The sequence below is a fragment of the Canis aureus genome, chromosome 34, assembly GCF_053574225.1.
Source record: "Canis aureus isolate CA01 chromosome 34, VMU_Caureus_v.1.0, whole genome shotgun sequence".
Lineage (NCBI taxonomy): Eukaryota > Metazoa > Chordata > Mammalia > Carnivora > Canidae > Canis > Canis aureus.
Window position 1 is genome coordinate 1,806,437 of NC_135644.1, and position 71,873 is coordinate 1,878,309.

The 71,873-nt window shown below is 42.4% G+C and overlaps 1 protein-coding gene and 1 long non-coding RNA gene across 7 annotated transcripts; one reads left to right on the plus strand and one right to left on the minus strand.

The window, feature by feature from the left end:
* Positions 1-10,159: 10,159 nt before the first annotated feature.
* On the minus strand, positions 10,160-18,040 carry LOC144304974 (uncharacterized). The gene is made up of 3 exons (XR_013371978.1): positions 16,805-18,040; positions 15,691-15,799; positions 10,160-10,313 (listed from the first exon to the last, which is right to left on the minus strand). It is a non-coding gene; the product is annotated as an uncharacterized LOC144304974 (long non-coding RNA).
* Positions 18,041-18,056: 16 nt separating this feature from the next.
* ZSWIM2 (zinc finger SWIM-type containing 2) lies at positions 18,057-51,047 on the plus strand. 6 transcript variants are annotated; one of them, XM_077883664.1, is made up of 10 exons: positions 18,057-18,553; positions 21,970-22,046; positions 24,062-24,102; positions 25,058-25,123; positions 29,757-29,967; positions 36,645-36,896; positions 40,311-40,395; positions 41,080-41,192; positions 48,735-48,888; positions 49,803-51,047. In XM_077883664.1, the coding sequence occupies exons 1-10, from the start codon at positions 18,548-18,550 to the stop codon at positions 50,613-50,615; spliced, it is 1,818 nt and encodes a 605-aa protein (XP_077739790.1). In that variant the 5' UTR covers positions 18,057-18,547; the 3' UTR covers positions 50,616-51,047. The 6 variants fall into 6 exon arrangements, with proteins under 6 accessions (XP_077739790.1, XP_077739789.1, XP_077739784.1 ...); XM_077883663.1 differs by having other exon boundaries at positions 21,970-22,044; positions 24,045-24,102; XM_077883660.1 differs by lacking the exon at positions 18,057-18,553 and adding an exon at positions 20,873-21,084.
* The last annotated feature ends 20,826 nt before the right edge of the window (positions 51,048-71,873 follow it).

Consider the following 71,873-nt stretch of genomic DNA (forward strand, 5'->3'; position numbering starts at 1 on the left):
TCCTGCTTTTCCAGTCTGTTTTCCAAGACCCTGTTATATTGTTGGTCCTAAAATATTATTCAGCAATGCTTCTGTTCTTTCTCTCCTCGTTGAACAACTCCACCTGGATGGTCTAGGCCACCCCTCTGACCCCTCCTACATCATAACTTCTGTATCCCCAGCTCAATGTTTTCCACCACATGCATGCGTTTTACAGCCAGTGCTTGTCAGACAGCTTCGCTTTGCTATCTGCTACACTGTCTCGAAATGGTAAAACCTGAACTCATTGTCTTTCCAGCCAAACTTGTACTTCTTCCTGGAGTCTCAAATTTTTTTTTTTTTTTTTTTTTTTGGAGTCTCAAATTTTAATGAACGTCACCACTAAGCCTTCTACAGGTATAGGAAACCCAGAGTCCTTCTCGGTTCTTCACACTTCACTTCCATGAGTGAACAAGTCTTATTGACCAAATCTCTTACACACATATCTTCTCAATTCACATCTGTTCATTGATCCTTTTAACAAATATTTACTATACACGTATTATGTTCCAGGTACTATTCTAATCATAATGAGCAGAATGTAGAGCCAGACCTATTCCTTGTATTTTTAGATATGTGTGTGTGCATATACACATACATATGTATATATGTGTACATATCCTCCACTTTAGATTTGTAACATAAAATTTCTTCATACTAAATTTCTAAAAGATTATTTGCCAAAAAACAAATCATAAAGCAGATCAATGAAATCAGGAGCTGATTCTTTGAAAAAATTAATGAAATTGATAAACCCCTAGCCAGACTTATCAAAAGAGAAAGGACCCAAATAAATAAAATCACAAATGAGAGGGGAGAAATCACAACCAACACCAGAGATATAAAAAAATTATAAGAGAATATTATGAAAAATCATATATCAACAAATTATACAATCTAGAAGAAATGGACAAATTCCTAGAAATGTAAAAACCATCAAACCAAAATAGGAAGAAATAGAAAATTTAAGTAGATTGATAACCAGCAAAGAAATTGAATCAGTTATCATAAGTCTCCCAACAAACAAAAGTCCAGGACCACATAATTTCATAGAAGAATTCTACCAAACATTTAAAGAGTAAATACCTATTCTTCTCAAACTATTCCAAAAAATAGAAATGGAGGAGAAACTTCCAAATTCATTCTGTGAGGCCAACATCACTGTAACTAACACCAAAGCCAAAGATTCCACTAAAAAAGAGAATCACAGGCCAATATCCGTGATGAACATGGATACAAAAATTTTCAAATACCAGCAAATCAAACCCAATAGTACATTAAAAGAATCATTCAACATGATCAAGTGAGATTTATTTCTAGGCTGCAAGGGTGGTTAAATATTTGCCAATCAATCAAAGTGATACACCACACTAATAAAAGACTGGACAAGAACCATATGATCCTTTTAATAGATGCATAAAAAGCATTTGACGAAGTACAACATCCATTCAGGATAAAAGCCCTCAACAAAGAAGGGTTGGAGGGAACATACCTCAACATAATAACCACCATACATTTAAAAATACCCACAGTTAATATCATCCTCAATGGGGAAAAACAGAACTTTTCTTCTATGGTCAGGAATAAGATAGGAATGTTCACTCTCACCACTGTTACTTAACATGGAACTGGAAGTCCTTAGCCTCAGCAATCAGACAACAAAAAAGAAATAAAAGGCATCCAAACTGGCGAGGAAGAAGTCAAACTTTCACTATTTGCAGGTGACGTGATTCTCTATAAAGAAAATTCGAGGGATCCCTGGGTGGCGCAGCGGTTTAGCGCCTGCCTTTGGACCAGGGCGCGATCCTGGAGACCTGGGATCAAGTCCCACGTCGGGCTCCCGGTGCATGGAGCCTGCTTCTCCCTCTGCCTATGTCTCTGCCTCTCTCTCCCTCTGTGTTACTATCATAAATAAATAAAAAATAAATAAAATCTTTAAAAAAAAGAAAATCCGAAAGAATCAGAGAAAGTCAATCATCATATGGTTTCACTTATGGAATATAAGAAATAGTGAAAGGGATTATAAGGGGAAGGAGGGGAACTGAGTGGGGAAAATGAGAGAGGGAGACAGACCATGAGAGTCTCCTAACTCCGGGAAAACCCTAGAGACTCCACTAAAAAGTTGCTAGAACTGATACAGGAATTCAGTAAAGTCACAAGATCCAAAATCGATATACAGAAACCTGTTGCATTTCTGTACACCAAAAATGAAGCAGGCGAAAAATCAAGGAATCAATCCCATTTACGACTGCACTAAAACCATAAAATACCTAGGAATAAACCTAACCAAAGAGGTAAAAGTTCTGTACTCTGAAAGCTATAAAACATGAAAGAAATTGAGGATGACACTAGGAAATGGAAAGATATTCCGTGCCCATTAATTAGAAGAACAAATATTGTTAAAATCTCTATATCATCCAAAACAATCTACACATTTAGGGCAATCCCTATCAAAATACCATCAGCATTTTTCGCAGAGCTAGAACAAACAGTCCTAAAATTTGTATAGAACCACAAAAGACCTTGAATACCCAAAACAACCTTGGAAGAAAAAAGCAAAGCTAGACACATTGCAATTCGAGACTTCAAGCTGTATTACAAAAGGATCAAGACAGTGTGGTACTGACCCAAAAACAGACACATAGATCAATGGAACAGAATAGAGAACCCAGAAACGGACCCGCAATTATATGGGCAATTAATTGTCAACAAAGCAGGAAAGAATATCCGATGGAAAAAGAGTGTTTTCAACAAATAATACTGGGGAAACTGGAGAGCAACATGCCAAAGAGTGAAACCAGCCCGCCTTCTTACACCACACACAAAATAAATTCAAAATGGATGAAAGACCTAAGTGTGAGACAGGAAACCATCCAAATCCTAGAGGACAACCCAGGCAGTAACCTCTTTAACGTCAGTGTAGCAACTTCTCACTAGACATGTCTCCTGAGGCAAGGGGAGCAAGAGCAACAATAAACTACTGGGACTTCATCAAGATAAACACTTCTGCAAGGGGAAAGAAACAGTCAACAGAACTAAAAGGCAACCTATGGAATGAGGGGAGATATTTGCAAATGAAATATCTGATAAAGGAATAGTATCCAAAATATAAAAAGAACTTATAAAACTCCATAACCATAAAACACATAACCCAGTTAAAAAAAAGGGGGGGCCAAAGATGTGAATAGACATTTTTCCAAAGAAGAATCCGGATGGTGAACAGACACATGAAAAAATGGTCAATGTCACTCATCACCAGGGAAATGCAAATCAGAACCACAGTGAGATATCCCCTCGCACCTGTCGGAATGGCTATAATTACCAACACCGGAAATAGCAGATGGTGTGGAGGATGTGGAGAAAAGAGAACTGTCCTACACTGGTTGGGGAAGGCAAACTGACGCAGCCATTCCAGAAAATAGTATGGAGTTTCCTCAAAAAGTTAAAAATAGAGCCACCCTCCAATCCAGCAATTGCCTTACTGAGTGTTTACTGATTTGAAGGGATTCAGTCGCCACGATGTTTGTAGCAGCACTATCAGCAATAGTCAAATTATAGAAAGAGCCCAAATGTCTATCAACAGACGAATGGATAAAGGAGACGTGATATAGATGCATATATATATACACACACACATATATATGCTTTATATATATAGTAAATATATATATATTTATATTTTATTATATATATAATAAAATATATATTTTATTTTTATAAAAAATAATTTATTTTTATAAAATATAATTATATATATATATTTTTTTTCTCAGCCATAAAAAGAAAATGAAATCTTGCCATTTGCCACCATGCGGATGGAGCCAGGGTGTATTATGCAAGTGAAATAAGTCAGTCAGAGAAAGACAAATACCACATGATTTCACTCACATGTGGAATTTAAGAAACAAAACAGATGAATATGGAGGGAACAAAAGAGAGGCGAACTGAGAAACAGACTCTTACGGAGGGAGAACAAAGTGATGGTTACTGGAGGGGAGGTGGGCGGGGGGCTAGATGGGTGACGGGGACCGAGGCGGGCACTGTGGGAGCACCGGGTGCTGTAGGTAAGTGATGAGTCCCTAAATCTACCCCTAAAGCCACCATATCGCTATGTGGTAACCAACTGGAATTTAGGTAAACACTAGGGGAAAAAAAAAAAAAACTATTTTTGCCAAAAAACGTTAACAACTTTATTAAGCAAAAAGATAAAATTTGGGCATCCTAAGGAAAACAGGAGTCATATTCACGAATGTTCACCTTTCTGGCCTGTGAAGCCCTCACCCGCCGCACGTTTTCACTGTTTAGTAGAAGGTGAAGCTGATGTCCTCATGAGCCAAGGTCGCGCCCACACAAGGCCAAAGCCTCTGATGCTGCGCTGGGCCGTCAGAGAGGGAGAAATAAGTTAAAAGAATCTAATTTATGAATTACCCAACGCGTTGTCTTAACAAGAAAGCTGAGGCGTCCACACGGCCTGAGCTGGGCCGTCATTGCTCCTATTTTCCTCCAAGGCCAGTTCATGACCCAGATACCTGGAGGGGGAGGCCCTATACTCTGGGTCTTCCTGTGGGCCCAGCATCCTCATGACTCGGTGGAGAGGAAGGCCAGAGACCGAGACCCCAGATCAGGGAGGAAACAGCCCCACTGCGGAGGCTCCCCCTGATGGTTTTCTCCTTCTGTCCCCTCCAGAGCTCGGGGACTCCGGCAGCTGCTGACCGTGAGCAGGTCCTACAGGGAGCCTTTGGGGGGACAGCGGCTGCGTAAGGCCCCGGAGCTCCCAGGATGGAACCTGGGGGGCCCGGCCTCCTCCTGGGGGAGGTCAGAGGGCGCAGGGCCAGCGGGACCTAACCTGCCAACACCACCCAGTCCACGGGGCCGGCCTGACACCTAGTGGAGGGACCTGCGACCCGGGCTGCCGGGCTCCCCGGAGGCTCCGCGACCCCTGCAGGCTCCGAGGCCCCGAGAAGCCGCAGCCCGGGGTGGGGGCCCCGAGCAGGGGGGTCTCCCGAGAGCCTCCGAGGCCCTTAGGGACACTTGCGCGAACTGTGAAAGTGAAATTGCTCAGACCTAAGCCCCGGAGTTTGTTCTGATTCGGCTCCAAGGTTTTTGGTTTGTTTTTTTTGTTTTACGCACCAAACACGTTTTAGACTTTTATTTGCGTATCTCGAGACTGTGTGTTCCTGTAATAGAAATCATACGAAGGAAGCCACGGCCCCGACTGCCTGCCTGGTGCAGCCGCCCCGGGAGGGGTGCGGGGGGGCAGCTGGGTGTCGTCATCCCTCCTAGGACCCGGGGGGGGGAAGCTGGGTGTCGTCATCCCTCCTAGGACCTGGGGGGGGGCAGTTGGGTGTCGTCATCCCTCCTAGGACCTGGGGGGGGGGGAAGCTGGATGTCGTCATCCCTCCTAGGACCTGGGGGGGGGCAGTTGGGTGTCGTCATCCCTCCTAGGACCTGGGGGGTGGGGGGAAGAAGCTGGATGTCGTCATCCCTCCTAGGACCTGGGGTGGGGGGGGAAGCTGGGTGTCCGTCCGTCATCCCTCTTAGGACCCGGGGGCGGGGGGGGCAGCTGGATGTCGTCATCCCTCCTAGGACCCGGGGGGGGGGGGCAGCTGGGTGTCGTCATCCCTCCTAGGACCTGGGGGGGGGGGAAGCTGGGTGTCGTCATCCCTCCTAGGACCTGGGGGGGGGCAGTTGGGTGTCGTCATCCCTCCTAGGACCTGGGGGGTGGGGGGAAGAAGCTGGATGTCGTCATCCCTCCTAGGACCTGGGGTGGGGGGGGAAGCTGGGTGTCCGTCCGTCATCCCTCTTAGGACCCGGGGGCGGGGGGGGCAGCTGGATGTCGTCATCCCTCCTAGGACCCGGGGGGGGGGGCAGCTGGGTGTCGTCATCCCTCCTAGGACCTGGGGGGGGGGAAGCTGGGTGTCGTCATCCCTCCTAGGACCTGGGGGGGGGGCAGTTGGGTGTCGTCATCCCTCCTAGGACCCGGGGGGGGGGAAGCTGGGTGTCGTCATCCCTCCTAGGACCCGGGGGGGGGGGAAGCTGGGTGTCGTCATCCCTCCTAGGACCCGGGGGGGGGGGGGGGGGAAGCTGGATGTCGTCATCCCTCCTAGGACCCGGGGGGGGGGGGGGGCAGCTGGGTGTCGTCATCCCTCCTAGGACCCGGGGGGGGGGGGAAGCTGGGTGTCGTCATCCCTCCTAGGACCCGGGGGGGGGGAAGCTGGATGTCGTCATCCCTCCTAGGACCCGGGGGGGGGGGGCAGCTGGGTGTCGTCATCCCTCCTAGGACCCGGGGGGGGGGTGGCAGCTGGGTGTCGTCATCCCTCCTAGGACCCGGGGGGGGGGGGGGGCAGCTGGGTGTCGTCATCCCTCCTAGGACCCGGGGGGGGGGAAGCTGGGTGTCGTCATCCCTCCTAGGACCCGGGGGGGGGGGGGGGGAAGCTGGATGTCGTCATCCCTCCTAGGACCCGGGGGGGGGGGGCAGCTGGGTGTCGTCATCCCTCCTAGGACCCGGGGGGGGGGCAGTTGGGTGTCGTCATCCCTCCTAGGACCCGGGGGGGGGGGGAAGCTGGGTGTCGTCATCCCTCCTAGGACCCGGGGGGGGGAAGCTGGGTGTCGTCATCCCTCCTAGGACCCGGGGGGGGGGAAGCTGGATGTCGTCATCCCTCCTAGGACCCGGGGGGGGGGGACAGCTGGGTGTCGTCATCCCTCCTAGGACCTGGGGGGGGGGGGCAGTTGGGTGTCGTCATCCCTCCTAGGACCCGGAGGGGGGGGGGCAGCTGGGTGTCGTCATCCCTCCTAGGACCTGGGGGGGGGGGCAGTTGGGTGTCGTCATCCCTCCTAGGACCCGGGGGGGGGGGCAGCTGGGTGTCGTCATCCCTCCTAGGACCCGGGGGGGGGGTGGCAGCTGGGTGTCGTCATCCCTCCTAGGACCCGGGGGGGGGGGGCAGCTGGGTGTCGTCATCCCTCCTAGGACCCGGGGGGGGGGCAGTTGGGTGTCGTCATCCCTCCTAGGACCCGGGGGGGGGGGAAGCTGGGTGTCGTCATCCCTCCTAGGACCCGGGGGGGGAGAAGCTGGGTGTCGTCATCCCTCCTAGGACCCGGGGGGGGGGGGGGGGAAGCTGGATGTCGTCATCCCTCCTAGGACCCGGGGGGGGGGGCAGCTGGGTGTCGTCATCCCTCCTAGGACCCGGGGGGGGGGAAGCTGGATGTCGTCATCCCTCCTAGGACCCGGGGGGGGGGGGCAGCTGGGTGTCGTCATCCCTCCTAGGACCCGGGGGGGGGGTGGCAGCTGGGTGTCGTCATCCCTCCTAGGACCCGGGGGGGGGGGGGGGGCAGCTGGGTGTCGTCATCCCTCCTAGGACCCGGGGGGGGGGGAAGCTGGGTGTCGTCATCCCTCCTAGGACCCGGGGGGGGGGGGGGGAAGCTGGATGTCGTCATCCCTCCTAGGACCCGGGGGGGGGGGGGCAGCTGGGTGTCGTCATCCCTCCTAGGACCCGGGGGGGGGGGCAGTTGGGTGTCGTCATCCCTCCTAGGACCCGGGGGGGGGGGGGAAGCTGGGTGTCGTCATCCCTCCTAGGACCCGGGGGGGGGAAGCTGGGTGTCGTCATCCCTCCTAGGACCCGGGGGGGGGGAAGCTGGATGTCGTCATCCCTCCTAGGACCCGGGGGGGGGGGGACAGCTGGGTGTCGTCATCCCTCCTAGGACCTGGGGGGGGGGGGCAGTTGGGTGTCGTCATCCCTCCTAGGACCCGGAGGGGGGGGCAGCTGGGTGTCGTCATCCCTCCTAGGACCTGGGGGGGGGGGCAGTTGGGTGTCGTCATCCCTCCTAGGACCCGGGGGGGGGGGGCAGCTGGGTGTCGTCATCCCTCCTAGGACCCGGGGGGGGGGTGGCAGCTGGGTGTCGTCATCCCTCCTAGGACCCGGGGGGGGGGGGCAGCTGGGTGTCGTCATCCCTCCTAGGACCCGGGGGGGGGGCAGTTGGGTGTCGTCATCCCTCCTAGGACCCGGGGGGGGGGAAGCTGGGTGTCGTCATCCCTCCTAGGACCCGGGGGGGGAGAAGCTGGGTGTCGTCATCCCTCCTAGGACCCGGGGGGGGGGGGGAAGCTGGATGTCGTCATCCCTCCTAGGACCCGGGGGGGGGGGGCAGCTGGGTGTCGTCATCCCTCCTAGGACCCGGGGGGGGGGAAGCTGGGTGTCGTCATCCCTCCTAGGACCCGGGGGGGGGGGAAGCTGGATGTCGTCATCCCTCCTAGGACCCGGGGGGGGGGCAGCTGGGTGTCGTCATCCCTCCTAGGACCCGGGGGGGGGGGCAGCTGGGTGTCGTCATCCCTCCCAGGCCCGGGGGGGGCAGCTGGGTGTCGGTCATCACCCCCAGGCCCCGGGGGGGGGAGGGGGAGGCAGCTTGGTGTCGTCATCCCTCCCAGCCCCGGGTGGGGGGGGGGGGCAGCTGGGTGTCGTCATCCCTCCTAGGACCCGGGAGGGGGGGGCAGCTGGGTGTCGTCATCCCTCCTAGGACCCGGGAGGGGGGGCAGCTGGGTGTGGTCATCCCGCCCAGGCCCGGGGGCGGGGGGGTGGAGGGCGATGGGGTCCTTGGGGCCGCTGGAGTAAGGGAAAGGCCAGAGGGTGGGAAACCCCAGGGGCAGGTCCGAGGGCGTCAGTACCTGGACGGGTCCCACTTGGCCGCAGGTGCCCCAGCTCCCCCCCCCCCCACGCAGTCGTGGCCCCCCGGGGTCTCTAAGGCCTGGCTGGAAGGGTCTGCCGGTGCGCTTCCCGGGTTTAGTGACCGTCCGGCTTGCAGACACCTGCCCAGTCGTGGTCACCAGGAGCGCCCGCAGCAGAGGGAGCAGAGGGCCCGAGGGATGGGCGGCTCAGCTGCTGGCAGCCTGCACCTGTCTTAGGAAACAGGTGCCTGGGGCGGGAGGGGGCGGGCCTGGTGGGGGAGCCTCCGCCTTTGGCCCAGGGCGTGACCCCGGGGTTCCAGGACCGAGTCCCACGTCGAGGTCCCTGCATGGAGCCTGCTTCTCCCTCTGCCTGGGTCTCTACCTCTCTCTGTGTCTCTCTCTCTCTCCCTGTCTCTCTTTCTCTGTGTCTCATGAATAAATAAGTAAATCTTAAAAAAAAAAAAAGAGAGAGAGAGAGAGACAAATGCCCAACGGCCACCAAAAGAGACTCACTGACGCCAATTCAAGCAAGAAGATTTAGTGTAGTGACTCTTAAAAGAGAAACTGAGGCAGGTGACCTGAACCCGGCAGCACCAAGCCGGGGAGCTGGGGGCCTCTACTCCGGGCGCCAGGAGGACAGGCGCTCCGAGGGCACAGAAGCAAGGACTGTGAGTGGCTATAGCTGGGCCAACCCTATTGGGCAAAGCCTTGTTGGCTCCGATGGGCTCCTCGGAAGCCTCCTTTTCTCCGAGCTGAGGGCACGGCCTCCGCCTGAGGTTCTGGTTGGTGTCTGGCCTTGTTGTCCAACTACTGTGACCTGAGTGGGCGGGGAGTGACAAGAACCTGGAAGAAGGGCCCCTAATGGGGGTGGCCCTCTGTGATGCTGGGGCTGGAGAGTAGGAGACTCGCCGTAGCTCTGAAGACTTGGCAGCAGGATTGCCCCGGGCCCTCCCCTCGTTCCCTGCCGTCGGTGTGACCGTGCAGCACCCTGCAGATCTGCTTATTACTATCCTCTCCAGAAACTTCCCTCTGAGTATAAGCTCAGTTTCTAAAAAGGGGAAGAAGCCTGGACCACCTTCATGAGCCAGGCCAGTGTCCGCTCTGCCCAACAGCTGTAAATAAGGGTGCGGTGACCTACGCTCCCTCCATTCACTGGACACGCCGGCAGGAGAGTCACTGCGGGGTAGACACGGATGTGCAGTAAAGCCCTCGCTTCTTCTTTTTGCCTTACTTCTGCTAATACTGCCTAGAGATACCCAGAACTGCACGGTGGAGTTCTAGACCTAGTGGAGGAAACAACTTTGGAGACCAAAAGATGGGATAGTATCCACGGGACTATTCGCTCCAGGGCATCATCCCACATTGGGATTTTCCACATGGCTTAGGTCGAAGCACCATGGGGTTTTTTTTTTGCTGACTATGAACACATGCACACACACAACATTTTCATTCATTTTGTTTAGAAATGTAATATTTTTCTATCTTTTAATATTCTTATGGCTTTACTCTGAGAATGTCAGGTGTTGTCATTTGTTACAAAGGTAATTTCCAATAATATATGCATATTATAGATGAGATGAATTCAGTTCCTACTATGCAGTAAAGAATGGTGCCAAGATGACATCAGAAAAATTACCATCTGGAGGGTAAAGAGAAGAAACAGGCTGAATGTATTTTCCAAGTCAATAATGAAACAATTAAGACAAAACAACATACTTTTAAAATATTAATTTTTTTCATTTACATGGACCCTGTGAAATATTTAGCCTGGTGATATTACAGCCCACGAGGTCCACAAGAAATATTTTCCAATGAGTAAGATATTTATATTTACACATCAAATATTCAAAAGTTTTGTGTATGTTTACAGAACTCTCAAAATACTTTCATGTTGATTTTCTTTTAGTACGACAACTAAGGTAGTATTCCCATTCTCCTATTTATAGGAAAGATTCGTGAGCGCTACTGAAAATTGTATAAAAGATCTCATATTAGACATAGGTTCCATCAGCAGGTGAATAGTGAGAGGCAACTAGTTCAAATAAGCTTTAAAACAACATTAGTCTGCGTAATTACGGACTCTAAGAAAGGCAAAATGTCCCTCAGAGGATATTTAGGATAATCTTTCATTTCTGCAAGCCAACCTGCAGCGCTCGTCGAATATGCCAATTCAGCATGCCTTCAAGCGTCTTCTGTGATGAGAATCTTCCAACATCACCAAAGAGGCTTTCATTCTTGGACAGCGGAACTCGCCCAAATGTTCCTTCTTAATTGAGTCAGTGCGCCTAATGCATCAAGCCCCCTTGGATGGTGGAGATCAAAGTGATACCTTTTCACACGCGTGCCTTTTAGAAGTATTCCTTCTTAGTGTTCCAAGACCCTCTCCTAAGATGTGGTGCCTGCAGGCTTCCAGATGCAGCTAGTAACTGAAACTAAAGCAGCTAACGCTTTTGACCCCCTTACAGCATAAAGATTAAGTAAATGCAAAACGGTGCAAGAAAATCTGGAACACGGGTCTGCACTATTTGCAGAGAACTACACTAGAGGAGCCGGGGGGGACGTACCTCGTAGACTATACTGCTGACCAAGGACCTGGTCGATGGCTCTAACTCTGACTGCACGAGCTGCAGCAACAGCAGGGAGAACAAAACGACCTCAAAAACAGCTGCGTCGGAAGACCAGAAACAAGGAAAGCGCACCAGATACGGTATGAGTGGCATTGCCGTAGAGTTTCTTCCTTTAACATCAAGGTTCTTTGACGCCACGGGGAACAGACTTAGAAAGGAGCGTGGACCACACTGGCCTACAGTGATAACAGGAGGATTCTAACAAATCCAAGCAGATACCGAGGCAAAACAAGATGACTCCATTTGTTCCCTGCTTGAGGCAAATACTAAGACTCTAAGAAATTACCACCTTTACTCATCAAGGATGAATAAAAAGAAGAGGGCAACTTAGAAAAGATTCTGTAAGAACAGTAAAAAAAAATAAAAATAAAAAAGGCACACTTTTCAAGAGGTGGACAAAGGACACGCTTTTAAGAAAGACACTTAAACCTGGAGAGAGAAATGGACATCCACATCCATGAGGCCCAAAAGACCTCAAATAGTTTGAATCAGATAGGGTTAACCTGAGGCACATTATAATTAAATTTTTACAGTTTTGAAAAGTCAAAGAATTTTAAGAGCAGTAAGAGAAAAGATAGAAGCTGTATACAAGAAAAACTCCCATAAAACTAGTGGATTTCTCAACAGAAAGTTTTCAGACCAGGAGAGAATGGGATGACATATTCAAAATACTGGAAGAAAATAGCTGTCAACCAAGATTTCCAAACCTGGTAAAGCTGTCCTTCAGAAGCAGGGATAAAGACTTGCTCGAACAAACAAAAACTGAGGGAATTCATTACCACCAGACTGCCTTATGGAAAATGCTAAAGAGGGTTCTTCCTTACAGGAATGCTGAAGACAGTTCTTTGAGTGGAAGTAAAAGAATTCTAATTGACATCATAAAAACTCAAAAAAGTAGCATAAATCTCACCAATCATAGTAAATATACAGTCATAGCAATATGGTACCATATTGCATATTACCATAGCAATATGGCAGTAGTGATGCATAATTCATTTACAATTCTATTTTAAAAAGAAAACAAACCATAACTACAATAATCTGTTATTAGTTACACAATAAAAACATGTCGATTGTAATAGCAAAAACCTAAAATCTGTGGGGGAGGAGAGGTAAAACTATAGTTTACAGATTCTATTGAAGTTAAATTGCTACAGTTTAAAAATAAGGTGCTATAAGTTGAGATATGCTCTGTAAGCCTTATCAACCACAAGGAAAAAATTCTGTAGTAATTATACAAAAGAACACGATAAAGAAGTCACAGTATGCTAATACCAAAAGACATCAAAACACACCAAAAAAGACAGCAGAAACATGGAAAAAAAGATCTACCAAACAAACAGAAAACGATTAACAAAATGGTAATAGTAAATTCCTACCTATCAATAATTAAAGACAAACTAATTAAATTCTCTAGTTAGAGGATAATAGAATGGCTGAATGGATAAAAAGAAAATACAAGGGCAGCCCCGGTGGCTCAGCGGTTTAGCGCTGCTTTCACCTGGGGTGTGATCCTGGAGACCTGGGATCGAGTCCCACGTCGGGCTCCCTGTGTGGAGCCTGCTTCTCTCTCTCTGTCTCTCATGAATAAATAAATAAAATCTTTAAAAAAAAAAAAAAAAAGAAAATACAACAAGATACTGCCTTTACGAAACTCACTTTAGGTGTGGGTGGCTCAGTCAGTTAGGCATCTGACTCGATCTCAGCTCAGGTCTTGATGTCAGGGTCATGAGTTCAAGCCCAGCATTTATTAAAAATATATATATATATATATGTATATATATATACTCACTTTAGCCTTAAAGACATATAGACTGAAAGTGAAGGATGGAAAAAGACACTTCAGAAAAATGGTAATTTTTTTAAAAAGCAATGGAAGCTAGGTTTATAGCAGATAAAATAGACTTCAATCTAAAAATGGTAAAAAAAACAAAACCAAAACCAAGTCACTATATAATGATAAATGGGTAAATATATCAAAAAGATAAAACAGTTCAAAATATGCACCCAACATCAGAGCACCTAGAAATATAAATAAAAAATTAACAGAGCTAGGGATGCCTGGGTGGCTCAGTAGTTGAGCTTCTGCCTTCAGCTCAGGGCGTGACCCCGGGGCCCTGGAATCGAGTCCCACATCGGGCTCCCTGCAGGGAGCCTGCTTCTCCCTCTGCCTGTGTCTCTGCCTCTCTCTGTGTCTCTCTTGAATAAATAATAAAATCTTTTTTAAAAAATTAACAGAACTAAAAGGAGAAATAAATAATAATACAATATAGGTGAGGATTTTGTATCCCATGCTCAACAATAGATAGTTCATCCAGAGAATCAATAAGGAAATAGTGGATTTGAACAACACCATAGACCAAATGGCCCTAACCAACATATACAGAGCACTCTACCCCAAAATGGCATAAAACATATTCTTCTCAAGAGCACATGGAAGATTTTCTAGCATGTTAGGTCTGTTTTCTAGGATATTTCTAGGCTATGTTAGGCCACAAAACAAGTCTCGGAAAATTCAAGAAGATTGAAATCATACCAAGTGTCTTCTCTGAACACAATGGCATGAAACTAGAAATCAATAAGAAGAGGACAACTGGAAAATTCATGAACTCATGGAAATTAAATAATACTCTCCTGAACAACCAATGGATCAAAAAATAAAGAAGAAATTTAAAAGTTTCTTGAAACAAATAAAAATGAAAACACATACTAGGACTTATGGGATGTAGCAAAAGCAGTTCTAAGAGGGAAGCTCAAGGCAACAAATGACTATATTAAGAAGCAAGAAAGATTCTAAATAAACAACCTAACTTTTTGTCTTAATGAACTAGGAAAAGGAAAACGACATGAGTCCAAAGTTATCAGGAGAAAGGAAATAATAAAGAAAAAAATAAGTGAAATAGAGAACAGAAGAATAGAAAAGATTACCCAAACCAAGAGTTGGTTTTTTGAAAAGATAAACAAAATTGACAAACCGTTAGCTAGACTAAACAAGGCAAAAAGACAAAGGACCCAAGTGCCAAATCAACAAAATTGTAAATGAAAAAGGGGACATTGCAATTGATACCACAGAAATTCAAAGGATCCCAAGAGGCCAACAAATCATACAACCCAGAATAAATGGAGAAGTTCTTAGAAACACAATTTACCAAGACTGACTCAGGAAGAAATAGAAAATCTGGGTAGAATTGGTACTATCACTACAGAAAATCCTCAGTCAGTATGGAGAATCCTCGAAAAATTAAAAGTAGAGCTACCATGTGATTCAGCAATTCCACTTCTGGGAATACATCCAAAGGTGACAAAAGCACTAAATTGAAAAATGCACTTTTGTGTTAATAGCATTATTTATAATAGCCAAGACATGGAAACAACCTGAGTATTCACTGATGGATGAATGAAAGAGGTTGAAGGATACAGATACAATGGACTATTATTCAGCCACAAACTGACAAAAAACACAAAGAAATCCTCCCATTTGTGACAATATGAATGGATGGACCTGGAAGGCATTACGCTAAGTGAAAAAGTCAGACAAAAAGAAAAATACTGTATGATCTCACTTGTATGGGGAATCTTAAAAAATAAATATATATCAGACCTCAGACCTGTGGTTAACAGAAATGGGGAGGTAGGTGGATAGGAAATTGGAGGACGGTGCTCAAAAGGTACAAACTTCCAGCTGTCAGTCAGTACTAGGGATATGACGTACAACATGATGATGACAGCAAACACTGCTATATGATACATAGGACAGCTGTTGAGAGAGTAAACCCTAAGAACTCTCATCACAAAGAGAAAACATTTTTTCCCTTTTTTCTTTTTTTTTCTTTTCCTTTTACTGTGTCTATATAAGAAGATGGATGTTAGCTGAATTATTATTGTGGTTATTATTTCAGAGTGGACATAAATCAAATCATCATGGCATATGCCTTAAACTTATACAGTCAGGTATGTCAGTTATGCCTCAGTGAAACTTGGAAAAGTAGAGCTCTGCCAGAAAGAAAAAGAAAAAAGTTGAGGGGGAAAAAATGATGATGGGCAGCCCGGGTGGCTCAGCAGTTTAGCGCCTGCCTTCAGGCCAGGACGTGATCCTGGAGTCCCAGGATCGAGTCCCACATCAGGCTCCCTGCGTGGAGCCTGCTTCTCCCTCTGCCTGTGTCTCTGCCTCTCTCTCTATCTGCATCTCTCATGAATAAATAAATAAATAAATGATGAAAGAGTAAATAATAGATAAGAATGACCAAAATCAAGCAAATAAAACCAGATACAAAATATAGATGATTGGTATTCTTTAAGAAGAATCTGAAGCAATGGAACAGAAACAGTAATGTCACGTACTAAGACACTGGGTTGATCAAGTGCCAAAAATATTAATGAAAAACTCACGAAATGATCCTGGTTGAAGTCTTAACTATAAAGATTTGTTGTTAATGTCAGCAACACATAGAGAATAAAAAATTAGATTCAGGATTATGCCTTCGATATCACAGATCACCTGCAAGATATATAGCAATATTTTTAGAGTTAAAGGAGAAAGATTTTTATCCAAGTATTTTATAGCCAGCCAAACTGTCATTCACCTGTGAAAACAATTGTAAGATAATTGACGTTATTCAAGACTACATTTCATTCACATTGTCTTCCTGCAAAAAGTATTCAAGAAATTATTCAAACCAACCAAAGAATGAATCAACTACATAAAGAAAACAGAGAAGCTATGTCATAAAAGGACAGGTGTTGATTAATAGGAACCATTTAAGCATAAAATTAAACAACAACAAAAAAAAACATAAAATTAAAATGACCCTGACTTTTCTGATACGTGTCCTCTAGTTCCTCTCTCATTCATTAATCACTCATGGGCCATATGCCGAGTCCTACTTAGTTTGATATAAATGCAAACAAAAAATCGATGCTTACCTAATTTTTGCCTCTTTGTATCTATTTTTTTTTATTATTCTGCAAACAGCGTTTCTCATTCTCTTTAGTATTCTGAAATTTATTAACTACATATCCAAGCATGGCAATAATTGCAATTAATTTTATCCTGTAACATCCGAAAAGCTCTTTCTGCTTGAGGTACATATTCCTTTGTAGTGGGAACTTTTTTGTTGACGATAATTTTTAAAAACAAGAAGCTCTTTCCGATTCTCTGCTCCTTTTAGCTGGCCATCTATTTTGACCTCCCTCTCTTAGCCATTTTTCACCCGTCCAGTTTTTGTTTTTAACCATCTTTCCATAGTTCCCAGGTTTTTCTTTCTTTTGGCCTCTAGATTGTAACACATTATTACTAGCTTCTGCCCAGACCTGAAAAGCAAACGCGGAGCTCTTGAGACCATGAAGCCCAGTTAAAAATTCCAGATATGAAGTTCTTTGGTTTTCTGCAACCACAGTGGAGGCACTGAGGTCTGGTCCCTAGCTTCTTGGGTGACTCAGAGGTATTTCCACTGAAAAAAAAAAATCTCATGGTATGAATGAGCAATTTTCCTGAGTGCCTCACCTTAGTACATGGTCAAAGCCTGGTTTCTGTGGTCTTACTGAACATTCTGCAAACCTCCTTATGTCCTGTAGTACATGACTTTATACTTGGAACCAGCCAGAGTGATTCTCTTGTCCAACCCTGTGCTAGCAGATAACAAGGGGTAAAACTTTCACGTTCATATTTTTACTTATTCCCCCGAGACGGTCAGTCAGCACTCTCCATTCATATTTGTTCCTCCAACAGTTTCTGTAAATTTGTCAATGGCCGCATATGCACCTGCTAGTGGCCCTGTATATTCCTTTTCTATTGATATTTTAAAAATTCCCACAAACAGTGACTTAAGACAACACTCATTATGAGGGCACAGTTCCGTAGGTCAGAGGTCAAGGCGGGCCCAGCCGCGCTCTCTGGTCCGGATATTGTGAGACCCAAGTCCAGAAGTCAGCAGGACCTACTCTTAGCCGGAAGCTCCAAGGAAGAATCAGATTTCAACCTGACTCGTGTCGCTGGCAACATCCGGTTCCCTGCTACAGGTGTACCCCATTACCTTTCTGGTGTCAGCCAGAGGCCACTTTGCTCCTCCTGAGGCCCCCAGCCTCCCTTCCAGGTGGCCTCCTGCACCCTCAGTGCCAGCAAGGAAACTGGGTGCTTCGCTCCGGGCCTGGCCCCCTGCCCGAGCCAGAGACGCTGCTGTGATCTTACAGGAGTCATGTGTGTAGCTCAGGACGCCCCGACTGACCTCAGCAGCAGAGCCCTGGGCCCGCCCTTGGGTTTGCTTCTGTCGCATGGACACTGCTGAGTCTCCGCGGCCCCAGCCAGACGCCGGGGTGCGGCCTGCGGCCCTGGGCCGTGGACACACACCCCTCTCCGCAGAAGCAGCCCCCTGACCCGTGTGTCCTCAACTGGCCCCTCTATGTGCGCCTCCGGGAACACTGGGCCGAAGGCCGGGGCTCCCAGGAAGCTGCACCGCCCTGACGCCCTTCCCGAAGCAAACATCCGGAGCCACCCGCCTTCCCTGGGTGCCCTCGGTCCTCCCAAACCCGCCTCAGCGTTTCAGTCCGTGCCTGCACCTGCTGCCACCCTCACCCGGCCCAGTGCCCCCTGTTGTGAGCAGCACGACTTCCTGCACCGACCTCTGTGCACCGGCTTCCCGCACCCCGAGGCCTTGTCTCCCACAGTCCAGCGACCCGGCATTCCAGGCCCCACTTTTTCTCTCTTAACCTAGGTACTTAAGATTGATTGATAAAATGTATTGGTTCTGGTCTTTTATGGCTAAACTGTCTTGCCGAAGGGACAACAACTTAATTCATGAAACTCCAGGCTTAGCAACGACTCCTTTCCCGGGCTCAGCGCCTCCCTCGTCTCTGGGGCAATATGCTTCCCACTGTGACTTGGAAGGGAGCACAACAAGCTGAAGGGAGAAATTTAATTCCCTGATTTACTATTTGCAAATATTACTCATGTCACACAGTCTCAAGAGATGAAGCAAACATATGGGACAGTCACCTGGCTATGAAAACGTTTGAAAGTCTCAACTGACAGACATAAAAACAAACGTCTTACATCTAGACTGAAGTTCTGTCTAACAATCTGTGCTTTCTCTTTTTAACCTCCATGAACGCATGAATATTCCGACTTTTATCACCCCCCAAAACGGAATTTGTGAGCTTTCCTCTAGCTTCCATAAAGCCTCGTGCGCCTTGAACATGTGGCCTTCCCGGAAATGACGCCTCGCACTTACAGGGGAGCAAGCTGCATCTAATGACAGTGAGTGAGCGTTAACAGGCCTAACAATTATTTGCTATTGTTCGCTTCTTAAAGTTCTCTTCAAGGTTAATTCTTTAACTATATACGCTCCATATGTATGGAATGTATAGGGGAATATATATTGTCCATATATGGAGAGAGAGGGAATGACAGTTGAGTGAATGCTTTGCTCTGAAGCCCAACTCGTTCTATAGAAAGTGGAGACTGTCAGTCATTTATCTGGATTTTTTTAAAAATTGTAAGTGTGGATGATCTAAGTGAATTCAGTGATTTCTGTGGGTCTGAATATGAGGTTACCGCGGATGTAGGGTATTTGGCTGCAACACCCGGTGCCGGAGCTCACCGTGGCCGGGTCGCGGCCCTAGTCTGCTCGGCGGCCGACGTGGGCGCGGGAGGGTGGAGCCGGCAGGTAAGTGGGCGCCTCGGACCCCGCGGAGGGCGCCGCCCCCGTCCGCAGCCCCGTGGCCACCGCCCCCCCCCCCCGCCTCCCACTGTGGGCGCCCCCAGCTCTGCCCAGGCTCGGCGGTGACCCGTCTCGGTGACCCGTCTCGGTTTCTCGGAAAGGCCGCGGGGTCCCGGAGCGGCGCCCGACAGGCATCCCCGAGGCCGCGGTCACAGGCCTGGGCCGGCTCAGCCCCGCGGTCCGGGGAGGTTGTCGCCCGCAGCGCAGGTCCGCGTGTGCACGACGCCCAACAGCCGCCAACACGCGGCCTAGATGCTAGATGCGCCTCGCGCCGCCCGGCCTCGGACCCAGGCCCTGGGCTCCTGCGGGGGGGGGGGGGGGGGGGCGGCGGGCGGCACCGGGGGCACCTGGGCACGGCGTGGAGGGAGGGGTGCTGACGGCGGGGGCGGGGGTGCCGGGGCCGCGGGGGAGGGGGGAGACCGCGGGGGGAGGGGGGAGGCCGTGGGGGAGGAGGAGGCCGCGGGTGAGAGGAGGCGGCCACGGGTGAGAGGGGGAGGCCGCGGGGAGGCGGGGGAGGCTGCGGGGAGAGGGGGAGGCCGCGGGGGAGGGGGAAGGCCGAGGGGAGAGGGGGAGGCCGTGGGGGAGGGGAGAGGCCGCGGGGAGAGGGGGGAGGCCGTGGGAGAGGGGAGAGGCCGTGGGGAGAGGCCGCGGGGGGAGGGGGAGGCCGCGGGAGGAGGGGGAGGCCACGGGGGAGGGGGAAGGCCGTGGGGAGAGGCCGTGGGGAGAGGGGGGAGGCCGCGGGGGAGGGGGAAGGCCGAGGGGAGAGGGGGAGGCCGTGGGAAGAGGGGGAGGCTGTGGGTGGGGTGCTGACGGCGGGGGCGGGGTGGGAGGACGCAGGGGACAGGGGAGGCCGCGGGGAGGTGGGGAGGCCGTGGGGGAGGGGAGAGGCCGCGGGGGGAGGGGGAGGCCGCGGGAGGAGGGGGAGGCCACGGGGGAGGGGGAAGGCCGAGGGGAGAGGGAGAGGCCGTGGGGAGAGGGGGGAGGCTGCGGGTGGGGTGCTGACGGCGAGGGCGGGGTGGGAGGCCGCAGGGGACAGGGGAGGCCGCGAGGAGAGGGGGGAGGCCGCAGGCGGGGAGGACGTGGGGGAGGGGGGAGGCGGGACGCCGTGGGGTCCCGGGTCCCTAGAGACAGGTGTGGGGGGGGGACCCTGACGCCGGGCGGAGGGGGGAGGCCACGGGTGGGGGGCGTTGGCCGCGGAGGGGGAGGCGGCGGAGGGGGCGGCCTCGGCGGCGGTGGGGGCCTCGGCGTCCCGGGCCCTGGAGACAGGTGTGCGGCGCCCTGACGCGGGGGGCGGGGGCTCGGCTGCCGTCACCTGGCCGGGCGGTCGTCAGGGAGACGCGGGCGGGGCGTGTGGGCGGCGGGATGCTGCGGCCGCGGGGCTGCGGGGGCCGCTCCCGGGAGCTGGTGGGCGGGCGGCAGGACCTGGCCCTGCGCGGCGGCCTCTACCTCCTGCGGCAGATGGGCCCCACCGGCTTCCTGCTCCGGGAGGAGGAGCCCGAGCGCGGGGACTTCCGAGTAATCACCCCCCCTCGCCTCCGGTCCCCCTGGACCCCGCCCTGACCCCCGGGCCCCCCTGGCCCACCCCCGACCCTCCTGACCCCCCTGATCCTCCTGGCTCCCAGATCCTCCCGACCGCCCGGAGCCCCCTGGCCCCTCTGACCCCCCTGGCCCACCCCCCTGACCCTCCTGACCCCCCTGACCTCCCTGGCCCCCCCGGCCCACCCCCCACCCCCCACCCCCCACCCCCATGACCCCCTGTCCCACTTTCCTGACCCTCCTGATCCCCCTGACCCCCCTGGCCCCCCTGCCCCCCGGCCCTCCTGGGCCCCCCGACCCTCCTGACCTCCCTGATCCCCCTGACCCCCCTGGCCCCCCTGCCCCCCGGCCCTCCTGGGCCCGCAGGGGATCCAACCACCCTCAGGATCCCTGCGGATTCTCGCTGCCACACCCACGCACTGCGAGTTCCAGCCTCTAAAGACCCGCAGATGGCACAGGGATATAGCATGTGTTAGAAATGAGTGAAAAGTTTCGTGTTTGGAAGTCAGGACTCCAAATTGCATCAACTCTTGTAAGGTCACGGCCCTCGCCTGATCTTTAGGCTTGAAAATATGAGACGGTTTATTTAAATATAGGGCTTGCGTTGCGCCCGGTCTTGGGTCCTCACGTACCTGTAACTTACTAAATCAATAAAATCGGTTTTTCTTTCTCTTTAGTTACTCTAAAACTCCAAGAAGATCCTTTGAAAGTGCTGTTTAGATGACAATGCCTTGGAAAGGCCTTAATAAAAATTATTTTTGATTTTTCTGAAAGACAACAGATATTTTATATTCGCATATCCCACTCTTGCCCCTCAAAAGTCAGCCAGGTGTTGACTTGGAAAATTTTAATTCAGTGTCCTGCATCTTAAGCACCGAGTACAAATTACTAGCCTGTGCTTATTTAAGATATCCTTTTTTTTTCCTTTTACGTTGTCCTTCATAACACTTACTGTAGTTAGTAATTTGTTTTAGTCAATATACACTTGGTGAGTAAAATTATTCTTCTCAAGTAAAATTATATGCCGATTTAAATGTGCAAAACGAAAATCCAGGATGAGCTACTGTATGAAAGATCTTTAGCTCCCCTGCAAGGCAGAAGGAATTTTCAGTAAGAAATGTGTAGATTTTTTTTTTTTTTTTTTTTTTTTTTTTTAGCTCTCAAAAAGTGAGTGTAGGTCACCTAAAAACAGTCTTAGCTGATGATGCGGATCATTAACCCGGACAAAGAATATGAAGAGGCTGGTGTCCAAAGTTAAGATGTCTCCATCCACTATATGCAACCTTTGGAGTCACCTAAACTAAATTACCTCTTGAAAATCTCTTTTAATTCTATTATCTATTAAATTAGTTTTATTCTAACTCTAAAAATTAGCTCAAGAGTTTTTTTTTTTTAAGTATGCATTTTTCTTTTAAAGGTTTTTTTAGGAAATCCTCATGTTTGTAACTGTTCCACATTTCTGAAAGGAGGGGAACTTTGTAAGCATATATGCTGGTAAGTAACTGTAATAAAGGTCGGCCTCAAGGGGACTTCTTACAATATTGCCTTTTTTGTGATTTGAGTACCAGATTAAAGAAATTTGGCATTGGGAGAATATTAAGGTAAAATGGCTGTAGTTTTTCAGTATATTTTGCAGTATTTTATTTCATCTTGAAAATTAAGTAAGGTCTAACTTGAGAAACATATGACCACCTCTGCAACTTTTCAATGTTTATGTTTTTATTAAGAAAAAAATCACTTCTGAGGGTCTCATTATGTACATACAAATGTGAAATCTAACTATAAAAAAGAAAAACCTCCCTGATTCATTCACATCACTACTGTTACTTATGTTCTGACTATAGGATTTCTATTTGTGGTCAGTTAAAAATAAATCCCTTCATACATTTTAATTTTTATTCTAACTGATGAATTGTTTGTTTTCTTTGTAAATACAGTACAAATGACTTAAAAAAATCCATTTTGATTTTTTCATTATGATGTATTTTTAACGTATTATTTTTGTTTTCAATAAGCGTTTACTATGACTCAAGATGGTAGTAGGACTCCACTGAAGGCTACTTCCGACGAACCTGAAATTTCTCCTCTAGTCTGAGAAGCTATTTGTAGAGGAATCCTAGGAATGGAAATTTAAAGACTCTTTCCACTTAGTGTTTGGAAATAATTTGGAATTTTTTCCATGTTTTTCATTCTTTCAAACTCATTTTGTTTTATTCACCTATATGTACACAAACAAATCATGAAATATACTTTTATAGAAAGTCTGATTGATCTTTGAGAGTAAAACAAATCAAACAAAAAATTGAGAGGAAAGTGTATCCCACATTTTGAGTGCTTTTCTTTATAGGTTGAACAAAACAAAACAAAACAAAACGGTGTGTATTTGTCATTTCCAAAACTTTCATTTACCTAGTTTTTGTTGTTTTGATCAGTTTCTATCCAGCATTGCTAACATAATTTGCTTTAGTTAGCATAGAAGATATAAAATATGAGCCTTTCAAAACTTGCAGTTTGGTTTTATTATTAAAAATAATTACATTTCGGGATCCCTGGGTGGCGCAGCGGTTTGGCGCCTGCCTTTGGCCCAGGGCGCGATCCTGGAGACCAGGGATCGAGTCCCACGTCAGGCTCCCTGCATGGAGCCTGCTTCTCCCTCTGCCTGTGTCTCTGCCTCTGTGTGTGTGTGTGTGTGTGTGTGTGTGTGTGTGTGTGACTATCATAAATAAATAAAAATTTAAAAAATAATAATAATTACATTTCTTAAAATAGGTGTTTTTTTTTGTTTTGTTTCTTCTTTTTTTTTTTTTTTTTTAGTGCTAGCTTCCTCGGGGCAAAAACCTTCTGTTCTCATTTTTATATAATGTAACTCGTTTTTTACAATACATTAATCAAACTAAATGGAAATATTCAAGTCCTTATTATACTAAATATATTTAATATGTTTAAGAATTTTAAATGTATTTCTCACTTTAAAAAAAGCCATAGTCCTTTTTAATTGGTGATATTTTAAGTATTTTTTCTGTCATATGTTAAAGTGCTATATGTAGGAAAGCAGCCACTTGGTACTCTCCAGAAAATTACTCCATTTCCGGGCGTAAGAAACTTCTAGGGAAGTTGAAAGGAAGTACCATGAATACCTCAATTCCCTCACTAGCCTAACTCTGTGAACATCTGTATTTCCTAGAGAAATACATGGACTGACTGGCAAATCTCTTTATTATAAATGTTTTTATGTTCATTCATCACACTTTTTTCACAATGCTTACTTTAAAACATGTATTTAACTATTATTTTTGTCTGAATTTTTTATTTTAATTTCAGTATAGTTAACATATTTGCCTACTATCATAACAAAATCAGTAAGTGTTAAGTTTATTTATAACGCTGTCAGCAATATAAGTTCTGTAATGCTGTCCCTATCCTAAAATTAAAACAAAATACATCTTTTTAGGTTCTGTCAGAAATAAATGTTTTTGTTTGTTTGTTTGTTTTTGGCCTGTGAATATTAGGGTCTTGTTGAAAAAATTCAAGCTTCCAAGGAATCATGAATGTAAGTTGTGTTTTTTTCTTTTATTATTTTGAAGTTAACATTGTTAGTAATTTTTTGTTTGGACATATTCTAAATTTAAAAAATTATTCTCCTAAACAATCTGACAACTATCTATAGCTCAATTTGTTACATTTAAGACAGTTGGAACAATTTTCTTCCTTAACAAAAAAAATGTAACTTTATCATTTCAAATTCAGTAGGACTTTTAAAAAGGGTGAAACAATGACTAGTTATTCAGAAGGCAAAATTTCCCTCATGCGTTGTAAGCAAAGATTCACAGTGGTTTCTGTATTTTAAATTATTTTAATTACAGGAAAAATAAGAAATGTAATTTTTTAGGTCCCATCAATAGACAGTTGACATGGCACATAATTTCATTTAAAAATGTCTACTGACTGAAACTTGTATGCAAATATGTATATGTAAATCTTTTAAAAAATATACAAGTATACATATTTTAAGGATAAAATATTTTTATGACTACTTAAATTGAGTTTAGAGTCAAGCATATAGCTGTGTAACTTTAAGTTCTGGGGTCTATCAAAATTAAAAGAGAAAAATAATTTTGTTGCAGGTCATCTGGATTTGCAGATTTTATAAAAAAAGATATTGTCACAATGGAAGGGTTGCTCTAGTCATGTGCTTATTTGGCCTACAATAAACCCATCTAAGAATTGCAATGACATTTTAAAATTTATTAGCAAATGTTTATAATATTCGTAAAGATTAAAATGATAATAAGTGTTCGATTTTTTTTTTTTAGTTCTAAGAGTATTGTTTTTTTTTTTTTAGTTCTAAGAGTATTGGTTTTATTTAGCCAAGTTAAATTCCCCTCAACTATCACATAAGAATAATTACAATAAACCTTTAAAAGTTGTACTAAATAGTAAATTAATGTCAGTGTTTCACAGAACTTTATTTTTACTCTTCTCTCACTTGACACTTTCTGAGGAAGGTCTCCCATTTTCCGCATCTGCTGTTTCCTCTGTACCAGTGATTTCAGGGTCTTCTCAACCAAGAGGTATTTCCAGCTGCCTTCGGGGCAGATCCGTTTTAGAGGTTCCAGAGGTAGATATTTAAATATCAAATTTCTTCCCATTTGTGCTCCCATCTTGTACTCCCCACCCCATGTATTGGCTTTGCTGCTTCTTTAGTCTCCAAAACCAGAAAGGAGGGGACTTTTCCTGCCCCAGTTTCTTCCTTCGTATCTCTGGTCGGAGCCAGGAATCCCGTTCACGCTGTATCTCGCCTTCTTCCCCACGGGGCTCTCATCTCTCCGCCCTCTTTCTCGCTTTTCTCCAACCCTCAGGAGCTCTTCATAGTGCTGCCAGTAGCCTCCTCCTCTTCAGGGCCTGCGCTTCAGGGCTTCCTCCTTCACATTGTAGACAAAAGGTTCTTCCTGAAGTGTCCCTTAATTCTCTACTTCATCCTCTCTCCCAACCCCTTCATACACCATGATTAGGTTCTATGATCTATACATATTGTTTTCTTCTCTATTCCTTCATTTTATCCACCTGAAGTTAAATGTTTTCATCCTCTCCAAGTCTTATTTGTTCTCCCCACTATTGTACAAATCATTTCCGCAAGCGTCTATGCTAGCGCTGTCCAACGGAGACATCATGCAAGCCACGTATGTAATTTCCTAGCAGCTGCATTAACAAAAAAAAAAAAAATAGCAAGAAAAAGGGAAATTTAATTTCAATCATATGTGTTAATTTAATTCAATACATCAAAACATTATCACATCAAGAGGCGATGAATATAAAAATTATGCAGTATTTAGTAGGCTGTCCTCAAAGTCTAGCAGGTATTTTATACTTAAAGAGCATCTCATCTCAGACGCTACATTTTCATTGGAAATATTCACTCTGCACTTAGATTTCAAAAAGTAATCAGTTGGTGAAAAGATTCATATGTCACCCAAATTGTTGCAAATATAAATTTTTTAGTGACTATTATCAGTTTTCAGTTTCAATTTAAATGAAGCAAAATTAAAAATTTAGTTTTTCAGCCACGTGAGCCACATGTCAAGTGCTCAGTAACCACATGTGGCTGGTGGTTGGCCAGTTAGACAGTGCCCCTCTGTACCACCAAAGTCAATGAATATTCACTGTACTGTGCATTAACCAAGAGCCTCTGCTTGGTCCTTTATATAAATCAAAACCTATGAATACTAACATTTCTGGGTGTTACTATTTACAAAAAATAGCAATTTGATATGTATCAACATAACATTTAACATTGTGTTACCCTTTGTACTTCTTGAGGACAGAAACCATGTTTTGTTCCATAAATATGAGTCTACCATAGTAGGGAATTTTTTTTAATGTTCAATCCTTTATATTCATTTTGAAAAATGAATGCTTCCTACTAAAATAAAAGATTTCCCATGTTTCCTATATTTAAAAGAAGTTTTAGTCAACTTTGAGAAAATCCTATTTGCACACCTTAAAATTTATCATGTAAATGGAAGCTAGAACAAACATCCATGAAAATTAATTTAAAGAAAGCTATAAACAGTTATTCATTAGGATTATGTGACGTATGTACATAATGGAGGAGATGGTTACTAGTGATGAGGGAAGAGTGTTCTGTTTTGTTTTGTTTGGGAAGAGTGTTTTGAATATCATTCCCAGATTCTTCTAAAACACATCAGAAAACAAATATTTGGACCCTAGTGTTGCATATCAAAAATATGACTTATTTTTGAAGACTTACAAAGATGATTATGCAGGAATTGTATTACAAAGATACCAGGCTTTGAGCATTGGACATTTCTTTTTTCTTATCGTCCAACAAATGTTTATTTATTTATTTATTTATTTATTTATTTATTTATTTATTTATGATAGTCACAGAGAGAGAGAGAGAGAGAGAGGCAGAGACACAGGCAGAGGGAGAAGCAGGCTCCATGCACCGGGAGCCCGATGTGGGACTCGATCCCGGGTCTCCAGGATCGCGCCCTGGGCCAAAGGCAGACGCTAAACCGCTGAGCCACCCACGGATCCCCAACAAATGTTTTTAAGCAAAACCTACATTTATCAACCTAATAGTTCCTTCTAAATACAATGTCTGCTTTTTGATAGTTTACTTTTTAACAGAGAGCTGAGGGACAAATAACTAAGAGCCAGAAACTTCTCCTCCTCTTCATTTTACAAATGTTGGCATAGAAAGACTTTTAGTCTATCCGGCTCCCCTCTCCTCTTTATAAGGGGGATTCTGAAAGGTCCACTGCTAACAGCAGACAGAATGCAAAGTATAAACCAGACTTTTTGAGCTCCTCTCTTCTCCCTTTCCTCTATTTCTTGTCTACTAAATACCATCTGTTCCTTTTTTAATAAAATATTTAGATAAAGTAAAAACCACATTTAAGGGAATTTTTTAAAATTCCCACTGCAAAGATATCATAAACTTTTATGCTTTCTTATTTCCTTTTTGAGTTTATATTTATGCAAACCCAGTACTCCACGGGCACCTTGTCTTCTGCTTTTTTTATCAAACACTGTTGCTTTGTAAACATTTTCAATGCTGTGTAATCTATGTAATTAAAGTCATCAATGGCTAACATTATTCCACAGAATATAGTAAATCATAATTAGCTAACATTCTTCTACCGCTAGTCATTTAGTTTATTTCTAACTACGGTTATATTCCTGGTACATGAAGCTGTCTCTTCCTTCAACTATTTCTTTAGCCCAAAATCTCATGAATTGGGTTTTAGAGTAGAAGTATTGATATTTTTAAGTCTGCCGCCCATATGGATTGCCAAATCGATCTTTAAAATACTTTTAGTAATTTGCAATTTGAGCGGTGTATCACTTTTCTGCAAGTTTTGCTTTGGAATTCATGTGTTAGGTACATATTATTACTTAACCATAGTGTGAAAGGCATGAACAGAACACTTAAGTCCCCAAAGAAAATAACTTAAAAATACACAGAAATACTCTGAAACATTAATAATATTTCCATAGTTTTAGAAAAAAAAAGAGGCTAGCCTACAAAACACGAAAAAATGCCAGATACAAGGTTCATGATAATCGGTAAATTTGCATAAGAAAATAGTTTCCATTCTCCCATGTATCTAACACACCCTTAGAAGATCTAGAATGCCTTCATATGACTTTTCTAAATATGAGAAACATAACATTTCATTTATTTGTCATTACTTATTCAGTAGCAATATTCATTCTGTGTCTGTGCCTCATTCTTATTTCAACTCACTTGTCTTTGATGTTTAATGAAATTGAACATCTTCCATAAGGTTAGCTGTCTTGCTCTTCTCTATAAAAGAATGTTCTTTCCTAGTCTCATACATTTATTTTTTCCAAATTGATCTCAGAAGAGTTTGTTTCTCCCTTGTATCTTCCAATTCATATTACACCACATAGGACAGCTTCTGGCCAGCTCCTCTTATGAACTCCTGTATTCAGTGATTCTGCTGCCCTAGAAAATCTCTATTCCCAAAAGCACAATTTTTTTTCTTCTTTTTCCTCCCCATGTTTTGTTGTTGGTGGTGGTGGTTTTTTTTGTTTTTGTTTTTGTTTTTTTGTAGAGAGCAGATGTTGCTCCGTCTCTGTGACAAATAGCCATCATCCCCCAACGTAATGGTTAATTACAGTATGTTACCCTCTTACATTCCACCTGCCACCCCATGGCATGCAAAGAACAGAGATTTCTGTACTGAAACGTATCTATGATGTTTTCAGTATTTTTAGTGTCTAATCAAGAGTCTTTCCAGAAAAAAATGAAGCTTTTCATGACCTTGTGAATGTTTTAAAAATTTATTAAAGGATGTTCTAGATATAATACAGGGTATATAACAGGAGTAGAATTCAGGGCACCAAAAACAGACGGCGTTTAAATTATGGCATGTTACAGAGAGAGAAAAGGAAAAGAGCCTGAGATGAGCCAGGGAATGAAGAATCTAAGATACCCTGGTCAAAAACCATATGTATTATTAGAAAATAATTTCTTATCAGGACAGCAAGATGGAGAAAATTCATAACTCAAAGGATGCATATCCCCAGGTAATAAGCAACATAGTTCATAATAGATTGTCCTGAGGAATACTGACCAAATCTGTGAAAGATGTGGCTACCAAGATCCTCTGACAGACCCTCTCCCCTCTTAAACCAGGACGGGAGAGTCGGCACCGTCAGCTGAGTCTTGCTCTCCCATTATCCATCCATTCTTTACTCATCCAGCAGATACTAATTTTACTGGCTTCCCAAATATCCCTGTTTCCCCTTTCTGCATTTGTGCCTGTTTTTGTTTTTGTTTTGTTTTGTTTTGTTTTTAATTCTATGTTGTAAGTATTTGTTTATGGAGAAGGTGAACAGGTCAGATTGTAAGATCGTGACACCGATCCAAGGAGGAACACGATCATGTAATCAGTGTAAAACCTTTATAACCCTATATTTGCACTCTTTCCGGTCACAAGGGGAAAAAAAGATAACTTTCATTCTTCTTACAAATGACTCTTTCCTGCCCTTTTGGTTCGGAATAAATACAAAAAGTAAATGTAGGTATAAAAATTCAATCACAACAGTCTTTCCGATATTTGGACAAAACATTCTAACTTTCAGCATAATCTGTTACATTTCTGTATCTCCAGTTTTGCCACCGAATTTTAATACTTTGGAATTTTTCACTAGCTGCTTTGCGGTTAGGTCTCGTGGAGAGAGAAATCAGTGACTTGCTCCAAGGAATACATCGAGTTCAAACTCCCCAAAAAAGAACAAATGGCGAAGCTGTGCACATTGAGGAAGACGGGTACATCAAACAGAAGGAAATTGGCTCAGATGATATGTGCTCTATTTGTCAAGAGTTACTTTTAGAGAAAAAGCTTCCTGTCACATTTTGCAGGTGACAGATGTTTCTTTCTCTATTTTATTGAAGTATAATTAAAATACTGCATTTATATTAGTTTCAGGTGTACAATGTAATGATTCAGTAATTCTGTACATTACTTCGTGCTCATCAAGGTAAGTGTACTCCTAACCCTATTTCCCCCGTTCCCCCACTCACGTCCCTTCTGACAGCAACCCTGACGATTTCTGATCTTGACCATCTCCCTGTGTGTCTGTCACCCTGGTGTGTGACTGCTTTGGAAAAATGTCTATTCAGATCCTCTGACCATTTTTAATCAGATTATTTAGGGGCTTTTTGGTGTTGAATTGTATAAGTTCTTTATATATTTTGGATATTAACCCTTATCAGATAAAGCCCTTGCAGATATCTTCTCCCCTTCCGCAGGGTGCCTTTCGGTTTTGTTAATTGTTTCCTCTGCTGTGCAAAAAGCATTTAATTTTTAGGTAACCCCAATAGTTTAATTTTGCTTTTGCTTCCCCCTTGGCTGAGGAGACAAATCTAGAAAAATGGTTCTATGGATGATGTCAAAGAAATTACTGTCTGTGTTTCTTTGGAGATTTTTATGGTTTCAAGATCTCACATTTAGGCCTCTAATCCATTTTGAGTTGATTTTTGTAAGAAAGGGGTCCAGTTTCATTCTCCTGCCAATAGCCGTCTAGTTTTCCCGGCACCATTCACTGAAAAACTGTCTTTTCCTTGTTGTCTATTCTTGCCTCTTTTGTCGTAGATTAATTGGTCATCTGTGTATGGGTTTCTCTCTGGGCTCTCTCTTCTGCTCTATTGATCTGTGCATCTGTTTCTGTGCCAGTGCCGTACTGTGCGGATTACTGCAGCTTCGTGTGTATCTTCAGATTTGCAATTGTGATACTCCCAGCTCTGTCTTACTTTCTCAAGTTTGCTTTGGCTATTTAGGATATTTTGTGGTTCCATACAAATTTTAGGATTATTTGTTCTAGTTCTGTGAAAAACGTTGCTTGTATTCTGATAGAAATTATATTCACTGTGTAGGTTGCTTGGAGTCGTATGGACATTTTAACAGTATTGACTTTTTTCAATCCTAGAACACGGACTCTCCTTCCACTTGTCGTGCCATCTTCAATTTCCTTCATCGGTGTTTTAGAGTTTTCAGAGTACAAGTCTTTCACCTCCTTGGTTAAATTTATTCCTAAGTATTTTGTTCTTTTTGATGCCATTCTAAATGGGACTGCTTTCTTAATTTCTCTGTCTGCTACTTCGTTATCAGTGTAGAGAAATGCAGCAGATCTCCGTATGTTGGTCTTGTATCCCATGACCTTACTGAATTTATTTATTAGCTCTAGTATTCTTTGCTGGAGTCTGTAAGGTTCTCTATGTATAGTATTATGTCATCTGCAAATACTGAATGTTCTATTTCCTCCTTACCCATTTGAATGTCGTGTATTTATTTTTAGTCTGACGGCTGAGGCGAGGACTCTCAGTAATGTGTTGAATAAAATTGGTGAGAGTGGACATCCTTGTCTTGTTCCTGATCTTAGGGGAAAAGCATTTAGTTTTTCACTATTGAGTATGATTTTAGTGTGAGTTTTTCATATATGGCCTTTATTATATTGAGAAATTATTTCCTCTAAACCTATTCTGTTGAGAGTTTTTATCATGAATGGATGTTGTACTTTGTCAAATGCTTTTTCTGCATCTATTGAGATCACTTTCTTTGGTCCTAACTCTTGCTAATCTGATATGTCTTGTTGATTGATTTATGAATATTGAACCACACTTATATCCTTGGAATCAATCCCATTTGTTCATGGTGAGTCATTTTTCAATGTATTGTTTGATTTGGTTTGCTAATTATTTTTAAAAGATACTATTTATTTATTCATGAGAGGCACAGAGAGAGAGGCAGAGACACAGGCAGAGGGAGAAGCAGGCTCCATGCAGGGAGCCCGACGTGAGACTCGATCCCAGGACCCTGGGGTCACTCCTTGAGCCAAAGGCAGACGCTCAACCACTGAGCCACCCAGGTGTCCCAGGTTTGCTAATATTTTGATGAGGATTTTTACATCTATGTTCATCAGAGAGATTGGCCTATACATTTTTTTTGTAGTATCTTTATCTGGTTTTGGTCCCAGGATAATGCTGGCCTACTAGAATGAATTTGGAAGCTTCCCTTCCTCTTCTATCTTTTGGAATAATTTGAGAAGAATAGATATTCTTTAATTATTTGGTAGAATTCACCTGTGAAGCCATCTGGTCCTGGACTTCTATTGGGAGTTTTTTCATTACTTATTCAGTTTCCTTGCTACTAAATGGTCTGTTCAAACGTTCTATTTTTTATTGGAAGTAGATTCAGTTTAGGAAAGTGTTATGTTTCTAGGAATTTATCCATTTCTTCTACATTGCCCAATTTGTTGGTATACAATTTTTCATAATATTCTCTTTTAATTCTTTGTGTTTCTGTGGCATTGGCTGTTATTTTTCCTTCTTCATTTCTGATTTTATATATTCGGGGCCTCTCTCACTTTTTCTTGATGAGTCTGGTGAAAACTTTATCAATTTTATTGATCCTTTCAAAGAACCAGCTCCTGGTTTCATTGATCTATTATAATGTCTGAGGAGAGGGTTTTTTGTATCTTTTCATTTATTTCTTCTTTAAATCTTTATTATTTCCTTCCCTTTACTAGCTTTGGGTTTTGTTCTTTTTCTAGCCCCTTTAGCTATAAGGTTATGTTGTTTGTTAGAGATCTTCCTTGCTTCTTGAGGTATGTCTGTATTGCTATAAATTTCCCTCTTTGATCAACTTTTGCTGCATCCCAAAGATTTTAGACCATTGTGATTTCATTTTCATTTGTCTTCACACATTTTTTTATTTCTTTTATATTTTGATTAACCCGCCCATTGTTTAGTAGCATGTTATTTAGCCTCCATTTATTTGTGGTTTTTTTTCTGACTTTTTTTTTCTTCTGTTTGATTTTTAATTTCATAATGTTATAGTCAGAAAACATGATATGATTCCAGTCTTTTTGAATTTATTGAGACGTGTTTGTGGCCTAACATGCAATCTATTCTGGAGATTATTCCATGTGTTCTTGAAAAGATTGTATATTCTACTGTTTGGGGATGGAATATTCTGAATATCTATTAAGTCCATCTGACCCAACGTGTTGTTGAAAGCCACTATTTCCTTGTTGATTTTCCATCTGGCTGATTCATTCATTGATGTAAATGGGATATTAACATCCTCTACTATTATTGCATTACTGTCAATTTCTTCTTTTATGTCTGTTAATAGTTCCTCTATGTAGTTAGGTGCTCGCATGTGAGTACACAAACATTTACAGCTGTTATATCCTCTTGTTGAATTGTTCCCTATATATATGTAATGTCCTTGTTTTTCTCTTGTTACAGTCGTTGTTTTAAAGCCCATTTTGTCCAATATAAGTATGGCTACTCTGACTTTCTTTTCACTTTCATTTGCATGGTAAGTGGTTTTCCGTCTCTTCATTTTCAATCTCCATATGTCTTTCAGTCTGAGCTGAGTCCCTTGAAGGTGGCATATAGATGAGTTGGTATTTTTTATCCATCCACTCACCCTGCCTTTTGATTGGAACATTTAGTTCATTTACTTTTAAAGTAATTATTGATATTTAGGTACTTATTGCAATTTTGTTACTTGTTTTATGCTTGTTTTTGTAGTTCTTCTCCATTCCTTCCTTCTCTTGCTCTCTTCTGATGTGGTTTGATGGCTTCCTTTTGTGTCATGCTTGGATTCCTTTCCCTTTATTTTTTCTATATAATTTATAGTTTTTTTAAATGTATGATCGCTATTAGGTTCATATATAACATCATGGATATAAAAGTCTATATAACGGGCACCTTGGGTGGCTCAGTTGGTTAAGTGCCTTCAACTCAGGTCATGATCCCAGGGTCCTGGGATGGACCCCCTCTTTGGGTTTGCTGCTCAGGGGGGAATTTGCCTCTTCCTCTCCCTCTGCCTCTGCCCCAATCATGCTCTCTCACTCACCCTCACTCATGCACTCTCTCTCATAAATAAAATAAGTAAATAAATAATATATTTTTTAAAGTCTATATAAAAGTATATATTAGGGCTTCCTGGGTGGCTCAACAGTTGAACGTCTGCCTTCAGCTCAGGGCATGATCCCAGGGTCCTGGGATCCAGTCCCACATTGGGCTTCTTGCATGGAGCCTGCTTCTCCCTCTGCCTGTGTCTCTGCGCCCCCCCCCCCGCCCGTCTCATGAATAAATTTTTAAAAATCTTAAAAAAATAAAAGTATATATAAGTTGGTCACTTAAGTTTGAACCCATCTAAAAGCACTACCAGTCTTGTAGTTGGGCAGTATTAGTGGTCACACTGGATGCCTGCCCTCATCCTACCTGTTGGGACTGCAGTCACACTGAACTCAGGGCACTCTCCTGTGTTGTCACTTGAAAGACTTTCATGGGTGGATGGGGCCAGAAGTCAGACCTCATGCCTGCCCTCAGTCTGCGAGCCAGCACTGCAGTTGCACTGGCTGGCAGGGTGGTGTCTAAGCTGCCTGCTGTAAGGTTTGGCTGCTGAGACTGTGGGTACACTGGTGTGTGTAGTTAGCTGCCTCTCTCCCCAGGGTAGGCGTCACTTTGCAATGGTGCTGGTCCCTGCTGGGACTGCTTGCAGAGTGTGTTAGACCAGGAGCTACTTTGGTGGGACACCTGCTAAGTGGGGCAAGTTGGTTGGTCTGGCTCCACAGGATAATGTGGGGGCAGGAAGCACTGTGATAGCAAAATAGGTGGAGAGTGTGTATGCTGGTTCCTGCAGGTATCCAGCTATCTAGCCTCTGGGATGGGGAAAGATAGAAATGGTGCCCACTAGCTCTTTTGTTCTTGGAGAAGTCTCCTAGTGATCCTTACTCCTCTGAGGCACGTTCTGAAATTAGTAAATCAATCTCCTTCATGATAACCCCGGTGCTTTTCAAACTGCTGCTTTTTTGCTGTATTTTGGCTGGGGCTGGGTTTTTGTTATGCTGCTCTTTAAGGGTGGAGGGTCAGTTTCCTATCACCCTGTGGCTCTCCTGGAGCTAAGCCCCGCTGATGTAAAAACTGGTAAGCCCTACTGGTTTTCAAAGCCAAATGTGGTGACTCCTCTTCCCCACAGGTTCCCTGTGCCTTGGGTGCCTAGGGTTGGGGCCCATCCTGCCAGTTGTCCATGCTTGTGGTGTCCCTCGTATTTGTAGTTAGTCTCCCCAGGGGTTTAGTTCCTGAGCCTATCTCTGCTCCTCTTATACTTTTCAATGTTAAATTCCCTCCACAATTAACTGTGAAAAGCCCGTTCTGCCCATGTTCCAGGTGAGAGTTAACTGCACTTAGGTGGCTCTTGTGTCAGTGTGAGTGTCTGTTAGTCAGGACAAGGTGAGCTCAAGATTCTATTTTGCCATCTTCTCACACTTCTACATGTTTTTCCTTTGGATATTTGAAGCTTATGAAAAAAATTCTAATTCAATATGTTTGTAACTGATTCTTCTAAGACGGATTGATAAACAACAAAAAGCTTTACCTATTGCTTATTATTTAATTGTCCTTCTTTTGTTTCCTAACATAGCCATTGTAGAAGGTCCTGTTCTTATTCTAAACATTTCTAGGCTACATTATAAAGGGCGAAAATTAAAGCCTAACTCCACTTCACTCCCCTCTCTACCTTAAGTTATTAAAGTAGGATAATTTTCACATTTTTGTTTTATACACATGAATAAATGTCATGGCTTAGACCAGTTACAAAGAATTTTCTGAGAGTAAAGACAGTACTTTAATATTATAAAAATTCTTTTCAGTTTCTCAAAATTCTATCTTTAAATCTAAATAATTGAAATTTTTACCCATACAAACATTTGTTAAGAGTGTCATATTCATACTATTCTTTGAGGCACTATAAAGTTGGACTTGGATATTTGGGTAACTATTTACTATTGAACTTTTCATTTTCTTACTCCTGATTATTTGTCAAAATTTTCATTCACGTAGTTTTTTTTTTCATGTAGTTTTTCACATGGCTGCTTCTACTGCATATTTTTAAGTTGCTAACTATTTTCCAAAATATTATTTCTCTCAGTAGATATTTGTCAGGTACTACTACATACTGTGTGATTTCTAGGAAAATAAGGTAATACCCCAATCTCAATGATGCTTTTTATTTAAAAAACAATAATTATTGCTATAATTTTCCTTTTGTTAAGATTATATTTGTTGTCTCTTTAAAAATGAAAAATATTGGGGTGCCTGGCTGGTTTGGTCAATAGAGCATGCAATTTTTGATCTTAGAGTTGTGGGTCCAAGCCCTGCAATGGGTGTAGAGATTACTTAAAAAATAAAATTTTTTAAAAAATGACAAATATTTTGATGATGCAGAATTGTTTACCACCATTTCATCAGAATGGGGGAGAGTTTGTTAGGAATCCTAATGCATTAAATTAAAGATGATAGATTGGGTAGGTAGATAAGATAGTGGTTATGTGTATAATCAAGCTTTATTTGGAAAATTGGTTCAGAATCTATTTTTATGGGAAATAATGATGGTAGCACTGAAAGTGCTATATATATAGCACATATATATATAACTTATATATATATATATATATATGTATATATATATATATATAACTTTGGTGTATACAAATGGTAAATTCAGATTTTATTTCTGACAGGTTTGGCTGTGGCAATAGCATCCATATAAAATGCATGAAGATCCTGGCTAACTATCAGGATCCGATTTCAGATACTTCCATGTTGAAATGTCCTCTGTGTAGGAAAGAGTTTGCACCATTAAAACTTGTTTTAGAAGAATTCAAAAACTCTAGCAACCTTGTGACTGCAGCTGAAAGAGAGCGACTGGACAAACACCTTGGAATTCCCTGTAATAACTGTAAACAATTTCCAATTGAGGGGAAATGTTATAAGTAAGTGTCATCAGTAAAATTATAAACATGTATTCTGACCTTTTTTGAACTTTAGGAAACTTGGAGCACTAGGGTACTAGTCATTGAGACGGCCTCTTTCCTTCAGTGTGTGTGTATATATATAGTATGTTTGCCTTACGTGATGGTTACTTATTTAGGATTTCCAGACTGGTTTATGTCAGCCCAGTACCTCCAAAATTCTGAATGTTTTATTTCTTCGCTTACACAAAGACATTGGCTTTGTACTCCAGCGTAGATTGAGAGTCTGAAGTAGCATCCTGCCCTGGAAGCTCTGGACACAGGCCTGTTGCTTTGGCCTAAATGAGTTTCCAAATTCAGAAGCCTCAACTTCCAGACCTCTCAACTTGTATGACTTTCTTCGAACCATCAACTGCCAAAAGCTCCTAGGATTGAACTGGAGGGATATTGACCAGATGGACTGAATATTTAATCAAGTTTCACAAACTCAAAACTGCAATGAGTTCATGCTTTTTTCTTTAATCCTATGCCTCAACAACAATAAGATAAATATGATAAATATTAGAGAAAACAATTTTTGTTACTTTTTAGAGTAATCCCCAAACTTTCCCCCAGTTGCCATACTAAAACAGCAATTAATTGCTATGCTTGGGAGATTGCATTTTAATTAAAATTTTAGCTTAACTGTATGTTAAGAAAATATATTCTTTTTTTTTTCAGTCTTCCTAGAAAAATACATTAGGATGAGCCCAATTAATATATATTTTTAGAACCCTCTCATAAAACCAAAAAACTGTTTTTATCACTCTCATCAGCAAATGATAACTCTTCTGCTCTGAAGTGTTTTAGTTCTCTGTTTTCTCTATGTGTCACATGGGATAAAATCAACTGGATCACTATAAGTAAAAGTATTGGAAAATGAGTGGCCTGAGAAGGCTCCAAAGGAGCATTTTAAATTGAGGAAGAAAGGAAGAATTTTGTAAAGGTTTGGCAGGTGTTCAGCTAAAGTCAGGAGTGTTGGTTAAATAGAGTTCTTGACAAAGGAAAGACTTGAGCTTCAGTTTTAGCAGCCATTGCTTTTAAGAGGTATGGATTCCAACAGTAAGGAGCCAAGATAACGTGTGGAAGAGGGATTAGGAGGAACAGCTGTGGGGGATAAGGGCAAGAAGCGGCCATGGTGCAAATTTCTCCATCCTCATTGTTGCCTATTCCTCAAATGATCAGTGTGTGGCTTTAGTAGATTATTTCAAGTCTTCTTTTAAGTCTTTTGTTGATGGCAGTGCACTCCACCATCACTCTGAGCTCTCTGACTGCTCTTTGTGTCTTAGTGGATGATTCTTCTTACTACCTCTTGCTCAGGAGGAAAAAATTTTCTGTAACTTTCTAGGTTCTTCTTGTTAGTCTATTACTGTAACTGACATAAAACAGATTAATAGCAGAAAAAAATTAAACTTGTTCCTGTGGGAGCCTCCCATTGACATGAGAAGTTCACCTGAGGCTTATAAGCCATCTGGAGCTAGAAGGGGATAGGGGTCTGAGGCTTCAAAGGGAAAGAAGACTATGGGAAGATGGAAAGAGCCAATGTCTGCCATGCAGAAACAATGGAACACAGAGGGGAATTTGGACAAACAGGTCCTGCTGAGCTCCCTCCAGCTTTCCACAGTGAGCTCACACTTCTTTGCAGTTCTCTCTCCTGAAAGGTCTCTTTCTGCTAAATTCCTTTAGCAGTTGAAGGGGAGGCAAAAAAGCTCCTCCTGAGTCTTTTGGGCCTTGATGACTTCAGCTCAAAATAATCCACATGCCAAAGTGGCACATTCTGGGGAGAATCGTTCCAAACTCAGGCTTTCTCCACTGTTTTGCTCTCTGCCCACTGCTCTACACCCTCCTTTGAGAATAACTTCTCCTCTCTAGGTTTAGCTCACAATTATTTACCTCTATATCAGTCTTTTTTACAAATTAAAGAATGTATTTCAACATCTGTGACTTCACCCTCATTGCGTTCCCTCAAATACTGACATTTAGTCATTAGACTGAAAAACTATTCCTAGTAGTTTTAGGAATGGATTGAGTAGGAGACAAACTAGAAAGCTTTTCAGTTCCTTCTTCATTAGAGTTTCACAATAGAGCTAGTTACCTTTTAAGTAGCTAATTTCACTATATATATACATATATAAAATATTTTTATAAAAATATAAAATATTTTTTTCTTGCCTAACAAAATTTGGTGTATCAAATAAACTGCACCACTGCTATGATCAATTGATGAGGATTTCTAAGAACTTTCATGGACATATAAATAGTAATAATAAATAAATTCATGCTTGTGCCTGTAAGATATCTGAAGGATATATTTTCCCAAATTTCTCATGGAAATAGTTTTCTAAATCTCTGATAACTTGAGTAAGAAAATAAGCTCATTTGATTACTGCTCAGAATATGATTTGTCTCATGAATATTGCTGCAAGTAAATTAAAATTATCTGCTTGTTGCAAAATATTTATAAATGTAAGTTTTAGATGGAGCTTTTGTGGAAAGTGATGTTTCTGTTTATCAGCTTAAGAACTTTTTTATACATACACCTTTTTTACATGTTGTGAGCAAAGAGAGGGAATATAATTCCTGTTTTCAAAAAGTATTCTGCTAAGTATAATTCTTGCATCCATGAAACAATTGGAAAACACTGGATAATCAAATGATACAATACCTAAGAGGTTACAAATCCTACAGGAATTTAGAGAAAGAAATAAAAGGAAAGCTGAGGTAATAGGGGAACACATCCCAAAGGGGATGCATGGTAGGCAAAATAATGCCCTCCCAAATATGTCGTCTGCATTCTTATCCTCAGAACCTATATATTATGTTACGTGTCATAGAGAAACGAAGATTGCAGGTGCAAATAAGGTTGCTAAACACTTGACCTTGAAATAAAGGGATTATTCTTGATTATCTGGGCCCCGTGTAATCACAAGGGTTCTTAAAAGTGGAAAGGAAGCAGAAAGAGAGTCAGAGGGAAATGTGACTTTGGAAGAAAGGCCCGAGACCAAGCATTCCTTGCTTTGAAGATGGAGGAAAAGGCCACGAGCTGAGCCCAGGAAGGTAGACGGCCTCTAGAACATGGAAAAGGCGAGGGAACAGATCCCCTCTAGAACCTCCAGAAACGAATACAATCCCGCAGACCCCTGGATTTTAGCCCCTTGAGACCCGTGTTAGACTTTTATCCTACAAAACTCTAAGATAATAAAGTTGTGTTGTTTTAGCTGCTAAATGTGTTATGATTTGTTACTGTAGCAGTAGGAAGCCAAGATGGGTGAGATAAAATGGGCCTCGTCCTATTTGCCTAGTTCTCAGGAAATTCTGGCAGGAATTGTTCACCAAAACCACCAAAAATGACTGGATTTGTGTTCTTGTCTATGTCTTGGTCTTCTGTGTTTGTAGGTGTACCAGATGCATAGAGTATCACTTATGCCAGGAATGTTTTGATGGCTGCTGCCACCTTTCTCACCCATTTGCATTTCGTGAGGTACCGTATCCATCTTGAATTTTATATGGCGCTTGTGTTTGTGCTGTTGGAAATCTAAGTGAAGTCAATCTAAGAATAGATAACACTTTCAGTAGAGCTGATTGTTTTTTAATAAAAACCTAAGACCATATTTTTACGAGAATTCTTTTTCATAGGAATGTACAAGGCAACCAGTTCTCACATTGGTAGTTTATAAAACTAACACAGTAACAAAATCTGGTGATATTATACATAAATCAGGAATTACAGCTACTAAGCTGGAAAAGTCATTCAAAGAAAAAAAAAAAACCTCAGTGTTTCAAATTGATATAACTTATTGACGACCACTTGTGGTTTTAAAATTTCTGACATCAACAACAATGAAATTTTATTACAATCATTTGAACTGTATACTTAGAAGTTAGTATCTCCTGTTGCTGAGATACTATCTATTTGTTACACAAGATAAAACATCCACAATTACCATTGTTGATTAACATTTTTACCTTAAAAGTCAAGTTACAGTAGCTATGCAATCGTATATTAGACTCACTAATAACTTGTAAATTTTTTAATATTGAAAAAGGTATATTTTCAAATGAGTCTTTGTTATTCGCACTATGTTGTTGCTATGCAACTGATTTTAATGCACGAAATTAAAATTTCCGTGATTTGCAAAGTAACACCAATTTTTACCTATTACAGAAGAGAAATCAAAGATGGAGATCACTAGAAAAAAGATCAGATGAAATTGTAAAATGTGTCAATATTAAAAATGAGATAGAAGAAAAGATGCCACGTTTTCAAGGAAAGGAAGGGTGAGATTCTCAGTCAAGCTTACATTTCATTTATGATATGAGACATTTAAATAATTTTTCAGTTTGAATAAGTTTTATTCTTTCCTTTTTCAGTAAGTATGAATCATCTGCTGAGTAACATTATTATACAAGCAAAGATGAAGGCTATAGAGTCAGATTGCCTGGATCCAGATCTTGTACAAATTGGCTACAAGTGACTTTTGGGCTCATTACTTCACTTCTCTCTGCCACATTTTTTTCATCTTTAAAATGTGAATAATTATAAAACCAGACTCATAGGAAGTTTGTGAATATAAAATGAGTTAATACACACAGCAAATATTCAAATAACGTTGTCTATTATTATTAATCCTATCAGAGATTCTACTAGGTGTTAGGGATATAGTAGTTCCCTCGGTAAATAAATGGTTGTAAATAAAGGCAAAATTAAAACTGACATAAGTTATTTTTAAAAAGTGCAGGGGGATCTGATATTTGCTCTGAAGTGATTGACCTCTAGGGGAAGCCAGTCTTGCTCCTGATGCCCCCACTGTTTCGCCCTCATGGAGGAAGAATGCTGAGCAGATTGGTTGTATTTCACGACACTGACGGGGCTGTTTACTAGTGGATAGGCCTCCAGATTCTTTTGTCATATTCTTTATTAAAGAAAATTAAATATGCTGTGTATTATTAGCCTATTAGGTACACTATAAAACATATACAAAAGAAGATCATTTTGAAAGGACAGGATAAAATTAATCTTTAAGAAAATAATTTCAGTGAGTTATCCAAATAAAAACTGTGCTTGTTCTCGGAGCATAAAATACGTCGTGGGTGTATAATAAACCTACAGGATAAAATTAATCTTTAAGAAAATAATTTCAGTGAGTTATCCAAATAAAAACTGTGCTTGTTCTCGTAGCATAAAATATGTCGTGGGTGTATAATAAACCTACGCAAAGCTCTCCATCTCCATTTCCTCTGGCTCTGGCTAGGTATCACGCCAACCCACGAGAGCGACAAACTGTATAACTAAAGGTTTTGAAGAATTTATAGGTGAAAGTGAGAGAACATTAGGGTAGAAAAGAAAAGCATTCTAGGCAGAGAAAGTAGAATGAATAAAAGATAATTTCAAGATAAAGTATGGTTACCACCTTAAATAATAAAAATATACAGTTCTTTTTTGGGGGGGGGTCGACAATTAGACGACCTTGGTAAAAGCAACCGTTGTAGTGTGATGGAAGTATATCTGTAGAGTGATAAGAAATATAAACGCTTCTGAAAAATATAAGCATACCTTGGTTTTTTTTTTAATTTTTTATTTATTTATGATAGTCACAGAGAGAGAGAGAGGCAGAGACACAGGCAGAGGGAGAAGCAGGCTCCATGCACCGGGAGCCCGACGTGGGATTCGATCCCGGGTCTCCAGGATCGCGCCCTGGGCCAAAGGCAGGCACCAAACCGCTGCGCCACCCAGGGATCCCCATACCTTGTTTTATTGTGCTTGACTGTATTATACTTTACATACATGCATTTTTTTTTTTTACAAACCAGGGGTTTGTGATAACCCATATCAAGCAGGTATCGGTGCCATTTTTCCAATAGCATTTGTCTCACTACATGTCTCTGTTAACATATTTTGGTAATTCTTGCAATATTTCAAACTTTCTCAGATAGTTATATTTGTTATGGCGATCTGGGATCCGTAATCCTTGACATTACTATGTAATGTTGTTCTCGTGCCTGCGAATACAACATCCATTCTTCACCCTGTGAATTAATGAATAATTTTGACTTCAAGTCTTATTATTATTTTTTTATTTATTTATGATAGTCACACAGAGAGAGAGAGAGAGAGGCAGAGACATAGGCAGAGGGAGAAGCAGGCTCCATGCACCGGGAGCCTGACGTGGGATTCGATCCCGGGTCTCCAGGATCGCGACCTGGGCCAAAGGCAGGCGCTAAACCGCTGTGCCACCCAGGGATCCCTCAAGTCTTACTATTTAAGAAATACATTTAAGTAAACCTCTGATTCTGGGAGAGTCAACATAGAGCGTTAGCTATGTTAGTTTCAGGTGTACAATAGTCTGCACTGAGCGCTGAGCCTGACGTGGGGCTGGATCTCAAGCCCCTGAGATCATGACCCAAGCAGAAAACCAAGAGTCTGAGGCTCAACCGACTGAGCCACCCAGGCACCTCCTACCCATTTTCTAATTAAATTATTTGATTTCGGGGGATCCCTGGGTGGCTCAGCGGTTCAGTGCCTGCCTTTGGCCCAGGGCGTGATCCTGGAGCCCCGGGATCCAGTCCCACGTCGGGCTCCCGGCATGGAGCCTGCTTCTCCTTCCACCTGTGTCTCTGCCTCTCTCTCTCTTTCTATGTCTATCATGAATAAATAAATAAAATCTTTAAAAAAATTATTTGATTTGTGTGGAGTTGTATAAGTTCTTTACATATTTTGGATACTAACCATTAATCAGATAAGTTATTTGCAAATATTCTCTTCCATTCAGTAGGTTGTCTTTAGTTTTGTTGGTTGTTTACTTTGCTGTGTAGAAGCTTCCTACTTTGCTGTAGTCCTAATAGTTTATTCTTGCTTTTGTTTCTCTTGCTTCGAGAGACGTATCTAGAGGGGCCCCTAAGTGGCTCAGGCAGTTAAGCATCCAGACTCTTGATTTTTGGCTCAGGTCAGTCCACTGGAAGTTCTCTCTCCCTCTCCCTCTGCTTCCCCCTCCCTTGTGCTCACTCTCCCTCAAATAAATAAACAAATCTTTAAAAAGAGAGAGAGACATATCTAGAAAAAATGTTGTTACAGCCAGTGTCTGAGAAATTACTGCTTATACTTTCTTCTAGCACTTTCATGGTTTCAGGTCTCACATTTAGGTCTTTAATCCACTTTGAGTTGACTTTTGTGTGTGGTGTAAGAGAGTGGTCCAGTTTCATTCTGTTGCATGACGCTGTTCACTTACCCAAACACCGTTTATTGAACAGCCTTGTTTCCAGTGCATATTCTTGCCTCTTTTGTCGAAGATTAATTGGCCATATACGTGTCGGTTTATGTCCAGACTTTCTATTCTGTTCCATTGATCTAATATGTCTATTTTTCCGCCAGTACCATACTGTTTTGATTACCACAGCTTTGTAAGACAGCTTGAAATCTGGAATTGTGATACCTTTAGCTCCTTTTTCAAGATTGCTTTTGCTATTCAGGGTCTTTTGTGGTTCCATTCCAATTTTAGGACTGTTTGTTCCAGTTCTGTGGAAAATGATGTTGGTATTTGTATAGCTCTATAAAAATCTAGAAAAATGCATTAAATCTCTAGATTGCTTTGAGTAGTGTGGACATTTTAACAATATTTGTTATTTCGTGAGCATAAAACGTCCTTCCATTTGTTGTGTCATCTTCAATATCTTTCATCAATGTTTTCCAATTTTCACCCCCTGGTTAAGTTTATTCCTAGGTATTTTGTTCTTTTTGGTGCTGTTGTAAATGGGATTGTTCTTAATTTTTCTTTCTGCTGCTCATTATTAGTATATAGAAATACAATGGATTTCTAAGTGATTTTACATCTTATAATCTTACTGAATTCATTTATCAGTTCTAGTAGTTTTTGGTGTAGACTTTAGGGTTTTCTGTATATAGTTATGTCATCCGCAAATAGTGAAAGTTTTACTTCTTCCTTTCTCATTTGGATGCCTTTTATTTGTTTTGCTTATCAGATTGCTGTGGCTGGGACCCTCAGTACTCTGGTGAATAAAGGTGGTGAGAGTGAACATCCCTGTCTTGTTCCTGACCTAAAGGGAAAAGTTCACAGTTTTTCACCATTGCGTTTGATGTTAGCTGTAGGTTTTTCATATATGACCTTTATTATGTTGAGATATGTTTCCTCTAAACCTACTTTGGTGAGAGTTTTTATTATAAATGGGTTTTGTACTTCGTCAAATGCTTTTTCTATATATATTGAAATGATCATATGATTCTTATCCTTCATCTTGTTGATGTGGTGTCTGATGTTGATTGACTTGCAAATATTGAACCACTCTTGCATCCCAGGAATAAATCCCACCCGATCATGTTGAATAATCTTTGTAATGTATTGTTGTAAGTGGTTTGCTAATATTTTGTTGAGGATTTTTGCATCCATGTTCATCAGGGATCTTGGCCTGTAGTGTTTTTTTGTAGTGACACTGTCTGGTTTTGGTATGTGATTGATTCTGGAGAATGTTCCATGTGCACTTGAAAAGATGTATTCTGCTCTTTTAGGATGAAATGTTCTGATTATATCTATTAGATCCATGTGACCCAACGTGTTATTCAAAGCCACCGTTTCCTTGTTGATTTTCTGTTTGGATAATCTATCTGTTGATGTAAGTGAGATGTTAAAGTCCCCTACTATTGTATTACTACCAATTATTTCCTTTATGTTTGTTATTGGCTGCTCATGTTGGATTCATAAATGTTTATAATTGTTATATATATATTTTTGGATTGTTCCCTTTATGATTATATAGTGTCCTTTGTCTCTTGTCACAGTCTTTGTTTTAAAATCTATTTTGTCTGATAAAAGTACTGCCTTCTTTTCACTTCCATTTGCACGATAAATGTTTTTCCATCCTTCATTTTCACTCTGCCTGTGTTTTAGGTCTGAAATGAGTCTCTAGTAGGCAGCACATAGTTCTTGCTTTATTATCCATTCCATCACACTATGTCTTGATTGGAGCATTGAGTCCATTTACATGGAAAGTAATTATTGAGAGTGTATATTGCTGTTTTTTAACTAGTTTTATGGTTGTTTTGTAGTTTTTCTCTGTTCCTTTGTAATCTTGCTCTCTCCTCTCATAGTTTGCTGGCTTTCTTTAGTGATATCCTTGGATTCCATCCCCTTTATTGTTTGCATATCTATTACCAGTGTTTGATTTGTGGTTACCATTAGGTTTATATATAACATCTTGTGCATATAGCCATCTATATTAAGGTGATGATTACTTAAGTTTCAACCTATTCTAAATGCACTAAATTTTTACCCCTCTCCCCTCTGCATTTTAGGTGTATGATGTCATACTTTACATCCTTTTATTTTGTGAATTCCTTGACTGATATTTATAGATATACTTAAGTTTACTGCTTTTGTGCTTCCTACTTTTATTACTGCTGCTTATGGCCTTTCCTTTTTACTCAAAGAATCCCCTTAAGCATTTCCTGTAGATCTAGTTTAGTGATGATGAATTCTTTTAACTTTTGTTTGGGAAACTCTTTATCTCTCCTTCTATTCTGAATGATACCTTACTGGATGTAGTATTCTTGGCTATAGATTTTTTTCTTTTACCACTTTGAATACATTATGCCCCTCACTGCAGTGCCTGGTTTGGGGCCTGGCCCTTCCCCTCCCCACACTAATGGCATTTCTCCCTCCTGCAGACAGTCTCACAGGTCAGTTTGGCTCCCAACTTGCATCTCTGCCCTCCCTACCCTCTTTGATGTAGTCTTCTATCATTTAGCTGTTGAGAGTCTGTTCTGCAAGTCTTCAGGTCATTTTCTGGGTTATTTAATCTGCTGTCAGTTTACCTAGGTGTAGACATGGGATGCAGTGAGCCTGGGATACTCTTGCTCTGCCACGTTCCCTGGAAATGGAAATACATTTTGTAAGGCTCTGGTTGTCATAATGAATCTTCTGGTGGATCTGGGCAAAGTAAATTAAAAATCTTCTGGAAAAAATTCACCATTCTAGTTGCTATTAAGAACATTATTCAAAAAAAAAGAACATTATTCATGGAACAGATCATAATATTAATATTAACAAGAGTTAGGAAGAAGTTGATTCCAGCCCTCACGAATGAGGGATTCAATATTTCAGTGAAGGAAGTAACTACAGATGTGGTGAAAACAGCAAAAAAACTAGAATTAGAGGTGGGCCCTGAAGATTGACTGAATTGCTGTAATCTCATGATAAAACTTTAATGGATGACGAGTTGCTGCTTATGAATCAGCAAAGAAAGTGGTTTCTTGAGATGGAATCTACTCCTGGTGGTGAAGATGATGTGAAGATTGTTGGAATGACAACAATGGATTTAGAATATTACATCAACTTAGTTAATTAAAGTAGCCACAGGGTTTAAGAGAATTTACAAATTTTGGGATGCCTGGGTGGCTCAGTCAGTTGAGTGTTTGATTTTTGGTCAGGTCATAATTTCAAGGTCATGAGATTAAACCCCATGTCAGGCTCTGAGCTCAGACAGGAGTCTGCTTGAGATTTTCTCTCTCTCCTTCTCCTTCTGCCCCTCCCCCTACTCACACACACAGACACACACACAGACTCTTTCTCTCTCTCTCTCTCTCTCTGAAATAAATAAGTAAATCCTTTTTTTAGAAAAAGACTATTGACAAATTTGAAGGAAGTTCTTCTGTGGGTAAAATGCAACCAAACAGCATCACATCCTATAGAAAGGAAGCATCAATTGATGAGACACTAGCTTTGTTGTTGTCTTATTTTAAGGAATTGCCACAGCCATCCCAGCCTACACCAACTAGTACCTTGATTAGTCAACAGTCATTAACATTAAGGCAAGACCAGCAAAATATTACAACTCGCTGAAAGTTCAAGTAATGTTAGCATTTTTGAACAGTACTGTTAGCATTTTTTAGCAATAAGGTATTTTTAGTTAAAGCATGTACATTGCTTTTTCAGAGATAATGTTTTTGCATGCTTAATAGACTACACTATAATGCAAATATGACTTTTATTTGCCCCTGGGAAACCAAAACATTCACTTGACTTGCTTTATTGTGGTTCTCACTTTATTGTGGTGGTCTGGAGCCAAGCCCACGATATCTCCGAGGTATTCCTGTATTTGAACTTTGCTCTCAATGACTTTTAAATGATAGGAATGTGTCTAAGCTTTAATCAAGTTTTGTTTTTAAATATTTGTTTTATCTAATTTATTAGTTGTTAATGGCATCAAAAAGCAGTTAATTTACATTAATCTCAATTTGGTTAGTTGCTACTTAATGGTACAAAAATAGGGTTGGTACTTCTAGAGTAACATTAACATAGTCTAACAATACTAAAGTAGTGAGCATATACTCTAAGGGAAAATGAGTTTCCTCCTAGATTCTCATCTACCAATTTATCACAGTAGCCCAGAGTATCTAATGTGGCTTACCATGCACCAAATGGCATCATGAATTGGGTTGTATTTTTCTAAACACAAGGCGGAAGTGTTGGGTCAGACTGAAATAATTTGAGTATATGGTTCTCATTAAAATATTGTTGTTTCATAGACATTAAAAACTACAAATAAAAAAATTTCAGTTTAGTATTTTTATTTGAAATGACTAAATTTTGTTATTTATGAAGTTGGTGTTGAAATTGGATCCATCTTGTTCAACATCAATACAATAGATTTTTTTAACTTCATAATGTATGAGATTTATTACCTTCAGTTCAAGAAAATATTGAATTCATTTACATTATTTATATGGAGGTTATTTACCTGTGCTATTGATTACTTCCTGATCGATAATCACATATAAATATTCATGTCTTTCTGCTCATTTTCATTCAGCCCAGTTTACACACCAAAACAAGTGGTGAAGTCACTGCCTCTCTTACTTATTACAAAGAATAGTAAGATGCTTGCTCCAGGCTATCAGTGTCGACTCTGTTTGAAGGCATTTCATCTCGGTCAACATACAAGATTACTACCATGTACTCACAAGGTAGCAGTCACATCATATTAGTTTGACTTTCCTTGTAGGGCCAGTTTTTGTGAATTAATTGACAATTTAAGTGTCTCTTTTCACTTTTTATTTGTGTTATGTGCAGAGATGTTCATATTGAAGAGTGTGTAAGGTAGAGCTGCAGCAGAGACCATTGAGAAGGCAGCTCTGTCCCTTATGGATGGATTTCTATTGGTTAGGACTCATTTCTGTATACTCTATCCAGGAAAGACAAAATAGCTCTTCAAATTAGATTATCTACTTTATCTACTTTAGTTACCCACAGAAAAAAAAAAAAGCTTGCAGAATAATAAGGTGTTTTTGTGACTCTTTGGATGAAACAGAAATGTTTAATTTGACATAATTATTATTTCAAGTGAACTCACTGAAATTAAAGTCTAATGTTGTTCAATGACTATTGGCAACCAGGTTTTTTCTGAAATAAAGTTACTTTAAATAAGTATTTATAGCTCTAGAGTCACCTTTACTTAAAATGTCTGATAGTTTGCTTTCTTCCCAAGAATGTGATTTATTATTTTACACCTTACCATCATCAGATCCGTTTCCAACTCTAGTTGGTTGTGACTATTTTTGTCATTTAATAAATTTAATTCATTAGAAAGGAACAGTGAAATTAATGGCTTGAATAAGTAATGGGATTTAATGAGGTTACAAAAATGATGTCCATAAAAGCCTTTCCATTTTAAGGTTGAAAATGGAGATCAGTCCATAACCCATTCCATTTTTCTCTTCAAATTGTTTCCATAAAACTTGATAAATTATAATTATCTTCCATTCTTGCTAAATAGTTTTAATAGTAACACAATAATGAAACTGGGAGAAACTTGCATAGATAATACACATCATAAACAAGATAATTGTATCTCTGATTAATTTATAACCTTTTTTTTAAGTTTCATAGGAAATGTATTGACAATTGGTTATTCTACAAGTGCAACTCATGCCCTATTGATGGACAAGTTATATATAACCCTTTAATCTGGAAAGATACAGCAGTAAATGGACACGCACATCAGTCCACTTCAAATGCAAGCATCACTCATCTGTCAAAACAGGAAGAACCAGAACTTTTTATTCCTGGTACTGGATTAGGCTTAAAACAAAATAGACTTGGAATTTTACCAAGCATACCTCAATGTAATTCTGGAAAACTGGATACACCTGAAAGTTCAGCAAATACCTATCAGAATATAACAATAGATGATCAATTCTCTATCAAATCAGATGATTCAAAGTCAAGGAAATTAATCTATGAATATAAAATTAGCCAACATTTTCCCAGGTATCTTCAAGATTTACCAACTAGAACTGTTGGAAAAATGTCATCTCAAACATTTCTTCCTTCTATTGCTCACAAGAATATGGTATGTTCCACTGGAATGGAAAGCCCATGTATCAGTGAAAAACACTACACTGGTCAAAGCCAGAAGATGGCCAAAGACTGTAAACGTATTAACCACAATCCAAAGAAGACTCTTGGTACTAGAATAAAAGAAGAGAAGAAGAGATCAAGTACTTTCCTCCCAGAAGATTCAAATCTTGATGTCAATCGGGGTACAACTAAGATTAGTTCGCCCAAAAGATGCAATAATTGCATGGGAAAAATTAGACAAAAATGTAGTAATCTGTCAAGAAGGCCTGAATCTCATCCTCTAAAGACAAAAAGTCCTGAGCTATCTTTAATATTGGAAGGAATTCAGTTATGAAGATGTATTTTTATTAACATCAGAAAATATTTGAATATTGAACATAAAAGTGCTTCATTTGTAGAATATAAATACTGTATACTCTTGACAAATGTACATAGACTTCTTTGTCATCATTTTACCTACTTGTCTATAAATTACTAACTACTCTAAAAGAAATGACCACATTCTTTATAAGCCTTTAAGCATTAGGTGTTTTGGTGAGTATATTCGGGATGTTGTTAATTATGAATAATTTTTAGAAATTTTATTTCATATTGATAAAAATAATTATTTTTACTTAAATTAAGGAAATAGATTTTCCTTGCATTGAGCCACTGTTTTTAAATATTCCACTTGATAACATGTAATATAGAAGAATTCTTTTCAAGATCTTGTATATTTTTTGCATCTTCTTGTATTAATATTCACCATAAACCTTAAGAAAATCCAGAGGGTAGTTGTCTTTTTCACTTTATTTCTCTAAAGGTATTGCTTATACATTAAATGAAAATAAAGTATTTTATAATGCTATAAGTTATGCCACATTTAGAATGGTTTTGCTGATTTTAAAAAAGATAGAAGTATAACCAAATTTCTACTATTTGTACTATTTTTGAAGCCTGAATACAATTACTTAATCCCCTCACCCCCCTTAAAATATATTTGGGGGCAAGGACCTCATTGTCTAGTTCACTGCTGTATGGTCGACATACAGTGCTTGACAAACATGGGAATTCTATATTTGTTGAACTACTGAATCAAGAAGACAAGTGGCCACATAGCAGGGAGGCAAAATGAAAAAAATACGTGATATTAGAAAACCAAAGAAAGAAAATGTCTTCAACTAGGTCAGGTAAGATCAAGACTGAAGAATGCAATTTTGCTTTAGCAATAAGGAAAATAGTCGTAACCTCAGCTAGGAGAGTTCAGTGGAGTGGTGGGAGCCAAGTCTAGGTCCGATTGCGTTGGAGAGAAAATGGCAGGTGAGCACATGGAAACAGGGAGTATATACAACTCAGCACAAGAGATTACGAAGGAAAGAAAAGTAACTGGAAGATGTTCAGGGTTTGTTTGTTTTTTTGTTTTTTTGTTTGTTTGTTTGTTTGTTTTTTTAAGCTGAGACTTGAACCCTTTTATATGTCACTAAAAATACAGCCTGTGTGTGTGATAATTGATATCAGGCAGATAGTGCTGCTGATCATTGGTAATAACAGAAGGGCCCAGAGCATAGGTGTCAGGAGCCTACAGTAGGATGGAGGGACAGACCCACTATAACAAGGGAGGTTGCCGTCTAAGTCAGCAGACAGTGAGTAAAAAAGAAAGAGATTTGAGGTCACTGGAAAAGGACTCAAGAAACTGTCTTCTGAAGGGAAATGGCAAGTTAAACTAGTGAAACATGATGGCAATTCAGGCCATTTTGAAGTCCTTTTAAGTTTGGGGGCTACGGATCTATGTAATGTTACCAATCTGACTCATTCGGATGATGTTTAGCTGCAAAAACAGACTCTACGTCCACGGTAGAGAAGAAGGAGCTTTACATTCATCATGGTTGCAGCTCTGGGGGGCAGTCACAATTAAAGGAAAATGAACATGCCAAGTTTGGAGCCTCAACAAGGGAGAGGTCGAAGACTCAAAATAGACTCAAAATCTGAACAAATTAGAAAAGATTTATAGGAAAAGTCTGACTCTAAGGCAGGATGAAGGAGTAAATGAGTCAGAAGACCAAGATTGGCCAAACAGGAGCAGTAGGCAGGCAAGCTGCAAAAATAGGAAGTTGGGGTCAGAGAAAGTAGTACCTGAATAAGAGATTTCAGAGGGGGGAGGCTTCAGAGAGGTTCCGGGCAGGTGGGTGGAATGGCAGAGGGAACCGACGAGAATGAAACGTGAGGGGAAGCGAGAGGCGATGGAATAACTGGGTCAGACATGGACAGTAGCATCCTTCTTCCTAAGAGGGCTGGGGAGGGAAGGAAGTGTGTGGGTCTATTGCCAAACATCCTCCGCGGTGGTGTCTAGGAGGTCTAAGAGGAAGGGGAAGGAAAGGAGAGGCAGCAAAGGAAAGGAGGTGACCAACAAATGGAAATTAGAGGCGCAGTGAACAGGTCATTTCAAAGACTGAGTTTCGGGTGCTGCTTGGCTGTGGCCAGGTGGCTGCGGCCTCCAGCCGAGGCCGCTCCTCACCTCAGCCTCTCCGTGGCGGGGGGCCAGGGTCCCGGCAGCAAAGGCAGACAGTGAGGCGAGTCTTCGTCGCGGGGGGGCTGCTGGGCGGTGGGCTGCCCACTGGTGTAGGGTCACCACAGCTCGGGGGTGGGGGACGTGGCTGGAGGCTTGGGCCCAAGGAGGCCGGAGGCTGGCGGGGCTCGAACCCTTTGTCCGTGTCCCCCAGCGCTTCAGCAGAGGCACAGTGTGCAAGAGCTGAATGCTTGGAAATCCTGGGTTTTATCTAAACGAGGAAAATAAAGTGTAAAGGGCTTGCATGTCTCACCCAAGGTGGGAAGCCAAAACAAGAACAGAAATGCACATTTTCTTGCTCCTAGTCTGACGCGAGAACGCAGTGCTGCTCCTTCTCAGACTCTTTCCCTGAATTTCGCTCAGCTCCCCACTGAGGGAGTATCATATCATCCCATTTTAAACCTTTTTTTTTTTTCCTGATTCTGGCTAGAGAATGCCTTCTGGAGCTTGCAGAGGCAGAAGGCTGTTCTTACCAGTGGAGTGTGGCCGCGGAGTTGGTGTTACACTGAGCAGACACCTTCGTGAGTACGATGGTGACTAATCGCCACGCGTGTAATGTGTTGCTTGTACACACGGTGATAAATATTTTATTCAAAGCAGGCATCGTGATGAAATATTCAGAGGTGGGCATTTGCAGGAACATTTTCAAAGGCGATTAGAAGATTAAAAACTGATGAACTGTTTTCTAAGTGATGTCTACTGGGAAACAAGTTCTACCTCTAACACGCTCCTTGAGGAGGAGGAGGACCGATTTTCTTTAGGCTAAAAGGTCATGACGGTTGGATGAGTGAATGATCTGATCTCGCCGGGGCAGAGGCAGCATTTTTCAAGTCGGAGATGGAAACATTGATTAGTGGAAGACAGTCTGGCCTATCAGAGGAGTGTAAGTCACTGGGGAGGCTCTCGTGTCTGAAAGTTGGATTTCAGCTCGTGAATAAATTGTACTGCTTTGCGGCCATCTGTTCCACCCTGGAGCACACGCGCACACGTAAGCTTGTTCAAACGTTTGAGATCCTGAGAGTAAGGATTTGTGCTTAAATCGTGCTTCAGACACAACTCTAACTTGGTGATGATAGGCTAGTATGTTATTCTTAGTACAAAGGAGCAAAGTAGCAAAGGACACTTAAATATTTTAAGCAGTTGCTTTTATTTAAAAAAAATGTCAGCAATGGACCAGAAGTATGTTTCAGTGAGATTTCAGTAATATCTGGATAAGACTAGCACGGTATGCTGACAAAATTTCCTCTTTCAAAACATACCATCAGGAGCTCCCAGCTGGCTCAGACAGTAGCTCTTTGGGTTGTGAACAAGCCCCACGTTGGGTGTAGCGATTACTTAAAAAAAAAAAAAATTAAAATTAGAATTAAAAAATAAAGAAAAATAGATAATATGAATTGAAACTTTTGGAGAAATATGTGCAAGCTAGACATAATAAAATAGATCTTTTTTTATACTTTATAAAACCACTAAAATACGGCAAAGTTAATTTTCCAAAGTTCACACACCCATGTAACTGATTATTTAAAATAAGAATAACAATTTCCTCATTAGCTTTTCATTATTATGGATAATCGATGATTTTGAAATGCTTAAATTCTAGTGTTCGCTTCAGCAGCACGTATATAAAAGGCTAAAATTCTAGATGTTCATTACACAAGAAAAAATAAGACTCTAATGGTCATGGTTATCAACTACAAAATTTCTAAAAATAAGTCATTTTGAAGAAAAATCAAAATTATTAAAATACTTTGATCCTGATTGTTTCAATACATTTCGTAGTATTAAATATATAATTTTAAATAACATAATGAGGGGTGCCTGGGTGGTGTGGCTGGCTGAGAGCCGACTCCTAGTTTTGGCTCAGTTATCTCAGGGTCCTGATCTCAGGGTCATGGGATCAAGCCCCAGGCAGCACTCCACACTCAGCACAGAGTCTGCTTAAGACTCTCTCCCTCTCCCTCTCCCCCCTCACCTGCTTGCAGCTATCTCTCAAATAAATAAGCCTAAATTTAAAAAATAAAGTAAAATAAATAAGGAAACCACATTAAATGTGGCGTAAATTTTGAAATTAAAAATACAGTACTAGCGCTGGTTTACATTATTTTCTTAATAAAAATTTTCTTTTAACCAATATAATTTTCAAAAATTCCTTTTCCTAATTTTACTATAGACTGTAGAGGGCTAACAAATCATGTATGAGAAATAAGACAAGAATATAATAATGATAACTCTCAAATGTAATATGTATAACCTTCAATGTATTATTTTTGACAATAGGAAGCTTTAAAATATTTTATATTGTTACCAGGATAAAATTCACTCAAATTCCTTCTGAATAATATTTTATATGATCTTAAAAGAATTTAACGGGCACCTGGGTGGCTCAGTGGGTGAGCATCTGCCTTTAGCTCAGGTCCTGATCCTGGGGTCCTGGGAGGGAGCCCCTCATTGGGCCCCCTGCTCCATGAGGAGCCTGCTTCTCCCTCTCCCTCTGCTCCTCCCCCTGCCTGTACTCTCTCTCTCTGTCAAATGAATAAATAAAATCTTAAAAAGTATTTCAAAATTAAGTCTGAAGTGCATCATATCTACATGTATCCTTTAGCTTTCCAAATGCCTTCGTCATTTCAAAGGATGATATAAAAACCACAGTACCTTATTCCCTAGAAAATAGTCATAGAACTGAATGAGGGTATTCCATAATTTAATGAAAACGAATATTTTCTAGAGAAAAAAAGTGACCAAAAGAATATGAAAGAACGTATCTTTAATGTTCTATATGAGAATTTATACAATTTTTTAATAATTTTTTTAAAGAATCTGAGAGAGAGAGAGAGCGCGCACAAGCAGCAGGAAGGGGCAGCCGGAGAGGGAGACGCACAGTCCCCACCAAGCAGGGAGCCCCGGGCAGGGCTCCACCCCAGAACCCTGGGATCATGACCCAGGCCGACGGCAGATGCTTAACCGACTGAGCCACCCCGATGCCCCCGGCTATATAATTCCCAGTAGATCTCCACACAATGTACTAAAGACTGACTTTTTTTAGTTTTATTGAAGTATAATTAAATGAAACTGTACTTGAATGCGCACATCATGGGGATTTGATACATGCACACATGGTGAAAGGATCCCTCCTATCCAGTCTGCAAGTTCTAGTCTCTGAGCGAATTTCAATTCTGTAAAACAGCGCTACCAACTAGAGTCGCCGCCCCATGTCATCCTTGACGAACCTCCACACTCTTCCATACTGGTTGCACCAACTTCCAAGCCCAGCGTGACCCAGTCTAGTGTTGGTCCCCACCCCCCATCCTCACCGATGCTTGTTATGTCTTGTCTTTTTTCCTTTTTCTTTTCTTTTTTCAGTATAGCTGCACATTTTAAGTACGACTCAGTGACTTGACAAGTGTATTCATTATGCTGTGTTCGCCCCACGTCGAGCTACCGTCTGTCCCGTCCCATCGCTGTTACATCATTGACCGTTCCCCATATGCTCTGCTTGTTGTTCCTGTGACTTACTCATTCCAGACCTGGAGGCCTGTGTCTCCCTTTCCTCTTCGTGTCACCCAACTCGCCCCTGACCTTCCTCTCAGTTCATTCTCTGTATTTACAGTCCTGATTCTGCGTTTTCTGTGTTTATTTTAGATTCCATTGAGGAGTGGAATCACATGGTATTTGTCTTTCTCCGTCTGACTTACTTCTCTTGCCGTGATACCCTCTAGGTCCACCCATGTTGTCCCAAATGGAATGGTCTCACCCTTTTTGGTGGCATGTATATTCCGTCGTGTACGTATACCACATTTCCTTCTCCATTCATCTATCGGTGGACATGTCAGCTGCTCTCATGTCTTGGCGACAGCAAATCCTACAACAATACACATAAGGAAGGGTGCGTATATCCTTTCGAGTTACTGTTTTCACCTTCCTGAGGCAAATACTCAAGAGTAGAATTATTGGATTATTCTTTTCCACAGTCGCTATACCAACCCACGTTCCTCCCGGCAGTGCACGTGGCTTCCTCTTCTCCACATCCTCACCGACACTTGTTATTTGTCTTCTTGATTTTAGCCACTCTGACAGCTGTGAAGTGATATTGCAGTTTTGATTTGCGTTTCCCTGATGATTAGGGATATTGAGCGTCTTTCCATGTGTGTCAACCATCTACATGTCTTCTTTGAAGAAATGTCTATTCAGGTCTTCGGCCCGTTTTTTAATCAATTATTTGATTGTTGGGGTTTTATTTTGGGGAAGGTTGGGGCTTTTTTTGGTGTTGAATTATATAAGTACCTTATATATTTTGGATATTAACCCCTCATTGGATATACTATTTGCAAATATCTCTCCCACTGAACAGGTTGCCTTTTGGTTTTGTTGATGGTTTTCTCCACGGTGCAAAAGCTTTTAGTTTTGGTACAGTCTCAATATTTTATTTTTGCTTTGCTTTCCATTGCCAGAGAGGATATATCTAGAAAAAAGTTGCTAAGGTCAAAGTCAAAGAAATTACTGCCTATATTTTCTTCTGGGATTTTTATGTTTTCAGGTCTCACATTAAAGTCTTGAATTTGGGATCCCTGGGTGGCACAGCGGTTTGGCGCCTGCCTTTGGCCCAGGGCGCGATCCTGGAGACCTGGGATCGAATCCCACATCGGGCTCCCGGTGCATGGAGCCTGCTTCTCCCTCTGCCTGTGTCTCTGCCTCTCTCTTTCTCTCTCTCTCTCTCTCTGTGTGACTATCATAAAATAAATAAAAATTAAAGTCTTGAATCCATTTTGAATTTATTTCTGTATAAGGTGTAAGAAAGTGATTCTGTTTTATTCTTTTGCAAGTAGATGTCCAGTTTTTCCAACACCTATTTGTTAAGGAGACTATATGTTCCCCATTGTATATCTTGCCTCCTTTGTCACAGATTGACCATATAAATTTAGGTTTATTTCTGGGCTCTCTATTCTGTTCCACTGATTTGTATTTATTTTTGAGCCAGTATTTTACTGTTTTGATTACTACAGTTTTGTATATATTTTCAAATCTATAACTGTGGTATCTACAGTTTTTTTAAGATTGTATTTATTCATGAGAGACACAGAGAGAGAGAGATCGAGAGAGAGACGCAGAGACACAGGCAGAGAGAGAAGCAGGCTCCCTGTGGAGAGTCCGATGGGGGACTCGATCCCGGGACCCACCCCATTTTTGCAGACCCCAATATTTATTTATATTTATATATTTTTATTTTATTTTATTTTAGGGAGAAAAAGTGTGCACAAGCCGGGGGAGGGGCAGAGTGAGGGAGGAGGGGAGAAGCGGCCTCCCTGCTGTGGAACCTGATGCAAGCTCAATCTCATGACCCTGAGATCACAACCTGAACTGAAATCAAGAGTTGGATGCTTAGGGACACCTGGGTGGCTCAGAGGTTAAGTGTCTACCTTCAGCTCAGGGCATGATCCTGGAGTCCCAGGATCGAGTCCCACATCAGGCTCCCTGCAAGGAGCCTGCTTCTCTCTCTGCCTGGGTCTCTGCTTCTCTCTCTTTCTCTGTCTCTCATGAATAAATAAATAAAATCTTTAAAGAAAAAAAAAAAGAGTTGGATGCTTAGCTGACTGAGCCACCCAGGGGCCCCCTTGTGGACTTTTTAATATTAATTCCTTCGATCCTAGAGCGGGGAATATCTTTCCATTTGTGTCATCTTCAATTTCCTTCACTGGTGTTTTAAGATTTTCAGAGTACATCTTTTTGCTATTTACTCCTAGGTATTTTATTCTTTTGGGTTCAACTGTAAGTGGAATTTTTTTTTCTAATTTCTTTGCTATTTCATTATTAGCGTATAGAAAAACAGCTCGTTTCTGTGTACTGATTTTGTATCCTGCAACTTTGCTGAGTTTACTTATTACTTCAGAAGGTGTGTGTGTGTGTGTGTGTGTGTGTGTGTGTGTGGACTCTCTAGGGTTTTCTACGTATAGTACCATGTCATCTGTGAATGGTGACAGCTTAACATCTTCCTTACCAGTGTGGATACCTTCATATTTCTTTTTCTTGTCTGATCAATGTGGCTAGGGGTTCTAATATGTTGAATAAGAGTTGCAAGAGTGGGCATTTTTGTCTTGTTCCTGATCTTAGAGGAAACACTCTCAGTTTTTCACCAATGACTATGATGTTAGCTGTGGCTTTTTTACATATGTTACCTTGAGGTATGTTCCTTCTAAACCCCCTTTGTTGAGAGTTTTTATCCTAAACTGGTTATGAACTTCATCAAATGCTTTTTCTGTACCTATTGAAAAAATATGATTTTTATCTTTTGTTCATGTGATGTATCACATTGACTTATTGGCAAATATTGAACCATTCTGGCATCCCCAGAATAATCCCCTTTTGATCACGGTGAATGACATTTTTAATGTATTTTTGAATGCAGTTTGCTAATATTTCGTTGAGGATTTTTGCATCTATGTTCATCAGGGATAATCATATTTTTAAATAAATATTTACTAATATAGTACGATTAATACTATTAGGAATTACTGCAGGGGAATTAAGCAAATTGACCTGGATCAATTCACAAAAGAAGATGACATACCTAAGGTCACATGAATTGATTCTTGTCACCATTACATGTCAAACAGTTTTGACCTTTGTTACTAAAGGGAAACCAACTGACGTTGAGTCGAGGTAGATCACGCACAACGTTAGGAAGTTCAACATGCTGGAGTCTGGGGAACAGGTCGGGAAAAAATACAAGAGGTGAGAATACCAGTGAGGAGAGCGTTGCCATAGCCCAGGTGAGGCGAGAGTCAAGGTACAACATGGCACAATTAGCAAGCCCAGGCACTGGCTTCAGAGCGACTTTAGTTCCGATGTTGGCTCTACCACTTAGCAGCCATGTAGCTGTGAGGGGTTCGCTTCTATTTTCTCAGGGTCAATTTTCATTATTATAATGACCTTCTTTTCTGTTATCACTTTCTCCTAGAATCTCTAAGTATAACCCTCTCAGCTTCCTTCTAGTTTCCATTTGCATGAACAGCTATCTCCATCGTGATGCTTTTAGCCTGTGCGTTCCATTGACCTATGTATTGGTGTCTGGGCCAGCACCTGCTGTTTTGATTACTCTAGCTCTATGATATAGCCGAAGTCAGGAAGTTGGTGCCTCCTGCTTTGGTTTTCTTTCTCAGGATTTTGTTGATTCTGTCTGGATGATCTTTCCATTATTGAGAATGAGCTGTTAAAATTCATATTATGGTATCACTATTTCTTTCTCCTTCCAGATGTTAGTTTTTGCTTTATATGCTTAGGTGCTTTGTTATTGGGTGCATAAGTATTGACAATTGCCATTTCTTTTTGTTAGTTTGACCCTTTTATCATTATAAAATGACTTTGTCTCTTTTTACCACTTAAAGTCTATTTTGTCTGAAGTAAGAGTACTACCCCTGCCTTTCACTGAAGGTCATTTACTTAAAATATCTTTTTTCCATCCCTTTGCTCTCAGTCTATGAGTATCTTTAAGGTGAAAGTGAGTCTGTCATAAGCAGCATATGGTTGGATCTTATGTGTAATCCATTCTGCCATTCTCTATCTTTTGGCTGGAAAATTAAATCTACTAAAGTATAAAGTACTTTATACTTTATATTAGCAAACTGATACATGTGGACTTGCTGTCGCCATTTTGTCAATTTTTTTCTGGTTGGTTTGTATATCCATTGTTATGTTACTGTTTTGGTCCTGCGGTCTCTTTAGATTTGGTGTCTTTTACTACTGGTATGCTTTAGCTTATTGTGTTCTTTTGTGTAATTTCTACAGGTTCTTTCTTTGTGGTTTTTGTGAGGACTGTATGAAATAGCTTAAAATTGTAACACCCTATGTAAAAATGATAAATTCAATACAATTCCTAAACTTTACACTTTTGCTTCTCTTCCAGCTCACATTTTAGGTTGTTGATGTTACAGTTGGCATTTTTTTTAAAGATTTTATTTATTTATTCATGAGAGACACACAGAGAGAGAGCGGCAGAGACACAGGCAGAGAGAGAACATGGGACTCGATCCCAGGCCTCCAGGATCACACCCTGGGCTGAAGGTGGCACTAAACCACTGAGCCACCCGGGCTGCCCTAGAGTTTGCATATTTTTCATATCGTGTAATAACAGATTATTGTAGTTATGGTTCTTTTTACTATGTTTGTTCCTTCACTTTTAACCTAGTTTCAAATGGACTGCATACCACCATTATAAATTATAGGATCCAGTTTTGACTATGTATTTACCATTATCATAAGTTTTACATTACTTAAGTTTTTGTGATGTGACTTAGCATACTTTTATTTCCATTCCAAGAAATTCTTTTAGCATTTCTTATAAGGCAGGTCTAGTGATACAAACTTCAGCTTTTGTTTGTTCAAGAAAGTCTTTATCTCAGGGCACCTGACTGGCTCAGTTGGAGGAGTATGCAGTTCTTGATCCCAGGGTGATAAGTGCAATCTCCATGTTGGGTGTAGAGGCTACTAAAAACAAATAAAAAAATTTAAAAAAAAAGAAAGTCTTGACCTCTGGACAAGTTTAATGTGTATAGAATCTATATTGATAGTGTTTTTCTTTAATATTTTGAATATATCATCCCAATCTCTCCTGGACGGAAACATTTCTGTTGAGGAACACCCAATTGTCTTATGTGGGCTTCCTTGTATATAATTCCTTTTTTTCCTCTTCCTACTTTCAAAACCCTTTCTTTGTCTTTGTCTTGACAATTTAATTATAATGTCTCAGTGTAATCTTATATGAGTAGAATGTATTTAGGATCCTTTTTGCTTCATGGAACTAGATGTCCATTTCATTCCATGTTAGCGAGGTTTCCAGCTTTAAATATATATTTCTGTTCCTTTCTCTTCTCCTGGAATTCACATAATGTGGTTATTCTTTTGATTGTGTGCCATACATCTTATAGGCTTTCTTCACTCTTTTTCATTCTTCTTTCTTTCTGCTTCTCTGACTAGATAATTTCAAATATCTTCTAGATTATTGATTCTTCTGCATGATGAGTCCTCATGTGACGCTCTCTGTTTAATTTTTCTTTCCAATCATTGTATTTTTCAGCTCTAGGATGTTTGTGTTTCTTTGTTTTTGATCCTGTTCCTTTGTTGAAATCATTCTGTTCATGCGTTGTTTTCCTAATTCTGTTTAGTAGTCTGATTGTTCTTATAGTTCAATAAACTTCTTTAAAAGGATTATTCTAAATCTTTTGGCAGTTCACAGATCTTCATTTCTTTAGGGTCAATTATTGGAGCTTTATTAGTTCCCTTTGATGCTGTCATGTTTCCCAGATATTTAATGATCCTTGATTCCTTAAATTAGTATCTGCATATGTATGCAGTCTTCTCATCTAGACTTTACAAGTTCACCTTGGCAGAGACAGTTCATCAGTCAGTGCAGTGTGGGTTTCTGGGTAAGTCTGCTGATGATGTCCTTGGTCAGGTGGAGCTTGCTAATCTTGGTGTTTTGCAGGGCAAGGTAACTGCCCAAGTTCTGAGGTTGGAGGAGTAATACTGGCCTAGAACAGTTGGCTAGGACCTGTAGCTTGGTTCCAGCCTATGTGAGGCTACAGCATGCGTTCGGTAGTTGCTTGGGTTCCTCGATCAGGCTTACTAGCTGGTTAGAATTGGTACTATACTCAGCAGCAGGGTTCGGTTATGAATTGGTTTTCTTGCCTTGGCTGGGCAGCAGAATGTACCTCAGGGTCTGCACAAATCTGGGAAGGGTGACCCAAATCTGGCAAGACTGTCTACTGAATCCCTTGGCCATATGGGGCCATCAGTTTTGCTCAGAAGGGGAAAGCCATGGGCTGGGCTCTATTCAAGTGCCACTTGAATGGAAGGCTAATATAGGCTGCAATATAAGGCTGTTAGGGCGGCTGTACGGCCTCCCCAGGGCTCTGATGGGTTCCCTGGCCCAGGTACCGATAGCTATATTCAGCAATGGGTGGTGCTGTGAATTATTTTCGCTGCCTAAGCGCAGTGGGAGGACGAGCTCCAAGGCCAGTAAGGCTATTTGTGGCCTTGACTCGTGCCACTCTGTGTCCTAAGTTCCCTGGCCAGAGTCACTGGTTTTGGTCTGCAGACAATCGTCTCTGCCTGCTGGACTCAATTCAAGCATTGCTGGCATTTTGGCCGGGCTCTTTGGTTGGGTGGGGCTAAAAATTTCATTGAGCATTGGGTGGGAATATGAATTTGTTTCCCACCTGGGTGGGGTTGGGGAATCCTCCATGCCTGCCACTGGCTTTATTGGTGATCAGCTCTGCCTACGCTGTTTGGGGTTTGCTTGGCTGTGCTGCTTCCAAATGTTCCTGCCAGACTTTCTGGTGGGTCAAGCTAGGAGCTTTCCTCAGCAGTATGTGAAGGTTTTGACACAGCTTCCCTGTGGGTGCTGGGGGACGAGCCTACGGGACCAGCAAAACCCTACAGTTGAGGACCAGAATCAGAGGACTGTTTTTGACGGTCCTCTTCTCCGACTGTGCTACTGACGTGGGGCTGCCAACGAGCAAATCTGCTGGTTACAAGTACTGCATGGGTGCCGCAGGTAGGAACTCAGTCTACCAAGATCTGAGTGCTGGCTACTGCAAGCCCCTTCCCTTCTCCATCACAATCATATTCCTAATTTTAAAGCCCTGTGGATTCTTCTGTAATCCTTGTGGGGGAGACCAGAATCGGGGCTCCCAAGAAGTAAGCAACAATGCTGAAGGAGCTGGTTGTCCACCCTGGGCTCTCTTTTCTCAGGGGAGCTCTCTCAGGGTGTTGCTGCACCCTCCTGGGTAGAAGGCAATATAGTCAGCGTGTAGCCACTCCCCTTACCCTTCCAATGCAGGCTGCCTTGGTCTTTGTGCTACAGGGAGGTGCTTCAGCTTCACCCTGTGTTCTAGGATTCTCTTGGTGGTACCTTGTCCATGAATAATTATTAGTTGTTCTTGTGAGGGTGGATGAAGCCAGGAACAGCCCGTGTTCCCATCTCGGTGACAACACTTTCCTGTTGAGGATTTCTGTATCTGTGTTCATTAGGGATATTGGCCTGTATTTCCTTTCTCGTAGGATCCTTGTCTGTTTTTTGCATCAAGGTAATGCAGGCCTAGTAAAATGAGTTTGGAAGTATTTCTTCCTCTTCTATTTTTTTGGAAGAGTCTGAGATGGATTGGCTTTGTTTCTTCTTTGAATGTTTGGAAAAATTCACCTATGAAACTGGTCCTCGACTTTTGTTTGTTGAGAGGTTTTCAATTATTGATTCAATCTCCTTCCTGGAAATCCGTCTGTTCAGATTTTCTACTTTTTTCATGATTCAGTCTTAGTAGATTTTATGTTTCTAATAATTTATCCATCTCTTTTAGGTGGCCCAGTTAGTTTAGTAGTCTCTTATGCTCCATTGTATTTCTATGTTATCAGCTATAAATTCTCTTCTTTGATTACTAATTTTATTTATTTCAGTCATATCTCTTTTTTTTATCTGGTAAGAGTAGCTAAAAAATTTTCTATTTTGTTTACCTATTGAAAAATCCAGCTCTTAGTTTTATTTATGGTTTCTAATGTCTTCTTAGTCTATTTCACTTATTTCCTCTCTGATACTTGTTTCCTTCCTTCTACGAACATCAGGCTTAGTTTGGTCTTCTTTTAGTTCTTTGAGGAGTGAAGTTAAGTTGTTTATTTGAAATGTTTCTTGCTTCTTAAGGTAGGCATTTATCACTATGAACTTTGCTCTTAGAATCGCGTTTGCTGGATCCGATAAGTTTTGGTATGTTGCTTTTCCATTTTCATTTCTCTCAAGATATTTTTTAAATTTCTCGTTTGATTTTTCCTTGGCACATTGCTTGTTCAGTAGCATGTTGTTTAATAGCTACATATTTATGAATTTTCTAGTTTTTTCATGTGATTTCTAGTTCCATACCACTATTGTCAGAAAAGATGATTGATATTATTTCAATCTTCTTAAATAACAAAATGCATGTGACCTAACATATGCTCTATCCTGGAGAATGTTCCATGCGTGTTTGAGAAGAATGTATGTCCTGCTCCTATTGAATAGAATGTTCTGTAAATGTCTGTTAAGTCCATCTAGTCTAATACATCATTTAAGTCCAATGTTTTCTCACCGATCATTTCTTTGGATGAAATCTCCATTGATAAAACTGAGACTGAAGTTCCCCACTATAATTGTATTGCCATTTTTCCCTCCCAGTGTATTAATATTTGTTTAATATATTTAGGTTTTCCTGTGTTGTTGCATAAATGTTTTTGAATATTCTTATTGGATTGGCATCTTTATCATTGTATATTGGCCTTCTTTGTCTCATAACAATTTCTGGCTGGTAGTGTATTGTGGAGAGGTACAGAGATTTACCATATACCTCTTGCCCCTGTGCATGCATAGCTTCTCCAATTATCAACATCACTCACCAGAATGGAACCTATTTTATCAAGATGATCCTATATTGACATATCATAATCGTCCAGAGTCCACAAATCACCAAAACCCATAAAAATGAAATTTAGGGTTAATTCTTGGTATTGTATATCTGTGGATTTGGACAAATTTAATAATATATATCCTTCATTATAGCATAATATAGAATATTTTCACTGTACCAAATGTCTTCTGTGCTCTGCATTTTTACCCTCCTCACCATAACTGGTCTCCAAGGTTTTACCTTTTCTAGAATGTCATATTTTTGGAATCACACAGTATGCAGCCTCTTCAGATTGACATCTCACTTAGTAATATGCACTTAAGGTCTCTTTATGGCTTGATAGGTCCTTCTTTTTAGCTTTAAATAATATCCCACTGTCCATTTTATCCATTCACCTGCAGAAGCCATGTAGGACATCTTGGTCGCTTCCCAAACTTCCTCTTTATACAAGATGACATTTCCAAGAATTATTTTAATTACAAAATGGGTTATTTGTGGTTACTTTGTTTCTCTTAATTTTATAAAATTTTTGCCGTGGTTAGACCCTTTCTATGGATTCTGAAGGGTTTTTTTTTTTTTAGAGATTTTATTTATTCATGAGAAATACACAGAGAGAGAGGCAGAGACATAGGTGGAAGGAGAAACAGGCTCCCTTCCTGGAGCCCCATGAGGGACTCGATCCCGGGATCCCAGGATCACGACCTGAGCCAAAGGCAGATGCTCAGCCACTGAGCCACCCAGGTGCCCTAAATTCTGAAGGTTTAAAGAGTTTCTCTTCTACAAATATTATTCCATTGAAGATCTATTCTTTTTCTTTTGAAAAGGCACCTCAAATCAGACAAAATATTTTTTTCCAAAAATATTTTTATTCAATTTATCACACCTGGGTTCTAGGCTTTTGACACTTAGAGTCCAAGAGACTGTGTGTGTATATGTGTGTGTACACAGGTATGTATCTTTTGAAAACTTTACTTTGAGCTTTCAGGAAATTGTTAGTTTCAAGAAGTAAACGAGTAACTACAGAAACAATTCAAAGTTGATATAATTATTCAGAAAACTAATTACTCACTATGTTTTTGAATTTCTGCTCCAAGGGACAGCGAAGGTCCTCATCCTCCAGAAGCTTAATATCTAAGGTAGATAAGTAGACAACCTAGGTAATTTTAAACATGAAAACGAACAAAACAGTAGGAGCAGAATCATAAGGTGGAAGCATCTAAGGATTAAGGGTCAGAAGCCAACTCAGATGGGGTAAGAGAAGGTCTAAGGAATTCAGCAGAGACCTTTTTATAAGATTCATTTATTTATTTATTTCAGAGAGAGAGAGAGAAAGCACATGCATGGGTGTGCATGTGTGTGCACAGGGAGGGGGGCAGAGCGAGCCCTCCAGCAGACTCCCCGCTGAGCGCACAGCGGGGCGGGGCCCCATCCCAGGCCCCTGCGACCTTGACCTGAGCTGAAATCAAGAGTCGGCGGCTCAATCGACGGAGCCACCCAGGCGCCCCTCCGCAGAGACCAATGTTCCAGAGACAGAAAGGCAAATGCAATATTCCAAAGCCAGAAACATCTTAGAAATTTCAAGGAATTAGATAGGGCGGCGGAGTGGGGGGGGGGGGGCGGTGGACAACCGTGAATTTAAAATACACTGTTCCGGTGTGAGGAGCAGTAGTAGGAAGAAAGGTTTTTATACGGGCAAAGGGGAGGACGGAGCACAGAGGCGCAGCACCTTTTCCAGGTAGTTGATGAGGTTCCCGTAACATGTAGTTCAGATGCTCAAAGATTTTACTTAGCAGAGGTGAGTATTGGGGTTGTGCTTCTCAAGACGCCGGGGGGCTCGGGGGTTGAGCACCTGCCTTGGGCTCAGGGCGTGACCCCGGGGTCCCGGGATCCAGTCCGAGGTCGGGCTCCCCGCAGGGAGCCTGCTCCTCCCTCTGCCTGTGTCTCTGCCCCTCTCTCTGGGTCTCTCATGAATAAGTAAATAAAATCTTAAAAAAAAAAAGAGTTGTGCTTCTCAAACTGCATTGCTTACGCATCGCCTGGGAGATCTTATTAAAATGCAGAGATGAGGTAAGTGTGTCTGGGAGCAGCGCTGCAGGGCCTGCAGTTCAGGGTCGCAGGCGCTGCTGGAGCTGCAGGTGTGGGGGCCACATTGCGTCGGGGGAGCGTGAGGTGTTCCACCTGTGAACCCTGCTCATCGTTGAAATCACCCGTATCTGCTGGTGACCGTGTTTGTAGTGGACGTGGACTCGCCCCCTTGGAATTTCTGATAAGGGGACCCAAGAACGGGACGACAGAGACAGAAGTCCCCGGGTGGGCCAGCTGCAAAGCTTGCAGGGACCGACGAACTACGACAGGCCGGGGAGCAGCATCGGTGACGGAAGGTGTGTGCACAAACCGAAGGCTAGAAGCGTCCGTGGTGACAGGCTGCGTCGCCGTGTGGACTCGGTCAGACACCCTCGGGCAGCAGCCAGCCAAAGATTACGTTGAAACGGGACGCTACGAGGCCCTCCCAGCTGCACCAACAACCAGATCGACGTGAGGCAGGTTCACGGGAGAAGACAAGATGCAATGGTGTGCGTGGGGGGCCTGGGCACGCGTGGGAGCTCCAGGCGGTCAGGCAGAGCGAGGCCTACGGTCCTGGACAAGGAGAGCGGCCTGGGGGCCTGGGGCTCAGGGGCAAGGGGTGCACCTCACAAGGTGACAAGAGCAGGTGTCGGGTAGGGAGGTGTCCGTCCTGCCACACAGACGGATCACTCGGGGAAGAGGTGTTTCTGTGCCCAGCGCCCCTCCGGGGAAAGGCCTCCAGCCCTCCTGCCTCTGTGGGGTCAAGGGAGGGACACAGGTTTCTCTTGAGCCCACAGGTTTCTCTTGAGCCTCAACCGCCTTCAACTCAATATTTCTGTGAAGACGAAGGGTGGCCCGTTGGGGTCCTGCTGATGACAGTTACAACCCATGCACCCTCCGTGTGTGTCCTCCACTGCGGACATCCCCAAGCTCCGCCAGGGACCCTCCCAGTCCCACCCAACGTACTGGAAGGAAAACCAGTCAAGTCTCCACCAGCACAGAAGGCGACGTGGGGGGACGGCTCCCTCCGCAACCCCCACCCCCACCCCCACCCCCAGAAAGGTCTCGTGTGCTTCCCGGTCTTTCTCTTATATTAGCAGGATCCGGGGCGGGGGGTGAAGTCAGCCCCATTCTGCTGAGGGCAGGGCCCGACGGCTGAGCATGCTGAAGGCACCGGCGGACTCGAGTTTCCGGGCTGGCAGGGAAGCTCCTATATTGCGATACATTCTCTTAGAAGTTTAGAAATATGTGCAAAATATGAGTAAAGACATCAAGAAGAAAATTCTCAAGGAGTATTTTCTTTGTTTCTGAAGAAAATCATGTCATTAAACATACTTTAAAGTTGTAGGACTTACACTTCGGATTAATAAAAATTTAGAAAACAAAAACAAAAACAAAAAAAAAAAGGACTGGGGTGAGGGAATGTCAAAAATTACCCGGGTCTCCCTGATCCCGCAGCCGCTGGATACCAGGCCCCCCGGAAGGTCCCCTGGATGCCCTCGTCCCGGCTCTGGTCCAGCCGTCCTGGAGAGCGGAGCCAGGCCTGGGGCTCCGGGAGGCTGAGCGGCTCCATCCCAGCAGCCCCCCGCATGACACCCATCGACGGACCATGTGTAACTTGGGGAGGCTGCGCTTAGGCCAACGGGCTTGAGCACTGGATCGCAGAAGGGGCCACGGAGCCCCGCTCAGGCGGCGCCTCATCCCCCCGGGGGCCCTCGGCAGCCAGGGGCCTACTGGGCCCGCTCCCCCAGAAAGGAGAGCTTCCACATGCAGCCCTATGTCCCCAGCTTCTCCCTTTAGGAACAGCCCCGGCCCCGGCCCCCTGCCACAGCCTCTCCCCTGCAGATTATCCCACTAATTTTATCTCCTTTGTTTGGCCTGCGGTGAATTCCTTCACGGCCTGTGCCACCCGTCCCACTCGATGGTCACCCTCCATTTGGGGCCCCCCACCCGATCAAGAGACACCCCCATTCGGGCACCACGTAATCGACTCACAGGAGGATATCAGGCTGCGACAGGGGTCCAGGGGTCCCATAGCGTTGAGCACTGTGGAACCGTCACCCCCGTGGTCCCATTCACTGTCTACCACGTCGTTAGAATACGGCTGGGCACCTGTGCTTCCACCTGGGACCCCTTCACCTGTCCCCCCCAACCCCATGCCCTCTGGCTACCAGAACTTGATTCTCTGATCTGTCTCTGCTTTGTTTGTTTTTTAGGTTCCAAGTGGGAGCGCAACTGCACAGCCTTCGTCCCCCCCTCCCCGGGGTGAGAACTCAGCAGAACGCCCCGAGGGGTCACGCGTGCTGTCACAAACGGCAACACGTGCTTCTGTGTCGTGACCCATCTCCCCCCGGGTGTGTACGGATGTCTCTAGCCATTCGTCTAGCGACGGACACATTCCATCAAACCACGGCCGTTGGAAAAATGCTTCGGAGAACATGGGCTCCGTGGACGGGTTGAATTAGTGTTTTCATGCTCATTGAATAAACATCCAAAAGTAGATTTCTGGGATTATACGGTATAAGTGTAAGGTTAGTTTGGGATTTTTCTGGTTTCTTCAGCTAGGCCTCTATCACTATAAACTTCCCTTTTAAGAACTGCCACTGTTGATTCTTTCAAGTGTTTTTTTTTTTTTTTTTTCATTTCAGTTGTGTTCAACTCTGATTGCTCCTTTTTAAATATATTTTCTCTTTGTTGAAGTTCTCACTGAATTCCTCCACTCTCCTCTCCAGTCCAGTGAGCCTAGTTATGATCATCACTTTAAACTATTTATCAGACATATTTCTTATCTCTATTTCATCTAGTTACTTTTCTCATGTTTTATCTTATTCTTTCATTTGTAGCATATTCTTCTGTCTCATTTTGCTTGTTGTTTCTATGAAATAAGTAAAATAGCTACTTCTCCTAAACTTGAAGGAATAGTTTTCTTGATGGTCATCCCCTGTGTATACTACATGCACCTGGTGACTTTGGCTGGCTGGAACTGTGGCTGGTGTGGACTGGGGCCCAGAGTACTTCATGCTGGGGGTGCCCTTGTAGGATGGCTGGAGCTGAAGTGGACATGCCTCAGGTGATCCTGAGGCTCTTCTCATAGAGAACGCCCCGTCAGGACAGCAAAAGCTGAATTGGGTATAAGCCCGGGTCCTGGGGTGATCCACACAGGGTATCCTGGCAGAGAGACTGGAGCCAAGCTGGCATGCAGGCCAGGGGGCCACAGAGTGCTCCGTGCAGGGGTTGCTCTGGCAGGGCAGCTGGAGCCTAGGTGGGGCACCAGCCAGGGGGTCCTTGGGTGTCCTATGCAGGCAAGACAGCTGCAGTGGAAGTGGGTAGGGCAGGGCAGGGTGTCCCAGAGTGCTCTGTGCCAAGGGTGCCTCGGCACAGCAGCTAGAGCCAAGGTGGAGCGCAGGCCAGGGTATCCCAAAGTGCTCCATGCAGGGTGTGCGCTGGTGGGACAGCTGGACCAGAGGAGGACACAGGTTATGTGCAAGAAGCACCCTGGCAGCGTAGCTGGATCTGAAGCAGGCATGAGCTAGGTCTCAGAGCACACTGCACTGGGGGTGCCCTACGAGCCAAAGTAGAGTGGGCCTGGAGTATTTCAGGTGCTTTGCCCACGTCACCTTGGCAAGACGGCTGGAGCTACAGTGAGCACTGACCAAGGGCGTCCCGGATGTGTCCTGCTGAAGTACCTTGGTGGGATGGCTGGGGCTGGTACGGGCTGGTGCCCGGAGCTCACTGAGGCAGTAGGCCAGCCAGGGCCCCCGGCCCCTGCTCCTGTCCATGTCATCAAGGAGAAGAAATGTAAACTGTGGTGTCTCCAACCCCTCCAACCTGGAAAGAGTTCCAGCAGCTCCCTTATCTTTGGGGGGGGGGGCGGTTCTGGGACATGGTTCCCTTCCTTGCTGTGTCTTTGTCTCTCTTGCCGTCCTCTATCTCTGTGCGGTCTCTCTAGCTTTTGTTGTTCAGAAGCCGTCCAGTCAGCCCTCAGTTCTCCTTCAGGAGGATTGTTCTCTAAGTAAGTGTAGGTTTGGTGTGTCCATGGAGGAGGTGAGTTAATTTACCTTCCAAGATGGAAGCCCACTTCCATCTTGGAGGGGAACCCACATCTTCTACCTTTTATTTTTTTTTTCCTATCTTTTAATTTTATGTGTCTCATGTATTCTTTAACTATCATACTTTTTAAACTTTACTAATTTGTCTCTTACCCTTCATACTGGCTTTATAAGTGGTTGATCTACTACCTTTGTTTATTTACCTTAATAAAACTTAATATATTTTATTATTAATTAGCGCCTTTTCTTTTTAGCTTAGCTTTAACATTTCTTGCAAAGCTTGTTTAGTGGTGAAGAGCTCCTTTGGCTTTTGCTCGTCTGGAAAACTCTTAATCTCTCCTTCAATTCTGAATGGTAGCCTTGCCTGGGTAGAGACTTCTCCGCTGGCAGTTGTTCCCTGTCAGCACTCTGAATATGTCGTCTCTCCCTTCTGGCCTATGAATTTTCTGCTGAGACATACACTGACACCCTTATGAAAATTCTCTTAGCCATATGTTGCTTACCTCTTACTGCTT

What these genes read in the sequence shown, in the direction of transcription:
- ZSWIM2 (XM_077883658.1), top strand. Translation starts at nt 20,379, where the DNA reads ATGCTGCGGCCGCGGGGCTGCGGGGGCCGCTCCCGGGAGCTGGTGGGC. An exon ending in CTTTGTAAGCATATATGCTG is followed by an intron (nt 22,047 to 24,061) that starts GTAAGTAACTGT and finishes TGTGAATATTAG; the next exon opens with GGTCTTGTTGAAAAAATTCA. An exon ending in ACCCATTTGCATTTCGTGAG is followed by an intron (nt 40,396 to 41,079) that starts GTACCGTATCCA and finishes TACCTATTACAG; the next exon opens with AAGAGAAATCAAAGATGGAG.